The sequence below is a fragment of the Leptopilina boulardi genome, unplaced genomic scaffold (genome assembly GCF_019393585.1).
Source record: "Leptopilina boulardi isolate dan_hultmark-lab unplaced genomic scaffold, ZJU_Lbou_2.1 LbouV2_308, whole genome shotgun sequence".
In the NCBI taxonomy this organism is placed as follows: Eukaryota; Metazoa; Arthropoda; class Insecta; order Hymenoptera; family Figitidae; genus Leptopilina; species Leptopilina boulardi.
The window spans coordinates 41,516-113,604 of record NW_026137872.1 but is presented as its reverse complement, the minus strand read 5'-3'; the positions used below and the strand labels follow the sequence as shown (position 1 = coordinate 113,604).

General features: G+C 29.3%; 5 protein-coding genes and 1 long non-coding RNA gene across 8 annotated transcripts; 4 read left to right on the top strand and 2 right to left on the bottom strand.

Moving 5' to 3' along the window:
* The first annotated feature begins 7,813 nt into the window (after positions 1 to 7,813).
* On the top strand, positions 7,814 to 9,986 carry LOC127283118 (piggyBac transposable element-derived protein 3-like). Its single transcript, XM_051307801.1, has 3 exons — positions 7,814 to 7,973; positions 8,241 to 9,302; positions 9,928 to 9,986. Exons 1-3 carry the CDS (start codon positions 7,814 to 7,816, stop codon positions 9,984 to 9,986), a joined length of 1,281 nt encoding a protein of 426 aa, XP_051163758.1.
* A 1,531-nt stretch (positions 9,987 to 11,517) lies between these two features.
* LOC127283132 (uncharacterized) lies at positions 11,518 to 11,849 on the top strand. Its single transcript, XR_007843306.1, has 3 exons — positions 11,518 to 11,544; positions 11,631 to 11,681; positions 11,762 to 11,849. It is a non-coding gene; the product is annotated as an uncharacterized LOC127283132 (long non-coding RNA).
* Positions 11,850 to 25,003: 13,154 nt separating this feature from the next.
* On the bottom strand, positions 25,004 to 38,004 carry LOC127283129 (uncharacterized). 3 transcript variants are annotated; one of them, XM_051307812.1, is made up of 7 exons: positions 37,020 to 38,004; positions 36,698 to 36,918; positions 31,066 to 31,182; positions 30,636 to 30,962; positions 26,444 to 26,668; positions 26,197 to 26,373; positions 25,004 to 25,768 (listed from the first exon to the last, which is right to left on the bottom strand). In XM_051307812.1, coding segments are annotated over exons 1-7 (1,200 nt in total). In that variant the 5' UTR covers positions 37,021 to 38,004; the 3' UTR covers positions 25,004 to 25,636. The 3 variants fall into 3 exon arrangements, with proteins under 3 accessions (XP_051163769.1, XP_051163770.1, XP_051163772.1); XM_051307813.1 differs by having other exon boundaries at positions 26,459 to 26,668; XM_051307815.1 differs by lacking the exon at positions 26,444 to 26,668.
* A 617-nt stretch (positions 38,005 to 38,621) lies between these two features.
* LOC127283117 (uncharacterized) lies at positions 38,622 to 44,375 on the top strand. The gene is made up of 5 exons (XM_051307799.1): positions 38,622 to 38,876; positions 40,943 to 41,059; positions 41,145 to 41,255; positions 43,868 to 44,023; positions 44,226 to 44,375. Exons 1-5 carry the CDS (start codon positions 38,694 to 38,696, stop codon positions 44,373 to 44,375), a joined length of 717 nt encoding a protein of 238 aa, XP_051163756.1. The 5' UTR covers positions 38,622 to 38,693.
* Positions 44,376 to 51,306: 6,931 nt separating this feature from the next.
* On the top strand, positions 51,307 to 52,185 carry LOC127283116 (uncharacterized). The gene has a single exon (XM_051307798.1). It carries the CDS (start codon positions 51,307 to 51,309, stop codon positions 52,183 to 52,185), a length of 879 nt encoding a protein of 292 aa, XP_051163755.1.
* Positions 52,186 to 54,437: 2,252 nt separating this feature from the next.
* On the bottom strand, positions 54,438 to 58,265 carry LOC127283114 (uncharacterized). Its single transcript, XM_051307797.1, has one exon. The coding sequence runs from the start codon at positions 58,263 to 58,265 to the stop codon at positions 54,438 to 54,440; it is 3,828 nt and encodes a 1,275-aa protein (XP_051163754.1).
* Positions 58,266 to 72,089: the final 13,824 nt, after the last annotated feature.

The following is a 72,089-nucleotide window of genomic DNA, read 5'->3' as shown; positions in this document are numbered from 1 at the left end:
TTTAGGGCTTGCAAGATTGGTTTGGATTTTTGCTCGCGAAGTGGGTGCAATTCTACCCATTTCGTGAACTTATCTTGCATCACGAGGAGGTATTTGTTGCCGCGCGATGATCTCGTTAGCGGACCTACGATATCCATCGATACATATTCCCAGGGATGGGTCGCGTTACATGTTCCCATTTTACCCGGTATTGCGGTTTGCGGGAGCTTATACGCTTGACAAGACGGACATTGTCTTACGTATTTTGCGATATCGGAACTCATTTTTGGCCAATAATAATTTTCTGAAATACGCGCTATTGTTTTACTTATTCCGAGATGGCCGGCGGTCGGCTCATCATGGTTCTCTTTTAACACGCGTTCGCGTAGGGGACCGGGTACGCATAGTTTCCACGCTTTTTCTCGGTCTGTGAAATTGAGACTATGATGTACATGACGATACAACATACCATCCTGAATCGTGTACGCGGAGTGACTGTCGGGATTTTCTTTTACGGATGCTATCATTTTACGGTACCAGTTACATAATTCGTTCTCGGAGATTTCAAACGCGGTTTCGTCAGTGAAATCTTTCGCTTCGTTTTCGACGGGTAAGGGATCACGTGATAGGGCATCGGCCACGTGGTTTTGGCTACCCTTTCGATATTTAATATCGAAATCGAATTGTTGGAGGTATACACTCCATCTGGCTATACGACCGGCCGGACTTTTTAATGATTGGAGCCACTTCAAAGAAACGTGGTCTGTAAGCACGGTAAATCTATAACCTTCAATATAGTAACGCATTTTTGAAACGCCCCAAACTACCGCGAGGCATTCCTTTTCCGTCACGGAGTAGTTTATTTCGGCGTTGTTCAGGGTTCTACTGGCGTAAGCAATAACTACTTCGACGCCATTTTGTATTTGGGTCAACACTACCCCGAGTCCGTATTGACTAGCGTCGGTTTGGAGACAGAACGGTTCGTTGAAATCTGGCACGGCTAAAATTGGGGCCGTGGACAAACGGTTTTTCAAAGTCTCAAACGCGACGTCCTGCTCGGTTCCCCAAATCCACTTTTGTTTCTTACGTAAGAGACTTGTTAGTGGTTTGGTATATGTTGAGCAGTCGGGGATGAATCGCCTATACCACGATATAATTCCTATAAAACGGCGTAGTTCAGTTGTGTTTTTCGGGGTTTGAAAAGCTAGGATTGATTCTACCTTTTCCGGATCGGTGTGTATTCCGTTTTCGTCGATTACGTGACCTAGGTATCGGATCTGTGTCTTCATGAACTCGGATTTCTTTTCATTGACACGCAGGTTTGCGTCACGTAAACGCTTTAAAACACGTTTTATATTATCTAGGTGTTCCGCGACGGTTTTACCTAGGATGATTACGTCGTCTAGGTAAACGTAAGCACTGACACCTAGTTCGGGCCCGAGAACCTTTTCGATCATCCGTTGGAACGTTGCGGACGCGGAATGTAAGCCGAACGGCATTACTTTATACTGGAATAATCCCCTGCCGGGAACAAAGAAAGCGGTGATCGGGCGACTTTCTGCGGCTAACGGGATATTCCAGTATCCGTTTTCTAAGTCGATTACGGAGAAGTATTTTGAATCCCGTAATCTATCTAGCGTGGCGTTAATCTGGGGTATCGCGTATACGTCTCGTATCGTCACGGAATTTACTTTACGGTAATCGTTGCAAAATCGGTATTCTTTATTTTTACGTTTCGTTAACACGATGGGCGAGCACCACGACGCACGTGACGGCTCGATTTTGTCGGCCGCGAGCATCGCATCGGCTTCGTCCATCATGATTTTCTGCATGGCGGGGTTTCTAGGGGAATAATTGAAATTTATTGGCTCCGTGTTGGGCTTTAAACGTATTACGTGTTCTCCTGCGTTCGTAACACCTTTTACGTTTTCGAAAAGTTTCAATTCTTCCGCGATTTCTCTTAACGCTTCAGCTATTTCTTGTTTTTCGGATTTACGGGAATCGCTGCTTTCCGACGCGATATCGTCGTAGTCGAAACGATAATCCACGGCACTTAAAATGTCCAGGCCGAACAATAAATCCGAATCTAAGTTAGGGAGCACTCTAAACGTTACGTCAATCGTTTTACCGTAAAAATAAATTTTTAGATCTACCGTACCTAAAATTTTTGCGCGACTTCCGTCCGCGAATCTAGCCATCGTCTTTACGGGTTGCAATTCCGCGACTCCATGTTTTACAATCTCGTTGAACACTTTTTCGCCGATAAATGAACGGCTGGCACCAGTGTCCAAAAGTGCGCAATACGTCACGCCTTCTAACGAGATTGGTTCATAAAGTCGCGCATCGCTCGGGATTTTTACTACATCTAAATTGTCTGGCTTCCGGCTGTCAGGATTTGATTCTCGGGCCGTTCTTCCGCCGGTTTTATTTCGGCCCGGCGTGCGTTTCCCGGTTTCGGGCAATCACATTCGCGAGAATATATGTCCTTCTTTCCACACCATGAGCAAAACTTCTTGGCGGGGTTGGTACATTTCTCGCGTCTGTGACCCCGTCTTCCGCACCGCCAACAACAATCTTTTCGAGAGTACTCATATTTGACACTGGCCAAATTTTCTTTTGCGGGGCGATTGTCGTCATTTTTGCTTTGCCTTTGTTCATTAGACAAAACAGACTGTGGTGGGGGTTTATACGATTTTTCCGCGACAAGGATAAGTTCGTATTCGTTACATAAACGGATAAGGTCGGCCACCGTTCTGATCTCGTGCCGCCGGATGTAACGGCGGTATTCCGGACGTAGATTATTGTATATACGTTCTACTTCGCTATCATGACTCATGCCGCCATAACGTCGGATAAGAGTTTGTAACGCGGTTATAAAGTCGTGTGCGCTTTCTTTCGCACCTTGGGTTCTATTGCGGATGTCTTCTTCGAGTTGACGGTTTATATTAACCGGAAGGAAATATCTTTTGATGTCAAATTCGAAATCTTCCCAATAATGCCAATTACGGCGATTATTACGGTACCAGAGGATAGCTTTACCCTTTAGTAGCATGGGAAGACACGAGACCAAATTATCAAGAGGAATTTCGTATGTGAAACTAAGTTCGTCTATACGTTCGAGGAAATCCAATACGTTTCGCGTTCCGTCGAACGTAACTCCCCATTTACGGACCCGTTCAGCTAGGCACTCGGTCGTACGTTCGCGATGTATATCGTAATTTCTTTGGCCATGGATTGGTTGCGGTCTTTGGTACGGATTACGGTCGATGTGTTCGTTATTACGGCGGTGATTGTTTTGTTCTAATCTGTTCCTTTGATCGGGTGTTGGTTCGCGATTTCTTACGTAATTACGGGGAACATAGTCGCGTCGGCTTTCATCTCGATGAAAGGCGGGTGGGTCGACACGGGGGACGGAAGGGTTACGGACAGAGCGTTGTCCGCCGCGAACACTGCGATGTTCGGAATTTTGCTCACGGGTACGGTTGCTTATCGTTCTATCGATTTCACTATCGAAAATGCTAGCGGTACTGCTTGAAAGGAGACTAGTCCGCGAACTACCGGAATGATTAGAATGCCGTCCGCTTGCGATGTTATTTTGAACTATCACGTTGGGGTCTACATGATCATTATTTGTTAAGTTATCGTTCCGTGAATTTATTGTCCGCGTGGTTTCCATCTTAATAGTTTCACGCAACAAATTCCGTAGTTCCGAGAGAGCGAATCTGGGCGGCAATGGAACGAATCTTCGTCTTAATTCGTTTTCGAGATCTACTATACTCATTTTTGAAACGCGGGGTTTGGTTTGTTGATTCCTGTCGTCTGCCATTACTAATTTTTCTAAAGTCGATCTATGAAACCTGACATCGAGTCCCTGTTCGGGCGCCAAAATCTGTAACGTTTGTAATAATTGAATCTTCTTTAGCTCGCCGAGCCAGGGTTTTTTGATTCAAAAAAATATAATATACAATTACGGTTGATCACAAACAAACAATTTATTTATTTACAATACTATATACATCTATATAAGATTACTTGACATTTCACGTTAATCGGATTGTGGACCGATATCAAGTTTCATTTGTCTATTTTAATATATAAAATACCGTGCGATCGGTTTTGTTATATGAACAGAAAAAGATAGTAAAATGGTAGTGACGAAAACTATATTAACAATTATAACGGCGATCAGCTCGCAAACTTCGCGAAACATTTGCGGACTTAATACGGAACGGTAACATTAGTTATACGGAAATGCGAGTAATAAATAACGAAAGAAAATTAATTGCGGTCGATGCGAATCTCAGGCGAGTTTACTGATTATAACAATTAAGGAAAAGGAACGCGATGTCTGTTCGGGACTCGATTTCACCGGCGTCCATCGGGGTGTTGAGCCGCGGGGTAGAATCGGCTTCGATACGGGTCGAGCCGCGGAATTCAATCGGTCGGCGTTCAACTGGATATTTGGAGCCGATTGTAAAATCTTCTGCCCAGGTGATGATCCCTTTCCTCGGTGGTGGTGTTCAATTTTGAAGATCCTGAATTATCACGAGTAATACTCGTGATGACTTATACTAAGAGTAAAACTCTAAGTATATCTAATACCATGTTTAAAAGAACGAAAATATTCTACGTTAAAATCTACGTGTTCGAGTAATACTCGACATACATATATCGCTTAGAGTAAAACTCTATTAACGAAGAGTAACACTCTAAGTTATTAGTAAGGTAACACCTTACTGCTCCGAGTAATACTCAGTTCTGTGTAGAATTCACAATTTCTCCTCCTTTTATATCCGCTCGACCGGCTGGGCAGTGGTGGGGGCGAACGATTCGGATCGGGCGTCTGGAGGGAGAAATCTCTCGGTCTGCGCGGCGCTAGGTCGGTTCTGGTTTGCGGCGCGCAACTTTTCGCTCCGTGCAAAGGGGCCTTTCTCCACCGTCCGTGCCTTTGCCTGGGTCTTTTCGTTCGGTCTCGCGCTCTACAGTTTGCGTGCGCACGCCTGTCAGCTGATCTTCGGAAAATCAATAATCGGGACATTATTGATTTTACGCGTACATATTTATTTTTTTTCGGGAGTAATAATATTTATTAATATTCGTTTTCATATTACAGTGTATATTTTTCCTATTTACTTTAGTAATAGCTCTATGCTTTCTTTAAGGTTGAAACTGTCCACAAAATAATGACTGTATTATTGTTACTGAAAGAAATTTAAATTTTGAAAAATGGTTAATCAAAGATTAATAAAAAGTTAAGAGATTAGTACCACATCTTTTTAAAAAAAATCGACTTTCTGAAAACTACAGATTCTTGTAGGAGTATATGTAGAAATGATGTGGAAACGATTATTTTGATTGAAAACTTCGGTGACACATCGAAAAACGGGGTACAATGTAAAATTTACGCGCTCATGGAACATATAACTTGCACATAGTTTAGCCCTAGGGGTGAGTAATTTAACCACGAAGTATTGTTAGGTTTTTTCAAAAACTGTCGAAAAGGGAGGGGATTGAATTTTTTTGAAAAATTTAAACAGTGAATGTTTGAAGACTTGTAACTTTTAAACAGAAAGAAGAAGAAAAATTTGTCCTGTATGTTTTCGAAAGGTTTTTTCCTGCTCTTTCAAATGGTGGAAAAATTTTTTCGAAAAATTCATATTTTGACCCTTTTTTTGAAAATTAACATTTTTCGAATTTTTTTAAAGTTTGGTCCTTTTCATTTTATTTATTTATTTATTTTTAGTAGTATAGCTAGGGGGCTTCTACGCCAGGTTCTGATCTCGGCTAAGTACCTGCAGTCGGTAACTGCTTGGTCGGTAATGCAGATTTCTACTTTATCAGCAGTCGGTAAGGTAGGAATCTGACAAAAATTTCAACTCGACCGATAAGGTAGGAAACTGTTTTACCGACCGAACATTGAAGTTAGTTTACCGACCACCTAATAGATGGCGCTCACTTCAGAGTGTGTTGCCGACTTTAATTAACCTGTTTTATTAAACATTGAAGTTAGTTTACCAACCACCCAATAGATGGCGCTCACTTCAGAGTGTGTTGCCGACTTTAATTAACCTGTTTTATTGAACATTGAAGTTAGTTTACCGACCACCCAATAGATGGCGCTCACTTCAGTCTATTGTTTAAAACTTTTTTACTGAATTAGTTTACCGACCACCCAATAGATGGCGCTCACTTCAGTCTATTGTTTTAAACTTTTTTACTGAAGTAGTTTACCGACCACCCAATAGATGGCGCTCACTTCAGTCTGTATTTTTAATATTTTTTACTGAATTAGTTTACCCGCCATCCAATAGATGGCGCTCACTTTTATTATCAACTTTTTTTAGAAATTATTTTTTAATTAAAACTGTTTTACCGACCCAGTTAATTAATTTATTAAAGGTAAGTTGATAAAAACAAATTATTTAATTAGGTTCATCATATTTTGAAAATAAATATTATTTTTCTAAAAAAATATTGTTTAATTCAAACTGTTTTACCGACCGAGTTAATTATTTTATTAAAGGTAATTTGATATAAACAAATTATTTAACCCATTAAGCCCCAAATGCACTGGAATTTTGGTCTAACTTTAAGCTCTGATATTTGACCGAAAAGGTGAATATATTTTTTGGGCAAGCCATATCTGATGTATTTGGATGTGCTCTTTCCAAAAATGCTATCGAAAAAATTTTTTAAAATTGTTTATTATCATTTAATTGCAAAATTGCACGAATTTTTTACCATTTTTTATTCAAAATTTATAAATTTCGAAGGGAAAAAAATTTTTTTTGTTGCCATCAAGTCCATAAAACGTGCACTCGATTGTTCCACTTTAAGGAAATAATACACTTTTTTTCATTTTTGCTTTTATTTTTTCAAAATGGCGTCGAGAAGTACAAAAAATTGTTATATATACATTTCAATGAATAAAGTTTTTAAAAGTTTATCCAAATTACCTGAAAATGCTTACTCGGGGGTTTTTTGGGTCGCTGAATCCGAATTCGGTGTCAGAATTTCAAAATTCAAAATGGCGGATCCAATATGGCGACTAAAAAAATTAAAAAGTTGATAAATTTAGTTAAACATTGTTACTCGGGGGTTTTTGGGGTCGCTGAATCCGAATTCGATGTCAGAATTAAAAATTAAAAATGGCGGATCCAATATGGCGACTAAAAAATTTAAAAAGTTGATAAATTTAGTTGAAAATCCTTACTCGGGGATTTTTGGGGTCGCTGAATCCGAATTCGATATCAGAATTTCAAAATTCAAAATGGCGGATCCAATATGGCGACTAAAAAATTTGAAAAGTTAACAAATTTTGTTAAAAATTGTTACTCGGGGGTTTTTGGGATCCCTAAATCCAAATTCGATGTCAGAATTTCAAAATTCAAAATGGCGGATCCAATGTGACGAGCAAAAAATTTCAAAAGTAGGTCTTTTTGTTTTAGTTATAAGCCTTCTTGAATCATTTACCAATCTTCATTTACATTAATTCATCAATATGGTGTAATAATTTATATCTGACTATCGAAAGATAAACCACTTTTTGAATTGAAGCGTACACTCGAGTTGAAGTATCCAGAACTGCATGTGAAACATCGTGAAATAGCTTTGAGCATCCTGTATTTCTGTAAATTATCTTCAAATATCAGGAGTCGCTTCATATTTTACAAAGCATTGGGCTTATGCTCGATTTTGGACCATTAGTATGATAATATTTTTTCCATGCAAAATTGATTTTTCTTTGGTCTACCAGAGCATCTTGCAACATCTATAGTACCAAAAATAATTAAGTGTTTGGTTGAATCGTTGCACTTTATTTAGTGTTGTTAGGATGTCACGAAAAAAAGGCGCAGGTAGTTCTTTTGAAGCTTTAGAAAATCTCCCTTTATCTAAGCGGAAAAAAAAGAGTAAAGCTTTGGCCGAAGCTTTTGAATTTGAAGAAGATGAAACGTTTGTGGATGCTGTTTTTATTCCAAACCCTGATGAATCTGGTGAGTCTAGTTGTACTGATTCTGATTCTTCTGGTTCAAGCGATGTAGTGGATGGTTCATTTTTTCCAAAAGAGTCATATATCCAGAAATCTAAGCAGTATAATAATACTCAAAAAAAACTAGAAGAAAGCCACGAGTTTCTTTGGGAGAATGGGGAAAAAGTATATAAAGAATTACTGGAAAATAAAATATTATTGAAAGAAAATGATAAAAAAAAAATTTTAGAGAGTTCTCCTAAAGAAATTTTTGAGTATTTTTTTTCAGAAGATCTAAAAAAATATATTGTTGAAAGTACGAACGCTAATGGATTAGATCTTTCACTTGGTGAATTTGAGGTATTTTTGGGAATAATCATCTTCAGTACCTTCAATCAAAGACAATCTCAAAAAGATTACTGGTCATTAGATCCATTTTTGAGAGCTGAACCTGTTGCAGCAGCTATGAGTAGAAACAGATTTGAAGCGATAAAGTCAAAAATTAAATTTCATAAACCAAAAGAGAGCGATAATCAGAATTTTGATAAAGTTTGGCGAGTTCGACCAATACTGAATATATTCAGAAAAAACATTATGAAATTCGGATTTTATTCTACAGCTCTTTCCATCGACGAGATGATGGTAAAATATTTTGGGAGATGTAAACTGAAACAGTTTATAAGAACTAAACCGACCAGATTTGGAATAAAATTGTGGGCTTCATGTAGTTCTTCCGGATATTTGTATGATTGCGACATTTATTGTGGGAAAAATTTAGAAAAAGGGGATGTTTTAGCAAACTGTGCTTTAGGAAGCCGCGTTGTAGTTCAAATGCTCCAACAACTGCTGTCTAATATTCCTCCCACAAAACTCCTGCAGTATCATGTCTATTTTGACAATTTATTTTGTTGTCCTGACTTGTTGGTACACTTAAAAAAGATTGGTCTTCGTGCCACAGGTACTGTCAGGTCAAACAGAATAAAGGAAAAAAATAATATAAAAGACGATGCTCCTAGAGGGACTTACGCTGTTAAAAATGACAAACATAGTGGAATAAATTTTATTACACTTAAAGATTCAAAACTTGTCTCTGTCTTGTCAACAGCAGCTGGTGTAAGGCCTCTTACTTCTGTCAAAAGGTACAATAAGGAAGTAAAAAGAAAAACTGAAGTGCCATTTCCAAATGCTTTTAGTGCTTACAACAAGTTCATGGGTGGCGTCGATATTCATGACCAATACTGCAACAGAGTAATGCCCATCATGAGGTCAAAGAAGTGGACGTGGGTTATTTTTATTCGACTCATTCAGTCCGCAATTACAAAAGCTGTAATTTTGTCGAATGATGCTAACGAAGGCAAACAAAAAAGTAGCATTAAAGATTTTGCTATGAGCATTAGCAAGGAATATTTAAAAATAAAATGTAAAACACCTAAAATAGAAAAAATGAGTTCACAAAAGTATTGTTCCAACACAAAATGTAAAATAAGAACAAGAAAAGTTTGTAAAAGTTGTACAAAATACTTTTGTGATAAGTGCTTTAAAGTATTTCATGCATAATTAATAATAAATAAAAGGAATGGCATAATATGAGACGCTCCATGATAAATGGGACCTTAGCTGCAAACAAATTTTAGGTTATGTTTAGTGATAGTTTTAAATTAATTAAATGTTAATTTTTTATTACGTAAAACAAAAACAAGTTTTAATTAAATATTTTTTATCTAATGAGAACATAAACATTAGTAGTTTATATTAAGAGTTGATCCTCTTTGTGCATTTTCACTTTAAAAATCGGAAACATTAACTAAAATTTGTTTGCAGCTAAGGTCCCTTTCACCGTGGAGCGTCACATATTAAAATCAAGCTAAAAATCAATCCAATTTTTTAAAAAATTAAAAATACAAAAAAAATAAAAAAATATAAAAAAACAAAAAAAATTAAAAACTTTTAAAATTAACAAAAAAAAATATGATTCTCAGAAACCATCTACCTCCAAGTGGTGAGAATCGGGCAACACCCATTAAAAATAGGTGGCTAAAGGTGGTAAATAAGAAGCACTCAAATACATCAAAAACCTCTGTGTAAACATTTTCAACTAAATTTGTCAACATTAAAATTTTTTTGTCTACATTTTGGATCTGACATTTTGAATTTTGAAATTCTGATATCCAATTTAAATTTAGGGACCCTAAAAACTCCTGAGTAAGCACTTTCAACTAAATTTATCAACTTTTAACATTTTTTTGGTCGCCATTTTGGATCCGCCATTTTGAATTTTGAAATTCTGACATCGAATTTGGATTTAGGGATCCCAAAAACCCCCGAGTAACAATTTTTAACAAAATTTGTTAACTTTTCAAATTTTTTAGTCGCCATATTGGATCCGCCATTTTGAATTTTGAAATTCTGATATCGAATTCGGATTCAGCGACCCCAAAAATCCCCGAGTAAGGATTTTCAACTAAATTTATCAACTTTTCAAATTTTTTAGTCGCCATATTGGATCCGCCATTTTTAATTTTTAATTCTGACATCGAATTCGGATTCAGCGACCCCAAAAACCCCCGAGTAACAATTTTTAACTAAATTTATCAACTTTTTAATTTTTTTAGTCGCCATATTGGATCCGCCATTTTGAATTTTGAAATTCTGACACCGAATTCGGATTCAGCGACCCAAAAAACCCCCGAGTAAGCATTTTCAGGTAATTTGGATAAACTTTTAAAAACTTTATTCATTGAAATGTATATATAACAATTTTTTGTACTTCTCGACGCCATTTTGAAAAAATAAAAGCAAAAATGAAAAAAAGTGTATTATTTCCTTAAAGTGGAACAATCGAGTGCACGTTTTATGGACTTGATGGCAACAAAAAAAATTTTTTTCCCTTCGAAATTTATAAATTTTGAATAAAAAATGGTAAAAAATTCGTGCAATTTTGCAATTAAATGATAATAAACAATAATAAACAATTTTAAAAAATTTTTTCGATAGCATTTTTGGAAAGAGCACATCCAAATACATCAGATATGGCTTGCCCAAAAAATATATTCACCTTTTCGGTCAAATATCAGAGCTTAAAGTTAGACCAAAATTCCAGTGCATTTGGGGCTTAATGGGTTAATTAGGTTTATCATATTTTGAAAATAAATATTATTTTTCTAATAAATATTTTTTTAATTCAAACTGTTTTACCGACCGAGTTAATTAATTTATTAAAGGTAAGTTGATATAAACAAATTATTTATTTAGGTTCATCATATTTTCAAAATAAATATTATTTTTATTTAAAAAATAATTAATTTCATTTTTTATAAGTGAAATTGTTTATAAATTCTTTATAAACAATATAATTTTTATTGTTATTATTAGTCAACAAATTATTATTAATTTATTCCACTAATTAGTTCACTTAATTATTAAGTTCTTTACAAAATAATTAAATTTGGAATTTTAAATTTTAATTCTCTTCGCGCCTTCCTATGAACATGCGCAATGAGAATACATGTGAATCAGCCGTGGTGAAAAAAAATATGTGTGTTTCCCATCATAAAGACGCTGTCAAAATAAATGGACACTGTCAGAGGAGAAAGATGGTATGTATAATTATTCTTTATAATATCGTTTATTATTATTATTATTATATTAATTAAATGTTTAAATGAATCATTTTTCTTTTTAGGATGGTGAAAATAAAGAAAACCGGGACCCGGAGGGCTCCAGAAATCAGGTGGTAAGTGTTTATTTCAAAACAAATATTTTAACCTTTTTTTTTGTTTTGAATTTAATTAAATAATATAATATTTTTTTTAGGAAGCTGAAAATAAGGATGTGGGCCAACAGGCCCAGGAAGCGGAGGAGGCGCCCCAAATAGTAAGTACTTTTCATTATTAAAATTTAATTATATTTACATTTTTTTTTATTTATTTACTTTTGTATATATATACACACTAAACTCTATATTTCTAAAAATGCTGTCTGCCATTGAAAGTCGCGAGTAGAGAGAGAGGTCTGATTCTTGTATACCTCTCCTTCTCTTGCTAAACCACGCAGGCGTAGTACAATACGTTCCAAAAGTTTACTGTTAACTGTGTTATATCATGTTCACGTATACATACTGTTAAATATTTTCTAATGGACCTGTACCGACAAAGAGGGGAATACAGAAATCAGACCTCTCTCTCGGCTCGCGACTTTCAATGGTAGACAGCATTTCAGATATATAGAGTTTAGTGTGTATATATATACAAAAGCAAAGTTATGAATAAAAGGTTATGGTGAATAATCTTTTTAAAAATTTCGGGCTTAATGCTTGAAACTTGTTACGGGAGAGGGGGGGGGAAGTTTAAGTGACGTCATTTTAAATTTCAAAATGGCGCATATTTTTTTTAAATTTTAGGCGGAATGCCTGAAACTTGTTACCGTGGGGTTTTCGGGGTCGCTGATTACGAATATGACGTCAGAATTTTAAAATTCAAAATGGCGGATCCAATATGGCGAATATTTTTTTTTAAATTTCAGGCGGAATGCCTGAAACTTGTTACCGTGGGGTTTTCGGGGTCGCTGATTACGAATATGACGTCATAATTTTAAAATTAATTTTTTTTTTAGGTTGAACAGCCTCAACAAGCTGCTCAAGTTATAAGGGTCCGTCCTCTGGTAATAATAATAATAATAATAATAATAATAATCATGATAATAATTAAAATTTTTTTTTGTTTAGCATGAGCTTACTGGTCATAATCCATGGGATCGTAGGCCAACGAGGCCTACGATGCCCACCATGCTCCCTCCACTGCACAGATGGTTCATGTTTCCACTCGAACCATCTGTGCGGCAGAATCAGCCTAGAGCGGCTGTTGAGGAGGTCCCTGGGCGGCTGGAGGAGGTCGCCCAACACATGCGCCAGAATCCACCCCCTCCCTCACGCTCAAGTATTGTTATTGAGCCCCTACCCATGAGAGGGAGGAGAGGCAGAGGGCGAAGATTCGCGCCGTATAAAACGGCGGCGACGCGCAAACGATAATTTTTTTTTATTTTTTTCTTTTTTTAATAGTTTTTTTTCTTTTGTATACAAATACTAACGTTTTTTTAAATATTTTTTTTTCGTTAAAAAAATGATTTTTTTTTTATTTTTTATTTGTATACATTTTTAAAAAATTTTTTTTTTTGCATGCTTTTTTTTAACCTTTGCGTTACCGGGAGCCACCCGGGGTGACCCAAACGTTTTTTTTACTAGTAATATTAATAAATTTTTTTTTTTATAAAGTTGATATATATTAGAGTATATTTTAAATATTTTTTTTATCGCCGGGTCACCCCGGGTGGCTCCCGGTAACGCAAAGGTTAAATGTTTCTTATATGTATATATATATAGTGTTTTTTTAAAATATTTTTTTTGAAAAAAAAAACAATTTTATTTTATATATGTATATATGTATATATGTCTTTTTAATATATTTATATTTTAATTAAAAGTTATTTTTTTCCTATCCTTAAATTTAACATAATAATTAATTCTTAAACTAAACTTAACCTAAAATAATAATATAAATATTAGATTATTTTCTTTATTATAGAATTATTTTTTTACATAAATTTATACAAAATTAAACTTGTTTTAATTTAAATTCAATATGATTATATGGACCACCAATATACTTGAGGCGTAATTGTCCAGCATCAATAGCTTCTTGCATTTGACTGAAGCAAATGGAGTTGTCAGCGAACATAGGTACAAATCGTGAAGGTAAGAAAGGATTAAATTTTCCATCCACTTCAACGACTATCTTTTCTCCATATTTTGTGTTGACAAACTGGATTTTGGTAATAGGATACTTATGTCCAGGAGTCAACTCTGAAAGCGGTTTCGTAGGCAGGAAACCTTCCATACGACCAACAGCATTTATTTTACTTAGATCCATCTTTAAAGACTAGACGATATCTGAGAAAAAGAATGAGCAAAACTGCTCATCCACGCTAAATTTATACCTAAAATTTTACTCGCGCATGCGCAATAGCTTAAAGCCCCCCACCCTATTCTATCCAATTGCGCACGATCATTTGAATAACCACGCCCACTTTCATAGTACGCATGCGCGTTCAATTTTGATTCTATGACGTCACAAATACATGTCTAGACAAGTTTAAACATGTCCAGACGTGTGTAAATGAAAAATTTTATACAATTTTTTTATAAATAAATATAAACAATTTTAATTATTTTAAAAAAACATTTATTTACAATGACAATATACATTTATGGACTTAATAAAAAGTGGTCACAATTATTATAAAAATCTTGTAATGTTGAATTATTATCAACTTCATCGTGACCTAAAGGAATATTTGTCGGTACATTAGATGGTTGTAGTAACCATTTGCGAATATTATATACATTTTTTACAGAACAATGGAAATTATTGTGTGTGTGATTTGTACATGGAGTATATTGATCTAAGGCTAATTTTTTCAACGACGGACAATTCAAATCATCTAAATTTAATACATTTTGTGTATAGCTTTCTAACCATTTTTGTTTCTCTAAACCTTTTACATAAACTGTAGGTGTACCTATTAATATTTCTTTCAGAATTGGTTGTAAATCTTCATAAGGTATGTCACCAGCATTCCAATCAATACCATGATAATTAAATGCAGTCCATCGATTTTGACTCTTGTATCTTCTCGGTAGGCGGCTCCAGGCATATGGCGGCTCGAAGAGGAACACCAATGGATGAGCATCTTCTTGAAGTGGGATGATTGCTAGCTCTTTTATGATAAACTCGTTATAAGGTCTTTTGAAGCACTGGAAATCTACGACGTACGCCATGGTATCTATAACAGATAAATGACTTTAGCCTCTAAGAGTTGCTGTATTTATACTCTTATCTCCACTTTTTTACCATTACCCCCACTACTCACTTTTACCCCCACTCTTTACGATACTTTCTTCACAACATTACTGATTGGTGTGTATTGAATAATTCGATCATGAATAATTAAACAATAAGCTGCTGTATTGTCTGGAAAATTTTCACTAGATTCAAATTCTAGTTTCACATCCACAGAAGCTTGTTTAAGAAATTCATTTTGCTTGGAGCAATCTATGACAGCTAATGGTGCATAATCTTTAAATTCATTCCTGGACAGAATAGGCTCAGGATCTTTACCATAGTATGATGATTGAAAATTACAATACATCTCATAGAGAATTGAAAATTGATTTTGATTAAAATTCAAATTTAAATTACTATAAGGATAGTATTGTGAATTTAAGAAAAGTTTTACATTTATGAGATTACAGCTATCAAAAATATTTGCATATCTTCCAGGATGATCTTTTCGATTTATTTGTAATCCAAGGATTACATATCGAGGTTTCTCAACCTGCGTAGAAGTTTTTACAGTCCAAACATGTTTTTGAGTGGTAGGTAACAATGGATATTCATACATATCCCACGATCTGAAGCTCATAGATATAAGAGGGTCTTTTTCAATAAATTTTAATAATTCAATTTTTTGACGATCTCCAAGGAATATATATGGTATCAACCATTCCACTTTATTAATTATAATCTTAAATTGCTCATGCTCTTCAGTTGCCGTAATATCAACTATAGCATTAAGGTCTGTACGAGATCTTGTGAGGATAAGTTCATGTTTTGCATTAACAACAATCTTTCGATAGTCTTCAGCAAATCCAAAAATCATGTTTAATGGTATGTTTACATCAAAATAACCATTCTCATTGGTTATTCTAAGATCGTCATCGAATTCAAGATAGCCAGCATTTTCAGCATAAATTAATTGATTAGGTGTGTGAGAAACATAGGCTTTCATAGTGGTTGTTAGACCAACATTTTTACAGCGATCAATTTCCACTCCACTCAATTCATAACGAATCTCGTTGAATAAAAAACTAACGCTATTACTAATTAACTTTGTGTTAGTCACATTAGTATTATTAGCTTTTACTAATCTTCCTGTTACGTGTAATGTACTTTTTGAGGGTAAAATGTATTGATCTTGATTTTGAACTGGAATTCGAATTTCATCACTATTATTAAATGCTGATGAATTGTAGGGTTGGTGAGAATGAATCTCATAGTGTGCTAGAGAATCATCAAATTTAACTGGTCTAAGAATGTTTAAAATATCTTCCATTTCTTTTATAGAAACAACAGCAAATGAAAAATATTTTAATGATTAGTTTACTTTTCTTCCTTTGTTTTCTTGATAAACTCGTAGACCGAGCTGCTTTAGGAAACGTATGTTCTGAGGTGTTAGGCTTTTGCGAACTGATTGAAGACTGATTGCTTTTTGACATGGTTGCTCGTTTATATAGCTTCCACCAGTTTTTCTGTGAAATACTATACCCATTACGTTGACTTAACGTGTAATCTAATTGTTATAGTTTCACCACGAAAATTTATTAAATTTCCTTCTTGATCAACGATTCGCACTTGAATATTATGTATTGTCTTCACGGCGATTGGAAGATAAATGACTTGAGATGGTACTTCCACGATCTTATATCCAGCTGGAACAATTGGAAAAAATTCATGAATTGTATGTACTTTTTTATTGTTAATATATGCACCAGTTGTAATACTACATTCAATTCTAATAGCATTTACATTAAGAATAGCTACTGTGAAATCTGACGTATGTATTGCATTATCTTCAAGAATGCGTGCAGTGAATCCCAATAATTCACCAATTGAATCTTTATGTGTAAAATCAATTTCACGTCTAGTCATAATTTCACAACGCAAGGTATTATTATTTGGTTTAATGCTTATAACTTGCGATCCTTGTTGAATGGAATTTTGAATATATTTTTCAATATCTTCAATTTCATAGCTGCCAGTAGGTATAGTAATCACATCATTACCAAGATAAAATTTATTTTTTCCTACATCAACATTAGGAATTGAATTATAAGTTAGAAGTTGAACAAGACCAAGAGCATAATTTTTATTTGGTAATAATTCTATTGGTGGAAAATATTCTGCTTCAAGTATAGATGATTTACCTGAAATAGTTAGAGTAAATGATTCATCCATGATGATGACTTTTTATAGACTGATTGCTCACATATGATTACATGTATTTATATAGGTTATATTTGTTAGAGAATTTGAGTTGATCGCTTAGAAATTTAAGACATAAGTGTCCACAATGAAAAGTATCATAACTTTGACAACTGTCATGATTATATTGTATCAAGGTATTATAGCCTAAATAACTGATAAGCTCAAAAGGTGGTTGAAGGTTACCAAAGCTGTCAAAATACAATGCTTTATCTTGAAGCTTTTTATAAGCAACCCAATGTGTTCCAGGACCATCCTTATTATCGAGTTTAATAATGGCAGATTCATTTTTCCGAGGTCCTCCTATTGGCAACTCATTTCGCATGAATACTCCCCGAAAATGAGGAATTTTTAACTCTTTAGCGTATTTGAGCAAATCATAGTTAGTTAATGCTCGTTGAGGAAGTTTTATGAGAACTTTTTTTTTAAACATCTTTTTTTTTGCCTCATACCTAATCCTTTAGAGTAAGGTTTCAAATAAAGTCCCAATCCCTGTCGATAGGGTTTCAAGAAAAGACCTTTACCTAAAGAAACATCTTCCATTACTCTATTGTGACGATGAGCTTCTTTCAACTGCTCTTTTGCTGCATTCGCGTTGTTTACTGCTTTCACTATACTTGCTGTTCCACCAGCAAGAGCTCCAAGAGCACTGAGTCCAGCAAAAATTGGAATTAATGGTAAGAGACCACCAACTTTTAAAGGTACTGGTAGAATGCGAGGTGTTAAAATTTTACTTCTACCACCTGCTCTTCTAATAGCTTTTCGAGCATTTTCAACTGCAGCTTTGATTGTAGATTGAGTATCATTTCCCGGAATAATGGAATGTCTAGCAGCATCAACAATTTTTCTTAATACTGTTTGTTTCTGCTTCTTCTTCTTTTTATTTTTAGATGTCTTTTTTCTTCTCATTCCCATACCTAATTTTGATTTGACCTTCATTGTACCATATATAGCTAAAGCAGCAGCTTTTTCACCTACACTGGAATCGTTAGCTAAAACTCGTTGCCACGCCTTATCAGCTAAAATCCTATCAGCAGCGTTTCTTGCTTGAACGTTATTACGATTCTCTGAATATGCAATATCGTGCTCTTTGCAAGCTTCGTCTAATGGATTTATACCTGTATCACCTCGTGCTAAACGCTTTATCAATTTAGTACCTGGACCACAGTATTGATAACCAGGGCTGGGATTATGAGTAGCAGCGCACTAACTAGTGTTGCGCTAAGCAGCGCATTGAGCAATATTCACGTTATTCAAATTTGTCTCTACCAGGTGTCTAAAAGAACATGATTTAATTGATAGAAATTGGTTAGCAGAATAGTTTCTCAGCCATATTCAAAGCGTAAAATTGTATTAAATTCACATTCTCGTACGAAAATAATTGTGGTTGTTAATTGCATTTCTTTAAGGTTAAAATTACATAAAATAAAGAAAATATTTATTTACAACTCTAAATCCAAAATATATTTATAATTGAAACTCAAATTTTCAAATGACGTATTTATTAAAATTTAGTGAAACAAAAATAATTTACAATTCTTTCATCAAGCCAATGATTATTAAAAATTGACTTTTAACTTGTTAGTGTATAAATCTTTTGTCGGCGAATACAATAAAATGAGGTGAGTAAATATTAATATTCATAAGTGATTTATAAATTAGCATTAATGAATGCGGCAAGATTTAATATTAATTTTGAAAAATAAGTAGAAATCAGTGGATATATTATAAAATAAATTCATTCTCAGGTTAAACATATTTCAAATTAATTTTATTTCAAAATTTTGAAAGTAAGTGAAATTTTTGTATATAAGGTAAGTGAAAAAGTGATAATTATTCATTTATAGAATAAAATTTTTTATTTAACTCTATGTCATACAATATTATTACTTAATTTTTGCGATTTCTTTTAAAAAAATAAATAGTTCGTGAAACTCTCGAAAACTCGAATGATCTCATTGGCTAAAGCAAAGTAGCGCGCGTTAATTTTAAATAATATAAATTTCTAAATATGAATGAAAATATTACGTTTTTATTAGTCGTTTATTCATTTCTGAAAATATTCGTATTGAGTATTGTGAATATTACTATAAATCAAACTTTATTTCAGTCAAATAAATTAATTAATTTGAAATAGGTGACAAACCTCAATATTGACTAAGTCGTTTGGGTAGTGTACAAAGAAAAGTTAATATTTTATTAATATTTATTTTTTGAAAATATACTATTTTTGTAATATAAAAAAATTCAAATTTTATTAAAAAGTATGAACCAACTTAATCAAATTTTTTTAATATTAAAAAATTTAATACTTTACCCTTTCGTTAATTTTTTTTAGAAAATAATAAAATATTAATTATAAATTAAATAACAGAAAAAATGTAATTACTTCTCTAAATTATTAATTAAACTCTATTTAAGAAAAAATAAATTAATTAAAAATGAATAATAATTTAATAATACAATATTTAGTATTACATAATTATAATTGATAATATTAAAATATTAATTTTAGATAAAATTCAATCACAAACAATAATTATTGTGAAAAATATTGTAACTTATAAGAAAAACGCTAGCAGCTATTGGGATCTGACATGGGGGCGGGGCCTAAAGCAATATGGCGTAAATTGGGTAACACTTTTAGTGAATTTACATGGGAATAACATGGGATGCATGTTTAAAAATCGTTTTTAAAATCGTTTAAAAAATATTGCTTAATTTAATAAATGTATAAGTGAATTTTTTTAATACAAAATTACTATTTACATTCCTATTTACAAACATGAATAAAAATATAAAAGAAATCTTATTTTTATACAAATTATTTTCTCAAATCCAGCGATACATGTGCAAGAAAAATATTTTATTTTCCTTTATATTTCATGTAATTATATGAAAATTTATAAATGTATGTATTTCATTTTTCATTATGAAAGTCTGTTAACAAGAAGTGAAAAAAAAATTAATTTATCCGTTTTTACAGTGATAAATTAACTTTCAAAATGTTCACATGCACGGGTAATATGAAAGATTATATAACCTCCAAATTTAAAAATCTTAAACTTACATGGCAAAATGTAATCACTTCTTTTGAAATGCAGAGAACATACTCTCATAGAAGGCTTTATACTGTTTATTTTTAAAGCATTTTTCCAGGCCTTTAATTGATCGACTTTTTCAAAATTATCGAACGTATTTTTCACATCCACTACTCGTTGTTTTGGTTTCGGAAATTTATGGAAAATTACGCTTAAATTTTTCGCTACAGTACTGCCACAGCCTCTCACAGAACACTTAATTCTGCAGGAAGATTTCTCACGCGGTAAAAATGTAGCTTCATTCATAATAATAAAATAATTAACAATGACAGCGGAGCTACAATTGCAAGTGACACAAATAGTTATCCAAAACTAGTTACATTTTTCAACACCAGATGGCATGTGTACGAATGTCAGATCCCAATATTTAGTAGACACAAAATTTTCTTAAATTTATTCAAGTCAATTTCAAAATATCCGTTTTACAAAAAATTACAACACTTTCTATTTTTGGTCTTCCTTTATTCCTTAATAATATAATATCTTTAGTAAATTTGTAGAATTTTCAGAAAATTTCGTGAGTAGAAAAATGTCGATTTGCTTTGCAAGAAAGGTCGATTTTTTATTTTTATAAATATAATTAGTTAGTAAATTAATTAAAAATAGGAATAAATTTTATTAATTCCTCAATAAGAATATATTTAATTAATACAATTTTCGAACAATTTAATCAAAATATTATAAAAAAAAATAATGTTCCTAGTAAAAATTTTCGAAATAATTCGAAATTTGGAAATGTTGCAGTTAAAATTTTAAGAATTAAATTTTTTGAAATATTCAATTTTTGAAAAATTATATTAAAATAATTTAAATAATAATTAATTTAGCGACAAATTTCAGACACCAATTTTTTCTGAAAATAACAAAACTAATTATTTTGTGTAATGTAGCGCCATATCTTTAGAATTTAAAATTTTTTTGGAAATTAAGAAAATGGCGGTTATTTTTTTAAAACTCAAAAAAGTTGATTTTCTTAAAAAACATAATTTTTTCTTAACTTGAAAATTTTTTTGGGGTTACTAGATAATAAAAAAGAACTCTTACAAATAGGTTTTGGTATCCACTAAAACGTCGCTAAAATCGCAAAAATTATTTTTTATTCTGAAAATGTTAAAAGTCGTTACTTTGGTTGATACAATGCCATCTTTTAGTTGGGAAAATTAACTGAAATTATTTTTGTCTTTTTAATTAATATATTTTTTGTTAGAAAAAATAAATGGTTTTACTGAAGATATTATTGAAAACATATATATTTAAAAAATAATAAACATTCTTCAGAGAGCTTGGAAATTTGTCACACATAAACGCAGTCAGAATTTATATATTTATATTAGCGAACATAAAACTGCTTCTTTTAGTGAAAAAATTCTTTTTTTTCTAGTATCCACAAAAACATTTTCATGAAAATATAAAATGATCTTTTTAAGAAAATTTAGTTTTTTGATTTTTTAAAAACTGGCCCCCTGCTTTTGAAGTAAAACAAAATCAGTCAGAAGATAATTGAATGTTAAAGAATTTTAAATTAAAAAATGTTTAAAATAATTAGATTTTCGAAAATCTTGATTAAACTTATTAGAAATAATTAATTCTGCGATGAATTCAAGTTAATATTAATTTAAATAACTGAATTTTGGAAAAAGGTAAATTTTATTAACAGATACTTATGAATATAGTAAATTGTATTACTGTATTATTTTATTTCTATTAATTATAGAATTTAATGTAAAATTTTTATAGTAGATATTTATTTATTTTATTATTATTTATGTAATTTTTTTTAAGTCGTATTTTTTGTTTCAAAACTGTTTTTAAAAAGTCGAAAAAGTCACATATTATTTAGATAAATAAAAGTATTTGCATTAATTGAAGAAAGTCGAAAAAGTCGTGAATTAATTTAATTTAAGAACAATTATTTATAAATTGTTGAGACAAATAATAAAAAAAATTTATATGTGGAAAAAATTTTAAAGATTTTAAATAATAAATTAAAAAAAATCTAACGTAAAAATTAATTTTCAAAAAATATTCGAAACTATTTTTTTGGTTCATGTCTAGTTTTATTATTAAAAATTTAATAAATAAATCAGTTATCTTTTATGCTATAAAATCTGAAATAAATCTCATTTTTTACAAAACAAATCAAAAGAGTTGAATCCTATTGAAATAAGTCGAAAAAAGTTGCATTTATGGAAAGAAGTTAAAAAAAGTTGAAAATGTACAATCGGAGGCATATAGTATTGAAACTATATGTAATAGAAAAATAAAACTGAAAATAATTTTCAATTTATTGAATTATACAATTAGGTAAAGACAATTGTTAAGAGATTATATTTATATTGATTTAATCGTAAATTTTACTTATCAAAATTTCAAGGTATTACGATTTATGAATATTTATATTTCGACGTCACTTGTGATAATGAGCTTATTCATTTTAGAATTCTCACTTCTTCCACTTATACTATATTCAGAAGTATCTGTTAATAATATCTTGGCGTATTCTTAATCCTTCCGCATGAAGTCTGTTTCTTTGCCTTAAAGGGGGATGATTTCTGTGCCTGATATTCCCTACTGGAAAATCTGCCATTCCACCGAATTTACATATGTTATGTAAGGTACAGCAGGCATTGACAAGAAGACCAACGAAAGCAGGATCATATCTTAGAATTCTTTCTTCCATTATTGATCTAAATCTTAATTTAAGATTTCCAATGCCCCTTTCGACGCAGTTTCGTGCTCTTGCGTGTGCTTGTGTGTATCGCCAAGCTGAAGAGTTGAATGGCGCATGAAGATCAGGTGTTAGAGTCCATGGCTCTAAAGGGTAGCCGGAATCTGCCAGTACTTTCCATATTTGTCCGTCTTCGTAATTCCGTTGTAATTCTCTCCTGATAGCAGAATTTTTCCAAATAAAGGAATCATGCGTATTCCCGGCATGACGGGCATTAACGCTTAAAACTCGCAATTTGATGTCAAAAATCTATAAATAAAATTGTTTTATATGTAAAATTTAATAAACAAGTAACAATTATATTTCTCCGTAGCAAGACTCTTTGTTAGTGCCGTTTTATTAGTAAAAAGATTAAAAACTTAAAAGGCTGTAATAAAAATTTTCTCTAACCCACTCTTATTTGAGTGAACTATTTTAACATTATTTATATAAAATAATAGTAATTATACAAAAATTATAGAAAAGAAAAATTAAAGCAAAAAAAGAACTGAATTCAGCACTTTTTGAAATGAACTATTCAATATTATTAATGTAATAAGATCTTACTATTTGAACATTCTTTGAATGTTGTTGGTGTCTATTTACATAATTATGTTCTTCGTTAATAGGCCTTATTATAGCAACAAAGGTGCAGTCCACGGCACCTATAATACCAGGGAACCCAATAATTTCTTCGAATTCTTGAGATATTTCCTGCTTCTGGATTTCACTTCTTGGAAATTTTATCATTTCGTCAGCCAACAATAAATTAATTAATTCTGTCACCCCATGTATTGCATTGCTAATCGATGATTGAGACATGCAGGTGAGGTACGATTGGCCTGTTACTCTTTGATAAGTACCCGTACCATAAAAGATAAGTGCAGCGAAAATTCGTAACTCTGGTTCAATGCCATTAAATCTTGCACACATTCTCATGTGTGGTTTTAGGGTGATAATTATAAACTGCACCATATATTTATTAAGACGAAACAAATTAATAAATCTCTTTTCTGGTAGTGTAAATGGATCACTGTTTATACGTAAAGCAATATGCTTCAAATGAAGTTGACGAAATTCCCTTCTCCGAATCTCTTCCAATTTTTGAAGCTCATTTTCATAATTAATTAAAGCCCAATTAGCAGGTAGCATCTATGAAAATAATAACACAGAAAATCAGATAAAGTTTATCGCCTTGTCAAGGATTATTTACGTGTAAATTATTTTTTTTAAGAAAATATAAAACCGAAATATATTACTGATAATTAATTGAAAATATAACCGTTACAGTTGTGAATTAATGTTTTAAAAAATTAAGTGTTTTTATATTTCTGAAGCATGAATTATTGTAATTAAATCTTACAATCGTTAAATATAATATTGAGAAAAAATTTTATTAATAATTATAATTATACAAAATATAGAAAATACTTACCTTTTCTTAAAATGACACAAAGTATTCAAATTTTTATGACAATTTAAATAAATAATGATTTTGTCAAACTTTTGTCACAAACTCTTAATTGCATCGACTAATATTTAAAAATGAATTTTTTGTTTATTTTCGTTACCTTGGTGACATGTAATTTTTACAAATTTGAAGTTAATAAAGTATTAAAAAATTGATCGATTTTTTACACTTATATATTGAAACGTATATATTTATGTTTTTTTAATTAATTATATATATAATTGATTTAAATTATATTATATATATATATATATATATATATATATATATATATATACATATATATAAATATATATGAATATATGTTTATATTATATAAAATAATTAAATAAATATTATCTGTAATTGATAAAATTACATTCACTGATTGATTCGAAATAATCAACTGTCAATATTTAAATCTTATCCAAATAACAATACACTTAATATCAATAATTATCATTTATCGTACTAACAATAAATATAATATAACAATAATATAATAAAATTATTAAAATTATTTTGTTTCAAACCACTTAGAAATAAATTTATAATAATTATTTCTTAATTTCAGAAAAAGAAAAATAATTATATTAAAATAAATTTTTTAAAAGTTTCAAAGATAAATAATGCATTTTACAGTAATAATAATAATTATCATTTAAAATAATAATAAACGTTCTAGTATAATTATCTATCAATTATGCATCTCCTTATAGTATAATTAACGCTGACGACGATCGCAAGCGGCCGTCTCCTTTGCTTTCTTATGAGAATATCTGCTAGACTAGTTTAAACATAAGATGTCATTTTGTTATTTCTTACCGTAAAATAGTTTTTAATAATATTTAATTATTTAATATTCAATAATATTTAGTTTTTAATAACATAGTTTTTAAAGATAATGATTTTTCACTTGGTTTATGACAGTTAGTTTAAATTTTTTTTGTCAGATATACTTTTTAACTATAAAAATTTTTATTTACTTCAATTTTTTTAATTATTATTATTCAATTGAAAGTTACAAGAAAAATGTAATAAATCAGAATTAACAGTATAGTTTGGAATTTTCGATATTTAAAGGAAAAAGATACAACACTTTTATAGATCAATTAAGTACTGCATTTTGTTTGAAATATCTAAAATGGTTGTATAATTTTATGAATTTTCAAAAACTTTCAGCTTAACATATTTAATAAATATTTGGAAAATGATATGTTTTTTAAAAATTTAAGTTCTTAAACAACAAAAATATGTGAAGTCATGTTTCAAGCTATGTTAATACAATTAAATCGTCGAATAGGTAACAGTTAATTAATAAGGAGATTTTTTATTCTAGTTAGAAATGATTTTCTTCAGCAGTTTAAGTATTTCTGTCGCAACTAATAATAATTTTGTCACAGTATCTAAAATCTGTTTCAAGATAAAGTTTGATTTCTCGTTCATCTCTTTACTCACTTCTTGGATCTGGAAGTAAATATTGATATGAATGAATTGTACTCAGAATATTTTTAATGGCTTTTTTAAAATTTATAATGAAAACTTTCATCAAAATGTAATTAAACTCAAACTTCAATTTTACTGAGGCGTATTTAAAAGATTTTCGAAATCGAAATAATTGTGTAAAGATCAAGTGTAAGGGGGTGACTCGAGCATTTGAATGCAGGAGGATTGTCTATTTAAGGTAGTTTGCTTCGCTGATTTAAGAAACGACCAATCGAACAGTCGGTAAAATTCAAGTTTGAGTGAAATTAAAAAAAATTTCTATCTCAAAGGAAATTAAATAAAATTAAAAAGATTAAATAAAAAACACTCTCTTTGTTCACTATTTGTTTTTAAAAGATCCAGTACAAATTAATTTTTTGTAAAATTTGTATAATTTGATTGATACATACTGAAGACATTGAGGACATTCTTATGTTATCTAAGGAAGTTAAAATATCCTTCTCACGATATGGTAGTGTTTTGCAAATTAATAATTTCTGCTTTTTATCTCCAACAAGTTTTTGGTTAGTGGTGATTTCTGTGTTGTTTGGTGAGATTTCCATCAAATCATTATCTTCCAATTCAGACTAAAAATATAAATTTTTAGAAAAAAATGATTATTTTCGAGGTAAGTAATATTTAGATTCTAAAATTTACAATAGGTATATATACATCATCACTCGCGTCAGATTCGGACAGACCAATCTCTTTGGTTTTGCCATCTCCTTGTACACTCGTCATTCCTTTCACGGCTAATAGCCGATCTTCTAGCTCAGTGAGGCTTACGTTTCCTTGAGTGAAGTTTCCCCTTCCCGTAGTTCTTTTGCAGCGTTTTATATCAGTTAACTTAGTTTTAGTTTTTGATACCCAGGATGACAAAACCTTTTTAATATTAATGTTTATTATGACAATGTATGAAAGTATGAATTTACATTATAAAGTAAATACAATCAAAATTTTATTAAACGCCTATTACAATAAAAAAAATTCTTAATATTTAAAGTAAAAGAAATTAAAATAAAAAAATTCTATAATAATAAGGGTTTTTTAGTCCCTGATTACCCATTTGAACTAAGATTTTTGAAATCCAAAGTAACCACCCCAAAATATAAAGGAATTCAAAAAGTGCATAAATTTTTATAAAAAATGAAACTAGGGGCTTTTTTGATAATTGATTATGAACATTTTTATAGATTCATAATCAGTGATAAAAAACTTTAGAAGATACTAACTTTGTAAATCTTACTTTAGATTAGTAATAAAGTAATTAATAATAAATTAATAAATAAAATGCAAATTTGGTTAACTAAGAAATTTCTAAAATAAAATTTGTCATTGTGAAAAGGTTCAATAAAATCGCTAAGTTATGGAGTAATTGCCTCAGTCGTTGGCAATACCTTAGTGGTTGATATCTATCATTGTATTTCTTAATTACAAGGTATAATAAAAATATATCTTGTTATGTAAACGCTTGTTTAATTCTTAGTAAATAATATTCTACCGTACGATGTAAAAACTCGGTTAACTTACATTGTTGCTTAGGACGATATTCACAGAGTTTACTGCGCGAAAATAATCCTTAACTACAATGTGACTTAACCGAGTTTTTACATCGTACGGCAGTATTGTACTATAGTACAAATGACTAGAACAGAGAGTTGAATACAAAGTTTAGTTGTTGTTACTATGAACACTTTTCAAACTAGTTTTAAAATATCATCAAGATGAGAAAATGAGTGAGAAAATGTTAACAAATATGGCGAACATTTACATGTTAATTGTTACGTACATATTGGCGATTCCACGTGAAATTCATCTATGTCATTTTAAATTCCAAAAAATATTTTTTTTCTGCGCAGAATAAAAGGTATACATATTTCCTTATAAGAGCCCAAATTTTTGAGTTATAAATTTTTTAAAATCTTAGTGATCCTGATAATTCTCTTTGTTTAAATAATTTGCTTAAAAAGTTTTTTGTTTTTTATTTTTCTAAATAAAAGGTTTTTCGGTTAGTAAGATTTTTTACTTTACTTATAGAAAAGCAAACTAAAATACACTTTATTTTGATAAATAAAAAAAATTGAAAAAGAACAAAAATGTGTTTTACACAAATTATTTTAACAAAAAGAATCACCAGGACTACTCTAAAACTTTTTGCAAAGTGTTCTTAACTCTAAAAACACAGATTTTTTTAAATTCATAAAACTGTCATAGGTAAATTTTGTTTTTGAGATAGAAAATTATACAAATTTTTACCTACAAAATTTTTTTTCTAATTTTTTATCAATAAACATGACAAAAAATATTTTTGATATTTTTGAATTCATAGAATTTTTCATTTAAAAAAATTCTTGGAAACTCATTGACCATAAACCTTGTTAACTTCATCATTCTCTTAATTAAGTTTAAAAAGAATATAAAAATGACACTTTAAAAAAGAGGACAAAAAAATTTTGCATTTACAATAAAAATTAAAATAGGGTGTAAATAGGGGATATCACGCCAAGTGGTCACGGTTAAAACAATTTTTTCTCCAATCACGTTTAAAATCGAGACATTTTATAGTACTCATACAAGGAAAAAAATTTCGTGCTATTAACCCATGGACTTTTTCGACTAAATTTTTCCATGAACTTAGTATGCAAAAGTTACTACAGATGGTGCGAAAAATGCATAGCTTTTGTAATTTGTACATGAATCCATCCGATTTTGGCATGGATTTCAAGCAAATTACGCATAGGTGTATAAGTGCATTATTTGCATCAGATGTTCATGTGAAAATAGGCCGATATTTCATTCCGTGTATAAATATTTTTTAATTTAGTCCAATATTTTCCGAGGGGGAGAAGTTGAAAGTTTTGGGTTTTTACTAGAGCTGTGCAAATGTCAAAAATTTCGAGTCCATGTAAAATTCGAGTTATTGCACACCTCTAGTTTTTACGGTAGACCTCATAAGTTAATAATTTTTTGTAATATAAAAAAATGTATTAACAATAGTTTTAAAAATTTTGTTGATGTTTTTTCAATTGGTAATATGCACTTTAGAAAATAAAAATTTTGACAAAAAAATAAAATTCAAAAATAAAATAAAATTTTTTGGGGGAAAAGATAAGACTAAAATGAAGTTTTTTTAAAACAAAAGCTGAGGTTTTTTCCTACAATAATATATAGTTGAAAAAGTGGGACTAAATTGTTAAAATATGGATAATTAACATTTTTTTCTTTTTTTAGCTATTTTTGATCATTTTTTACTATTTTTCAATTTCTAAAAATTCTAGTCCCACATTTTTAACCTTCGCCGGACTGGATACTTTTTATATACACGGTTGACAAGATCCAACCCAGGGTGGGCCAAATGTTTTCTTCTTTGTATATTGCAATAAAAACATAGAATCATTCAGTTTTTTTCCAAAATTGTTATATGTTACCAAATAATATATTTTATTAATGTTTTGTTGATTTTTTATTTGTTTAAACAATTTATTATTAATAATTTATAACTTTTTCAAATATACATACGACAGTAGAAGAATTTTATAAATTTGTTACCTTTTCTTCGTAGTTATTAATTCAAAGGTTATAAATAAAATAAAATATATAATTCAATTTGCAACAACTATTATTATAAATTGTTTAAACAAATAATTGTTGCTATTTATTAACATTCTTCATAATATTCCTAGAAAATTGCAATTTTTTCTAATTTTGCAACTTAACAAGCACAACATAATAACACAAAGATTTTATATGAATTTACTATTTAACCAATTGTTTAAACCAATAATTGTTGCTATTTATTAACTTTCTTTATAATGTTCCAAGAAAGTTGCAATTTTTTTCTAATTTTGCAACTTAACATGCTCAACATAATAAATATGAAGATTTTATATGAATTTAGTATTCAAACGATTGTTTAAACAATTTATTGTTGTTATTTATTAACTTTATTTGTTTAAACAATTCTTGAATTAATAATTTTACTTCAAATCTATCTTTTATTATATTCGGCTTGATAAATTGCAAAATTAGAAAAAAACTGCATCTTTCTAGGTGCAGAACAAAAAAAGTTAGTAAATAATAACAATAATTGTTTAAACAATTGTTGAATTAATAATTTTACATCAAATCTATCTTTTATTATATTCCGCTTGATAAATTGCAAAATTAGAAAAAAACTGCATCTTTCTAGGTGCAGAACAAAGAAAGTTAATAAATAATAACAATAAATTGTTTAAACAAATGAAAAATGCAATATAATATTTTTTATATCTATTATTTGACATCATAAAACACTCACAGTGAAAAGTCTGCATGATTTCAAGTCTTTTTGTAAAATAGAATTAAAAAAATATCTGAATCATCCCGGTTATCTCCGTACATACATTGATAAAAGTTATAAATAATCAAGAAGAAATTTTTTTTAAAAATTTGTTTTTACATTTTTTGAAAGTTCTTAAGATTTTGTTCAGTGACTTAAAATCGCGATTCAATTAAGGCAAAACTTTAGAAGATATGGCAATTTCAATTTGTCTGGCCCACCCTGGGTGGGCATCTTGGCAAGCGAAGGTTAACTATTTTTAACTATAACTATTCTTATAGGAAAAAACCTCAGCTTCAGTTTAAAAAAAGTAGCATCAAATTTATTTTGGAATTTCATTTTTTTGGTTACATTTTTTTTAATGCATATTACCAATCAAAGGAGCATCAAAAAAGCTGTAGAAACTGATTTTAATAAAAAAATTCATTTTAATTTAAAAAAAAATAATCCAGAAAAAACCATTTTTTCTCTTTAACCATTTCTCGTGATTTTCTTCATATATTATAAAGAATTAAATTAAAAATATTTTACCCTCTGCCATTGTGCCACAGTCTTGGTACTTCTTCCATTGTTCAATTTATTTAATTCCATAGCAATCTCCTTCCATTCTCGATTATACAATTCTCTTGATAGATGCCTAGTAAACTTTTTAGTTAAAAGTGTTTTGTTTTCTTCAATATACTCTAATAATCGTTGTTGTTGCTCACAAGTAACCCGATTTGCACGTTTTTGTTTTTTAGGAAGTGGTTCTGTTTCGCTTATTGACGAAGTATCAGTGTCAAAATCTACATCTTCATTTGATGAAATGTTGAAAGATTCACTTGTTTTGTCTGACCTTTTATTTTCTCTTTTATCAAGCTATAATAGTTATAATTCAGTATAATACAAAAATCAAAAACTTAAACATTTTGTTAAAAAGAAAATTTTACCTTTTATTATTGTATTTTCAAAAATTACTTACGTTTTTATCAGATTTTAGACAATTATTTTTAATTGTCAGAAGCCTCTCATCTAATAAACTGATTTTGGCTGTTTCCAAATCATATTTTGTAATCTTTCTTAACCACGAAGATAGAACCTATTTAAAAATCATCGTATTAATTGTAGAGTCATCATATTTAAAAAAATGCAACATTTATATAAAAGCATCATTATTAAAAATAAACGGTCTCTTAGATTAAAGTACCGAATTTATATTTTACAAAATTTCTCTTTACGGAACTGTGCTTTCAAAAGAATTATAATTTAACCTATTTTTAATTTCTTATAATTCTCATTCAATAGAATTTAAAGAAATTCGAATTTTTAAATTCTAGAACCTAGAATCTGAAGCTTTTATAAAATATTTATCATTTTGAAACAATTTTAATTAAGAATCTCCAAAATTAAATTATTTCTAACAATCTGAACTCGAACTCTTCCAAAATAATATTATTTCTAAAAATTCTTTGCTAAATTAATTATTTCAATCCAATTATTTAAAAATGCAATTGAAAAAATCTTTTTGTAATTAAAAAATCTCCAAAATCCAATTGTAGTTTAAAGTTTTATTAATAACTTTCATAAATCAAAATTCGCGGTAGAGAATCGACGCCAAGTAAAAAAAAAAATCCGCGAATATATCAAGATTCGCGGTAGAGAATCGACGCCAAGTAAAAAAAAAAATCCGCGAATTTATTAAATTTATTTATTTTCTCAAAAAATCGGCATTTTTTGGCCAAAATTGCATATCTCCGAAAAATCGCTACGGATTTCTTTAATTTTTTTTTGCCGAGTAAAAAATGTCAAAAAAATAACTTAGGCAAAAAAAATTTTGAGGTACTTAGGGAATAATAAAAATAAGGCTCGAAAAACCGAAAAATTAACAATTTTTTAATATTTGTCAAGGTCTGTAGCCCATATATCTCTACCAATTTTTCTCAAACTAACACATAATCTTAATTAGGTTAAAATCTCGATACATAATGAAGGATATTTAAGTGCACTCAAAAAATTTTGAAATTTTTTATTTTTTATGGAAAAAAATATTTTTTGCTTATTTTTGCTCACATCTGGAGCCCATAATTCTTCATCTCGATACATAATGAAGGATTTTTAAGTGCACTCAAAAAATTAAAAAAATTTTAATTTTTTATGGTAAAAAATGAATTTTTTGATTTTTGCTCACATCTGGAGCCCATAATTCTCTACCGATTTGTCTCAAATTCACACATAATCTTAAGATTATTTATGGGTATTTATTTATTTATTATTATATTATTATATTATATTATATTATATTTTATAATTATATTATAATTATATTTATAATTTTTATTATATTTTATTTTTATTATATTATATTTATATTATATATTATATTTATTATATTTTATTATATTTATAATTATATTATATTATTATATTATATTATATTATATTATATTATATTATATTATTATATTATATATTATTTATTTATTATTTATTTACCCAATTAATGGGTCAAAATCTCGATACATAATGAAGGATATTTAATTGCACTTAAAAAATTTGTAAATTATAAATTTTTTATGGTAAAAAATAGGTTTTTTATTTTTGCTCACATGTGGAGCCCATAATTCTCTACCGATTTGTCTTAAATTGTAGATTTAAGGATGATTGGACAAAAGGAAGTCAAACGAATAAAATTTTTAAAAAAGTTGTTTAGAAAAGGGGTCGTGCACACAGTATGTCACACGATTTTTTTTACCTCCCCCCTTTCCCCACGTCATGAACTGCTCCATACTTTTGCGTCATTTTTTCTACAGGTCGTCACAAATGCCTTGACAACCACCCCCTTCCTTGTTCCCCCTTCCCAGAGTGTATATGCACTTATTTGAATAACAGGACGAGTTTCTACTTTTTCAGATTTACAGAGTATATAATACTTTGTCGATTCTCTAATCAACCATAAAGTTAAACAAAAAGTTTTGAAATCTCAACAAAAACATCTTCGATGCAAAAAGTTACTCCCAGTAAAAATTGTATCAACTTTCAGAACAATTTGTGAAATGAACGTTAACCAAGTAAAATGTACGACCAGCTTAGATTTTAATTAGTTTCTTCAATTGTATTTTTAAAATATGCGCGCATTTTAGAAAAAGTGAAATAGAGTAAAATAATTATCAAAATAATTAATTGAATTCTGTTTTCTAATTAATAAAAATCTGTATCACAAGCAATAGTGAAAAACTTGGCGTGAATAATTTGTAAATAATTGAGATGTAAATAAAAATGATTTTTTAAGCCTTTCTTCAATTCTGATTCAATCCGTTAACAATATATGTACATGAAAAAAAAAATTATTCACGCCAAGTTTTTCACTATTGCTTGTGATACAGATTTTTATTAATTAGAAAACAGAATTCAATTAATTATTTTGATAATTATTTTACTCTATTTCACTTTTTCTAAAATGCGCGCATATTTTAAAAATACAATTGAAGAAACTAATTAAAATCTAAGCTGGTCGTACATTTTACTTGGTTAACGTTCATTTCACAAATTGTTCTGAAAGTTGATACAATTTTTACTTGGCGTAACTTTTTGCATCGAAGATGTTTTTGTTGAGTTCTGATTTACTAAAATTTTATTTCAAAATCTTCTAAACTTGAATTGTTTTTATAAATTTTGACTTAATTTTTTGTTGAAAAAATAATGTCTAATAATACTCTAATAGTCTAACAATAACTCTGATCGAAAAATATTATTGAGAAAAATTAATTTTAAATGAAAATTTGAGAAACAATTCAGAAAATTTTTAATTAAACATTTTAAGAAAACGCTGCCAAGTGGAAGTATAAATTCTAGGGGTGTGCAAAAAGCTCGAATGACCGAGCTGAGCCGAGCCGAAATTTTTTCGAGCCGAGCCCGAGCTTGGCTCGAAGTATCGAGTACTCGAATTTTTCAAGCACTCGAGTGAATTCGAGTACTCGAAATGAGTCGAGTACTCGAGTGAGTTCAATCATATTAAACGTTTAATTTTCATTGTTTTTCAAAAATTCCTAAATAAGACAACAGATAAATAAATAACTGCTCATTTGGAATTATAAACTCATCAAAAAATAGAAAATTACTTGAAATATTTAAATATTTTAAGTTAATTGAAATGAATACTCGAACATTTTCGAGTACTCGAAAATGTTCGAGCTTTTTTCACAGCTCGGCTCGAACTCGGCTCGGGCTCGAATTATTAAGGCTCGGCTCGGAAGTCGAAAAGCTCGAAAAAGCTTGGTCGAGCTTCGAGCTTTTTGCGCACCTCTAATAAATTCCTTCCTCATGAAAAAAGTACTTTTTGTGTTCATTCCATGAACACTTTGCTACCTGAAGGAGATTTTTTGTAATCAATTTACTGTAACTTATTTGTGATAATAATAATTTTAATAAAAAAATTATGGAAATATAAGTATATTTAAAAATGATTGGTAATTAGCCAATTTCATATCGGTATAACGGATAAAATAATAATACAAATTTTATACCGAATTTCACGTTTTTTAAGAATTTTTTGTTGAATCATTAATAACTTCGAAAAAATTTTCGAGTAAAAGGTTCGTAAATAGGTCAATCGATGCATTTTAAAATATTTTTAGATAATTATAAAGTTATATAAAGATTTTTTAATAATGTAAAAAAAATGTTTTTTAAAAATTTTTCAATTTAAAAATGTCAATAACTCTGAACATAATTACTGTAGAATGTTCGTTAATTGGTCAAATATTCGCTTTGAAAAGCTCTTCATATACATCTTGAAAAATTCTATAAATTTAATAAAAAAATATCCATAGGTATCAATACATTTTTTTTAAAGTTAAGGGCAAAAAAAAATTTTTTTTTAATGTTAAAATGCAAAAAAAAATTAGTTTAACTCGATTAATTTGGGTCAAAGTACTCTTATTATTTGACAGCCGTTGAGATGTAAAATTTTAAATAAAATTAAGCCCGTTAACTCTTAAACTATTCGAGATATTTATGAAAATCTTATGCTTGTACACACATACATACACATATGGAACGACATTTTTTAAAAATGTCATTTTTGGATTCCTAGGGTCGAAAAACATAAAAATTAGTGATACATTCGAGTGAGAAATCGCTCGAAAAAACGAGAATCTTGTGAAAAACACAATGAAAACAAATGAATGTAATTTTTTCCTCTCATTTCTTTTATGAAAGAATAGATTCTCGTCGTGCATCACTAATAAAAATACATCAAAAAATTTTTCAATGATGAATCAATTTGGAGTTTTGAAACAAAATCAATTTGGAAGAGTTTGATTAAAATTTTTTAGAAATAATTGAATTTCAGAAGATTTACAATATAAACTTTTATAAATGTAAATCGTTTACAAAATATCAAAAAGTAACTGAATTTTAAAGAATTTTTAATTAAAAAACGTTTTAAATAATTGAACATTTCATAAATTGGATTAAAATTGTTGAAATAATTATTTAAACAAAGAATTTTATAGACAAGAATTTGGAGAAAAATTTTTTAATTAGATTAACATTCAATTAATTTTAATTAAATTTGTAAAAATGGAGTGAAATTTTTTTTTGAGAAATAATTGAATTTCAGAAGATTTTAAACTAAAACTTTCATAAAAAAATAATTGAAATAATTAAATAATTTAATAATAATAAATAAATAAAATAATAATAATAATAAATGAATAAAATAATAATAAATAATAATTTAAATAATTTTTTGCAACTCAAAATTCTCTACAATTTAATTATTGACTGAATTTTATAAAATGTCTACAGCAATTCAAATTAACAAAAAAAAATTTTTTGCGTGAATTTTAAAATTTAACAATCAGTTTTTTAAAATAATTTTTAATAACAAATTTTTAAATCTACGCCAAAAATTTTCTTTCGATTGCTAGTTTAGCCCTTTTAATTTTCAGACAATTGAAATCCATATTTTTAAAAATTCTTTCTAATAACAATTATTTTAGTTATGACATTAAAAAATTCGAAGTACTTGAAATTCTATATTGAATGAGAATTTTGTTAAATTAAAAATTCTATTCAATTAGAATTATTAGAAAAAAAATATTTGGGTAAAGAGAAATTTTTTAAATAACCATTCTGTCAAAAAATTCGCTGAATTAAAATTCTATTGAGTAATAGGTCACTTGCAAGAAAATTCTGTTAAATGCTATTTATCAAAATGATAATTCGGGTAAAAAATAAATATATAAAGCAGTAGTTTACGCGACCAATAATAAATCATTAACTTGACAAACTTTTTGGAATTAAAAAATCCAATAAAAACCATATTTGATTTTACATAATATGAAATAGAAACATTTAATTAAGATAAAATTGTATCAAACATAACCTCAAAATGATTTGCTTTTTAGTTTCTTTTATTTTGAGCGTGCAATAATTTATAATGAATACAAATTAAAAAATATTTTTAATTAGACTTTTTACGAAAATGAAGAGTTGAACTTCTGAAAATTATAAATTTTTATGCAAGTAAGAAAGATGACATATTCGAAAAATTTATTGTTATTATTATGAAAGAACAGGAAGAGTGAAGGTATAAGAATGATTATTTTTACCTTTTTCCACTTGTCGCACGTTTTAGCATTTAGTTGGTAGTTTGCTGCATTAAGAATTTTCGTTAAATTTGCCCATGTTTTATTATATTGTTCTTTGGTAAATTGCGGTGTACATTTTTTTGACAATAAAATTGGATTTTTCTCCAAAGCTTCGATAATGAGTTCCTGTTGTTTGTATGTGACGCGGCCTATGCGCCTCTGTCCCTTCCAATTTTTAAGCACTGAAAAATTACAATTTTTATTGTTTTCAAATGTAATCTTCATGATTTTTATAAATAATACTTTTACAATTTACATGTCAAATTTTTTTGCAGTTACTTACTTGCAAATTTTAATATTCGAAAAACGTTGTCATCAAATGATAGTCGATAGCAAACAAAAACAGTTGATAAGAAACAAGAACATCGATTTATATTAAAACTTTTCCGTACAAACTGTCTTTTATTTCAATGTATTCTTCAACTTTAGTGTGTTCAGCGATGCATTCTTTTGTTGTCACATTCATATAACATGAGTGTTTAAGATCAATGCGGTTTCGTTTTTATGAAATTAATTGTTATTTTCGCTGATTATAATATTTTGTTGATTTTGTCAACCGGAAACTAATGTGCTTTTATTGAATATATAAATATTTAGAGCAACAATGTTCTTTTAAGTATTATGTATATGTACATTACTTAAAAAAGATATTCATAATAAATTTTAGTGAAAGACTGTTAATAAAATAATTCTAGTTAATAATAAAGAGAAGTAATAATAATGATATATTATAATTTCGCTAAAACACATTATTATTAATTGTAGTATATTTCTTGGTTAGGATATAATTGAAAATGTATATTTTGCAAGATTGAAATTTATAGGAGTAAACACAAAGGTGCAGATAAATGAAAATGAAATAAGAGGAACTAAAATTAAATGCAATTTTAATAAAGGTCAATTTAAAGAATACGAAAAATTGATTTAACGAAGGACGATAATTTTTAACAAATTTGAGATTGGGAAAGAAGAAGAAATTAAAAACTATTTCTTTGATTAAATTTAAAAAAGGTTCGATTTAAACTGTAGAATTACATTAGTATATTGGAATATATAATAATAATAATATTCCTTTTTATTAAACATAGACAACATCGGACTTAGGCCCCTATTCTGCACTTTAACCGAGATTCGTGTCAATTGCTTTCACCTTTATATTTAACTTTTTTTATGATAACAGATAACAGTTCATTCCCGAAAGAACCCATTTTCACCAGTTTGCAATATTGAGTGTGCTCGCCAGAGTTAAGAGAGAATGGAGAGTTGGATTTGCACAAAGGGTTTAGTCACTCTTAAGGCGCATTCAGACCTCTGCAGCCTGCCTGCCTGCAGGCGGACGGGGCAAGGGGAACGTAAGAGTGTGCGCGAGAAAAAAATTTGAATTTGAATTCTCTTTCTCGCTTACACTCATGCGACCCCCTTGCCCCGTCTGCCTGCAGGCAGACAGACTGCAGAGGTCTGAATGCGCCTTTACTCTATTACTGTTACTATATTACTTTTCTTTCCGTGCCCTGGAGAAAATGAATGCCTTTGAAAATGAGCTTTGGCGGGAATGGACTGTTATTAAAATGAGGCAAAAAGGTTATGTTTACCAAAATATTTGTTTTCAAATCATATTTTTATTGCTCAATTTTTGCAGCAACACGTTGACCCGGACTTCAGCCTCATACACTGAAGTTAAAAGAAACATGTTAAAACAAAAGACAGTTTATACGGAAAATTTTCACTATATAAATCGATCTTCTTTTTCTTTATCATTAACGGTTTTAGTTTGCTTGAGTTTGCTGCGGAACGTATCGAATCGCTTCTGGAAAATTATAATTGAAATAAGTAAGTAACGCACTCAAATGTTGTTTTATATAAATTATGACTGTAATAGAAACGATTATACATATACATGCAAAATTATTAATAATCATGATGTATCATAGTGTCTGAAAAGCAGGAGGAAACAAATATGACATGTCAGCATCAAGAACGTATGGTCGAGTTCTTAAGAAAATATCCAATTTTGTTATCAAAAAATTTTACAAAACAGTTCACCAAAAAAGATTACGATGAAGAATGGGCGATTTTATCAAGAATTCTTAATGCAGTTAACAATCATGTAGATGCTATGCCTTCAGACAAATGGCAAGAGGTAATAATAATAATTTATTGCATGTATATGCAATAAATATATAAAATATATTCACATATATAAAATTACGCGTATAAATTTTGTAAAATTTTATATTTTTATAATGCCGAAATCGAAAAGTATTTTTGATAAAAAAAAAATTGAAATTTCGAAAAACTTGATTTTTTAAAATTTGTATTTACTGTCTCAAAAGTAAAAAAAAAATTTTTAATTTGCAAATTATCAAAATAAATTTTTTCATTTTTTAAAATCGCACATTTTTTATTTAAGTAATTTCTGAAAATTTACAATGGCTCAAAGTTTAAAAATTTTAGTTTTTTGCAAAAACCAATAATTATCGAAATATTAACTATCTGAAATTGTTCTAAAACTAATTCTTTATTTTTATTTACTGTTTATAAAAACAAAACAGTAAAAAAATTGACATATGAGTTAACTGAAATTTTTTGGGAAAATTATAAAATTTTATATTTTTTAAAATCGCACATTTTTTATTTTTGTCAAAATGTTGCTTCTAAATTGATAAAAATATTATTGAAAATTTTAGATGAAAATTTGAAATATAATTGAATTTCAAAAGAATTTTAATTAAAATTTTAAAAATAATTGAATTTAGAAGATTTTGATTAAAAATTTTTAGAAATAATTGAATTTTAGGAAATTTGCAATGTAAACTTTTATAAATTTGAATGGTTTACAAAATTTCAAAAAGTATCTGAATTTTAAAGAATTTTTAATTAAAAAACGTTATAAATAATTGAACTTTTCAAAAATTGGATTAAAATTGTTGAAATAATTATTTAAACAAAATAATTCTATAGACAATAATATGGCCAAAAATTTTTCAATGAAATTAACATTCAATTATTAATTGAATTTGAAAGAGTTGCAGTAACGAATTTTTTTAAAAATAATTTATTCAAATTTACAAACATTTTTATTACTTATTTCAAAAATCTTCGTAAATTCAAATTTTTTAAACAGTTTTTAATTGAAATTCTCTAAAATTCAATTATTGTTACAACTTTGTAAAATATTTTCATGCATTTAAATTTATTAAAATTTTTGTTGCATACCATCTAAATTTTTAATTTTTTCTAAAATATATGTTTAAAATTCTTCTCTAAATTATAATTATTTCAATAATTATAATTATTTCACACATTATTTTAAACCAATTTTTTAAAAATTGAATTACTTGTAATATTCAAACAAAAATTAAAATTTGAAGAATTTTGAATTGGGAAATGTTTTAAATAATTGAATTTTCAAAAAAATTTCGATTAACATTATTAGATTTAAATAATTCAGCTCATTATTTTAGATACAAAATTTGGAAATAATTTTATTTTAGAAATTTTAAACTTATCCGCATATGATAAATGTACACTCTCACCTCCGGCTGCCTGCACAGGCAGCCTCCCACCAAGCTGAAAACGTCCAAGAGTAAGAGAGACAGAAAATTCAAATTTGAATCTTCTGATTCTCTGATTGGTTCTTGCTGGCTGCCTGTGCAGGCAGCCGGAGGTGAGAGTGTACCTTTAGGTAACAATCCTTATAAAAAGAGGTTGATTGAAAAAAGTTAAAATGATTACAAATATGGTTCAATTCTATAGAATTAAAATGAATTATAAACCATTTAATTCCGAACTAAAGTCATTTTTTAGTTTTCATGTTTTAATTCCTTTCATGACAATTCGTCTGTACACATTTTTATATTTTTCAATTCTTGACGAAAATTGTACATAATTTAATTCCGGTAGGGTAGAAAGGATTGAAATCAATTTAATTCTGTTCAATGCCACGAAAGTTTGGAACCAATTTAATTCACTTTATAACGTAAATATTGATGACACTTTAATTATTTTCAATAAAACTAAATGAAAGCACATTAAAGTGATTGAAAATATGACCAAACTTCTTCACGCTTTTAATCCAAACCAATGCCATTTTTGTAATTTAATATACTCATTTTAATACATTTGAATGAACCTCTTTTTTCCTGATTTACATAATTTTCATAATATTAATTTACTTTTATATTTTATTAACAAATATTTAAATAGGCCTTGTCATCTTGGATAGGAAAAGTTTTAGAAAAAATTAATCAAGGTGATGACCTTAATATTATTGAACAGAAACTCTTATTAATAAATGGAAATTTGTTGGAATTTCATAATGAGGTAAGAAATTATTTATAAAAAATAAACATAGAAATTACTTTTAAAAAAAACATTCAATTTTTTTGTGTCCCTATTAATATTACAGTTTAACGAAAACAAACAGAAAATTCTGGAAAATAATATTCATTCTCATTATATTTCATCCGAGGAAGATGAAGATTTTGAAACTGATTTGCTGCCTTCTAAACAGAAAAAGGTATTTTTAATTTATTGCGAAATTTCATTACTTTTAGTTTAGGTTTATTATTTCGAATTTCCTATCAATTTTCATATTTTTTGAAAATAGTTTAATTGTATTAGTTGGTCCAAAAACAACAAAATCCTTTTTTTTCTAAAATCACTTTATTGTTAAAAATTGTTTTTAAAATTCAGCTCTACAATCTGGCAAAATATTTCAGAGATAAACTCCTAACCCTTCAAATAAAATAGTCAAATTTTAAGTCCGTGCAGAAATTAAGTCCGTGAAGAAATTAAATAATTGAATTTTGAAAAACTGATGTTTCTAATTTGAATGATTTATAAAAATATGAGAATAATATTTAATTTATAATTTTTTAATTCATATTAATATTAAAATTTGCAATATTCTAAATAATGTTTGTTGAAAATATTTGTGAGAATTATTCTTAATAAAGAATGAAATTTTTGTTGATTCAATTCCAAAATATTATAAATAAATAATAATGTCAATAATATATAGAAGATATTTTATATCATAGGCAACACAGAATTTATTAGCTAATAAAATATATTAAGAATTAAGAAATCCATTTTTTTTGATCTAGCACTCAGAATAAGTTTTTTGAAACAACTAAATTTTGGTTAAATTAAACAAATAAATACATCACATTGACAATAAAAAATTTTATCTCTTGATTTCCTGTGTTTTTTATAGATACCTATACTAAACTGAAAAATTTGCGCTGATATCAACTCGACTTTTGATTTAACCCAGTGGGCACAAGGACATAGGATGTTTTTAGGACGTCCGTTTTTTGAACGTCCGTTCAAAAGACGTCCTGAAGACATCTTATGTCCAAAAGACGTCTTTAGGACATAAAATGTCCTTGGGACGTCTTTTGAACGGACGTGGACATCCTAGGGATGTCCTAGGGACGTTCTAACGACATCCTATGTCCCCGTGCCCACTGGGAAACATTTACTTCAGACACTAAATAATTTTTTTAAACACGAAGCACTTGAATTTAACTACATTATTTGGTGCAGTGAAACAAAGTAGGGTCAACCGGGGTAAATCCGAACGCTTTTAGTAAGTTTCAACAATAACAGAAGTTTTTTCTTTAAAAAAAGAATACTTCCGGTATTCTGGTTCATGAAGTTGTTACTTTACTTCCATAGAACAATTTTATGGGGTAGAAAAAATTTTTGATAAATTACAATCGCAGGAAACTTAGCGTTCGTATTTACCTCGATACTTTGCAACTTTCCTAAAATATGGGGGTAAATACGAACGCCACTGTATTTCAGAAAAATCTTAGGGAAAATAAATTTAAAGTATTGCAATTGTTAAACTTATATAAAAACTCAAAAAAAATACGATAATAAACCTATTATGTAATAATGCATCATATATAAATACAAAAATCAAACAGGTTAAAAATTAAAATGCATTACACAATTAAAACCTTCAATAACTTTATCAAATCATAACGGATTTTTGCAAAACTTGGTACAGAAAGTATTTTGGAGTGATTGAATGTAAATACAAAAATAAAAGTCAAATTTTTTAAATTCAAAATGGCGGACTTTCCTAAAACTTATTTTTAAAAATGATCAAATTTGCTAACCCTGAAACCCCCCGAGTAACAATTTTCGAGCGAAGCCAATGAATTTTTTAATTCTCGTCCGCCATTTTGAATTTTGAAAAACTGACTTCAAATTGGTAATTAGCGACCCCAAAAACCGTAGAATACCAAATTTTATTAAGATCCTGAAAAACTTTTTTCAACAAACCATTTGGCAAAAAAATTGAAACACTCCTTCGAGAGAATAGAGATTAGGTTTCTGCTTATTAATTACTAACGAGGATACATATAGAAAGAAAAACTTTTTTCTATGTACTTTTATAATGTTAAAATAATAGTATAATAAAAAAAAAACAATTTTGTGTGGCTCTGATGTAAAAAAAAATTATTAAAAATACCGTTCGGATTTACCCCAGTTTTCCAATTTTCTTGGGTAAATACGAACGGTCTGATATTATTAATAAAATTTTACAGAAGGCAAAAATCAAATATAGTTTCTGTTCTAGTATTCATAACAAACAATTATAAATAATAAAATGAATTTTTAGCTTCTTTTTCTTCAAATACGAGACAAAATACTGAAAGAGTGTCATCTTTGATTTTCAATCTTTTTTGCAATACTTGTTATCTTTGTTTATGCTGTTGCTAATTAACAAACAAAAAATGGGATAATACTTAGAATCTCTTCAAGAGGATCTGAGGTAAAAATTCTCATATCGAACTTATTTTTAAAAATTTTAATTAAGCTGAAATAATTAGCGTTCGGATTTACCCCCCGTTCGGATTTACCCCGACTGACCCTACATTGTTCAAAATAAATTTTTTATTTCTGTAAACAAAATAAATTTCATGCATTTTTTAGAATTAACAAAATTTTTAATGTAATGAACAAAACTGTTTTATTGAATCAAATAAAATAGGTTAACTAAACTCTTTGATTAAAGTAAAATAAAAATTTTCCCTGAGTGATAGTACAGTCTAAAGCGATTTCTTTTGCACCCCTAAAGTCGATCCGAGGCCTTATATAATTCGATCTTTGTAGATTAAACAGGAGGAGGAAAAAAACGTCATTGAATATGAGAAAACTGTTGCACCGAAGCCAATCGATAAAAAGAAACGGAAATCATCTATAATTATGACTAAGCCATTTCTTAAAAAACCAGGCAGTCCTCAATTAAAGCAACCTTCAAAGTCCTTAGTATGTTTTAAGAAAAATTCCTAAGGCCGACTCCAAAATGGGCTTCACGCAACACAGACGTGACAAATCCCCATTGCGATAAACATTGCGATGCGTTGTGTCTACGTTGGAAGAAGCTCGTTCTAGAATCGCTCTAAATGAAATTATTTTATAAAAAAATTGAATGTTTATGAAATTATACTAACATTTTAATTTATTTTAGGTCCAAGAAGTTTATAGGGGAGTAAAAGAGTGTCTGGAAGAATCAGCAGATTCATTAAAAAAAATTTCTGATACTTTGACAGACTTGTTAGCAGTTACCGCTGAAACTCAAAATTTATTGAAAACTGTTGTTTCACATGACAAAAATTAATCGCCTTGAACATCATTTAAATGACTTATCTGTTCATTTGTTATAATAATTGTCTTCTACTTTGTAATAAAAATTTAATTACGTTTAGAAACTACTTACTACTATAATAATTTCATTGATTACGTTCAAACTACTTGTTATGTAAAATCTACTTGTTAAAATAATTTTTAAATTAAAAACTTATAACTGTGCAACTAATATTACTGTTTTTAATTAATTAAATTAAATCTAGGAATCATTAATCATTATTATTTAATCATTTTTTTTTCATTTTTTATTAAAACATTCGATGATTTAAATTTTAATCGACTCTAAATTTAATATATCCAGATTTGAAATCGACTAAATGTTATTTAAAACTATTTTTAATAAACCTTAAATATAATTCACACAAATTTCAATACATTTCAATTTTAATTACTTAAAATAATAATTAATTATATATTTAACCGACCTTAAATTTCATTCATAAAAAATTTTTTAATCGTAAAAATTTCAACTATTTTTATTTAATATTAAAAATTTAAGTTTTGAAAACTAAAAAAACCAGAAAAAATTTTACCTTAAACTATTTACTTTTAATACTTTTATTAGATCCACTCCAACTCATTTAAATGTCAACGTATAAAGTGTAAGAACCGTTCTTAAGACAGTATCAGTTGTTACAAAACTACGAAATCTGTAAATTAAAAACAAATATTTTTTATCACTTTTTATTTATTTAATTTAAACATAATTTTGTGTTATTCGACAGATCATTCTTTTGTAATAAAAATTACAAATAATTAATACAAATGTCTCTAGTATTACCAAAAAAGATATATTAAAAAATTAATTTCTTGATAAACAATAATGATTTTTAACCAAAAATTGTAACAATTTTTTTTACTATTTCGAAAGTCGACAAAAATTAAACTATTTTTTTAAATAGTTTTTATCCAAATTCATTCAATAAATTAAGTTCAGACTGAAATTTTTTTACGTCACTTACAATGAAAACAATTGAAACAAAAAATAATTTTACACGGAAAATTTTGTTTATGAAACAATATTCATTTTATTTCTTCTTAGCAACGCTTCAGTTTGCTGCATATCGTTGCATTATAACACTTCTTCAATCTAAAGATTCCAAGTAAGTGATGATACGAAAATTTACCTAATAAATTATGAAAAAAATAATTTATTCATAAAGCAATTATGCACTCACATAATAATTAATAAAAACTTTTAGTGCCTAAAAAAGGAATGGCTGCAAAAAAGCGAACAGGACGCATCACTTACAAACAACAAGAACTAATTCTCGAGTCAATAGAAAAAAATTCAATCCTATTAACAAAATCGTTCTCTTCAGAGTTTACGAAGGAAGATTATGAGGAAGAATGGAAGAAATTATCAAAAAATCTCAATGCATCAAACTACCAGTTAAACGCTCGAACTTACGACAAATGGCAAAAGGTAAAATTATTTAATTACTTCTTACAATTAATTAAAATTAATTAATTATATTTTTTATCAAAATTTTAATTCATCTCAATTTTAATAAATCTTACTATTAATTTGTCCTAACATTCCAATTCAATATAATTTGAATCGTCAGCTTAAAACTCAATTATGCGATCTAAATTTCAATTCTTTAAATTACAATTTATTTAAATTAATACAAATTTTAATCGTTCTAAATTTCGATTTGTAGAAATTTTAATCCACTTAATTTTCAGTTCATTTAGATTAAATATAACTCACATTCAATCGATCAAAATTGCAATTCTAACCAAATTTTAAAAGACTCAGTGTTCAATTATTAATAAAATTGCAATTCTAACCAAATTTTAAATGTCTCAGTGTTCAATTATTAATACACATTTCAATTAATGGAAACTTTAATAGATATAAATTATTTTTTTTATATAATGTGATTTATAAATTTTCTTCATAACTTTGTCTCGACTTTTTACTTATTTTATGAAAAAAATACCGCGAAACTTGTAATGCAAATCTAACAAAGAGAAGATTAATTAATCTTAATATTAAAAAATACAATTTTTAAATAGGTTTTGTCATCGTGGTTAACTAAAACCTTAAAAAAAGTTAAAGAAGAGAGCAGTCTCAATAACTTAGAGGAGAAACTTTTAAAGATAAGTGGAAATATAGCCGAAAAAAATGCAGATAAAGAAAAGAAGAAAATCGTACTAAATCCCGAGAATTCAATTTCTATTACATCTTCTTCCGAAGAAGATGAAGAATTTGATGATTATCCACCAATTCAACAAAAAAAGGTATTATTTATTTAATTTTGAAATTTGCACTTTCTATTTTGAATTTTTCCTTATCATTTTTTTTATTTGTTATATATATACTTATTATCAAATCACACCTCTTCTCTTTATGTTGATTGGACTGAATAAAAAGAGCGTTATTGAAGATGAAAACGATCCAAAGCCATCTACTTCACGACTAAATCATTCAAGTGAGCCAATTAAAGAAAAAAAAAGAAAAATTTCCTCCGATGAGACCGGGAAACCTGCAAAAATAGGCGGCATTGCACTCTTAGAAAAGTTGAGACAAGCGTCTAAGTCCTCGGTCAGTTAAAAAATAAAATTTCAACATAAAAACCTCATACACATTAAATAATACTCAAGCAAACAATCACGAAATGAATCTAATATTTCTGATAATGCCATGTTTCGGCACGACTTGAATATCGTTTAAAAAAGGTTTCATGTTAGGGCACAATACACAACAGAAAAACACATAGACCGAAACAAAAACAGGGTTGCTACTGTCCTGGAAAACCTGGAATTGTCAGGGAATTTTTTTTCGGTCAGGGAAAACCTGGAAAAGTCAGGGAATTTTATATAATTTTGTTTAAAAAATTAATCTGCCGTATTTAAATCGCGGAAATTTAAAGTTGACAATTCTATTTTCTATTTTTGTTATTTAAACCAATGATTCTAGATGAAATAAAAGTTTCGTATTCATTTTATTTTTCATTTTTCTCGCATCAAATTTTTAAAAAATCCTATAACTAAATTGACAACTTAGATACAGAACAAATTTTTTAACAAATTATTCCCTAAATTTTCCCTGATTTCCAGGTAAAATTTTCACTTTTTTCCTGATCTTTCTAAAAAAATTAAAACTGTTAAAAATAAAATTAGTTACTGTATCAAACTTCCCTCGATTATTTATAAAAATTAAAATAAAATTTTTTTAAAATTCAATAACTGTTAGTAGAATTTAGAAAATTTCAATTGCTTCACAAATTTTCAATTACTTCTTTATAAAGTTTCAATCATCTTCAATTCAATTATCAAAAAGAGAATTGAAATATTTCATAAACCAAAATTTTTAGAATTTTAAATACATTTTTTCGAAACTTCTATTAAAAGAAAGTAATTTAAATCTTTTTAAAATTTTCTTCTTAATAAAAATTGTAATATAAATCTTTGTAAAAATCAATTCAAATTATTTTTTTAACTCAATTGTTTAAGACACTTGAATTTTGTTACATAATTTTATTTTTGAAAATGATCAAAAACAATTATTTTAGAATTTTAATAAAATCTTTTAAAACTTAAATAATTTTTAAATTAAGTATTTAATTAACAAATTGTATTAATTTTAAGAAAATTTTACAAAATTTCAATTAATTTGATTTTTTTTCCATAAAATTTATTCAAGAAATTCAATTATCATTGAAAATTGGGATTTTTTCCAACTAAAATTTTTATAACTTTAATAGAATTAATTAACCTGAATAATGTTAAAGAGTTTTTTTATTTTAATTTTATTTATTTTATTTAAAATAAATTTAATCATTTACAGATATAAGCAAAATTTCAGGAATTATTTTTAAATTCCTTAAGATTCCAAAATCTTTAATGTGAAAATGAAATTTGAAAGGTGAAATTAAGGTTTTGTGTTTTTCAAAAATCAGAATTTTTGTATTAATTTTAAAAATTTGTTATTTTTCTATAGAACTTTTGATATAACTCCTTGACTTTTCTCTGAATTCCTTAATTTCTCTGATATATACATCAACCCAGAAAAACTATATAAATAATTTATTGTAAGTTTCATTAAACTGTTTTATAAACAAATAAACTAAACCTTTATTACAACAATTTTACATTTGGTCAGGGAATTTTCAAAAAAATGGTCAGGAAAACCTGGAAAAGTCAGGGAATTTTGGAAATTTGAAACTGTAGCAATCCTGAAAAAACTCGTGTCTATTAAAAATTGTCTGCTTTTAAAATATTTAAAAAATACTCTTTTCATTGCATATTGTTTACCTTCAACATTTTTTATTTCTAGAGCCCAGATGTCAACAATGATGTCAAGAAAATGCACGAGGAATCGACAGATCTATTAAAAGAGATTTCCGGTACATTGACGAAATTGCTAGCAGTTACCGCTGAAACTCACCATTTATTAAAAGCAGTTGTTTCCCCTGAAAGTCATGAACATTGAAAGCCTTGAACATCATTTAAATGACTTATCTGTTTATTTGTGATAATAATTGTCTTCTAATTAATGTAATAAAAATTTAATTATGTTCAGCAATTACTTCTTACTATATTAATTTCATTAATTACGTTCAGAATAATTATTGTTAGTAATTTCTTTTAGATAAAATTTAGATTGTTAACTAGAAAAAATATTTCTATAACTTCATTGCCGTTTTTGAAAATAAAAGCAAGTTTTAATTCTCAAAAAAAATTCTATAAAGAAAAATTATCAAAAATTTTAATTTTTTTAAAAATTAAAAAAAATTAATTTTTGAATTGAATCATTTCGAATTAATTATTAACTGAATATTTAAAATTTCTTCTCAAATTAAAATCCGATTAAAATGTGAAAACGGGTAATATATTTTTGAAATAATTTTTTTACAGTTAAACTATCTTACTTTTCTTCGAAAAAATGGATAAAATATTTTTAAAAAATTTTTATATAATTTGAAAGCATTTTTTTGTTTAGCGATAAAATCATTCATTGTGTTTCCTCTCAAATTAAAATTCTATTAAATTGGCAAAACTTTTTTTTAAATTTTGAAATAAATTTAAAAGAGCTATATGAATCTATTCTAATAATGAACACGTTTTCAGTTGCCTTCTATAAAGAAATTTCATATACATTAAAATTGTTTAAATAAATTTGATTTTTTAATAATTTAATCTTGAAAGATGATTTATTTTATGATACATCTGCTGATTTCTGTTGTTATTTTTAAAATTATCTTACTCTTACATTTCCAAACAGTAAAACATTAAGCATTTATTAATGATAGTTTATATATTACTAAGGAATATTTATATTTACTTACCTTGTTTTATTGTCACACACAAATCACACACTGAAAAATGAATTACAAACTAAATTAAAAATTTTGTTGATAATCATTGACTGTTTTAAAGAATTGTATGTTATTTCAGTTTTATAAATATTTATAACAAACGTCATTTGAAAATTTGAATTTTATAGTTTGCTTTATTCAGTAAAATTTTAACCTTGAATCGAATGCAATTAACAATTTTACTTATTTGTGTACAAGAATATGATGTTAATACTGTCACATATCATACTTGTCACATCGAGATAATTAGAATTCACTTCCAGTAAAAGAAAAAATTTGTATTAAGATATTTTGTTCAGTAAAAATAATTTACAATCAATTCTATTTTTTTTGACACTGTATGTATGATTTTCTCATAAGAAAATCAGTTGGCAAACATGTATTGATTGAACTATTACGATGTTCATGTCTTTTAAAAGTTATGTTTTTCATAGCAATTTTAACAATATGGCTTGTCAAATCGCTATTTAGTAGGGTTAAGTTAAGTTTCACCGCTAAAATAGAAGCTTGTACTTTAAATTTTTAAAAATCTGTCATAAAAATTCGACTTTACATTTAATTTGCAATAAGTCCCATTAAGGATAATTTAATTTTTTTCGCTAAATAGCGAAAAGCGCTACTTAAGGACTTGCGCTACTTGTAATCCCAGTCCAGGTATGTGTAATTCAAATGGTAACTTATTTATAAGACTGTTAACTAAACCTTTACCTCGGGAGCGGTGATGTATAATCATACCTCACTCTATGAAAGTTAAAAGTAGAATGACTCGTAAGCTATATAAGGGCTGTATTTATACCTTTTGCGGCAGTCTATTTCAGAATGCGATTCAAGCAACAACATCACAAGCTTCCAGTCGTGAATCTAGATGCGATTGTAGAACAGTACGATAAGAAGCAAGTGAAGCGTCATGGTAGTTTGTTGTCTGGTAGTATTCGTGCAATTTTTTGTGGACCATCAAATTGTGGTAAAACAAATGTACTACTTTCTCTAATTTTACATCCAAATGGTCTGAGATTTAATAATATTTATCTCTACTCAAAATCTCTTCACCAACCAAAGTACAAATTTTTGGAAAAAGTTATAGGTAGTGTTAAGGGAATTAAATATTTACCATTTAGTGAGCATGAAGATGTAATTTCCCCAAAAGGTGCAAGGCCAAATTCTATTTTTATATTTGATGACGTAGCTTGTGAAAAGCAAGATAATATAAGAGCTTTCTTCTGCATGGGTAGACATGTCAATGTTGATTGCTTTTATCTCTGTCAGACATATGCGAGGATTCCCAAACATTTAGTAAGAGATAATGTTAATTTATTAGTTCTTTTTCGTCAGGATGAAACAAATTTAAAACATGTGTATGATGATCATGTTAATACAGACATGACATTTACCAAGTTTCGTGAGCTTTGTTCAACATGTTGGAACTCTGATAAATATGGCTTCGTAGTCATTGATAAAGACTGCAATCTGAATGAGGGGAGATATAGGAAAGGTTTTGACTGCTTCATAACACTATAAATAGAAGGTGATTGGTTCCATGAGTATTAGTCTAGTGTACATCTTTGAACTAACAACATGTTTCGTAAGGAGAAAGAGTATCTCCGCCAAATTGCCAAAGCTAGTGAGGCCATTAGACGGAAACATCCCATGTTAAAAATTGGAAAAGAAGCTGTTGAAAATGTTTTGAGTGAAACTTTTAAACCTATAGTTCAACCCTTAGAGAAAATTGTTAACCTCTCTGATGTTAAACATGAAAATCATAAGATAGAAAAGAAGGAGGAGGTAATTAAAAGTAAAGATGAATTAGATGATAGTATGAATTTTTTGAGTGCTGGTGAAGATGAAACATCAGTAATTCCAGGCTTTGAATATGATAAAGTAGTTAATAAATATATATACTTGCTAGATCATAATAGAAAGCAATGTTTAGATACGTTGTACGGCGTATATAAGGTTAAAAATGGTTCTCTCAAGATTGGTGATGCACCAATAAGTTTTAAAGATCACTTAATAAATGTTGGTGATAAACGTTTTAATATTACTTCCGGTTTATTGGAACTGTTATTTAAAAATAAACCTGAAATGTCATACATTAGCGATGATGATATGAATAATTATAAACAAATTCTCATCATCTCCAATGCTCACAGAAAAAATTATAGTTCTTCTGAACCTATACGTACAAGTAAAACTTTTAAATATGTCAATATTATTTTAAAACTTTTTCCTCATAATGAAACACCAAAAAGACGATCGAAAACTGGCACTTCACTACCACATTTTATGATTGTAAAAAAAAGTTTCCAACCAGACTATATCTATTGGGATGATCCTAACGAATTGGTTGACCGTCTTCGATTGCTTATGGCATCTCAAGCAGCTGGGAATCCCAGTCACAATAATGAAATTATGTCAATCATAGAAGAATTACGTGAAGCGAAAATTATATATTGAAAATTATTGTTTCATTTAGTCAGGCTCAAGAAAAGTATATAAGGAGGTGTTCCATCAACTTTCTCTCAGTCTTAAGATGAGCATTGATGTGTTCGGACATCCTCTTAATGAAAGAGGAATTGTAAGGGTCGCAAGAGGACCTCCAGGTCCACCTGGAATTGGTTTTAAAATTAACTCAGAAGGTCACTTCGACTTACAGGGTAGAAAAATTTCCAATGTTGCTGATGCAAAAGAAAAAACTGACGTAGTTAATTTACAACTTGCACAACGTTTAGTCGAAAACGAGTTAAGACTAATATATCAAGTAACGTCTTCACTGAGAAAAGAAATTGATAATAACTATATATTATTAAAAATTCTCGAAGACTCTATAAACGAAAAATTAAAAGTCTTGGAAAGAGAAATAAATACTGATTTATCATATCGAAACGCTGAAATTATCAGTCAATTGGATGCTCGTTTGAGTACTCTAGAAAATGAACGACAAAAAGAAAACAGTAGTGACTGAACTTCATAGTCAGGCAAGGAGGAATTATCATCGCCGCCGAGTCGACATGCGTGATATTGATGAGACTTGGCAAGCAGATTTAGTAGAAATGTTACCTTATTCCAAAGTAAATAAAGGTTTTAAGTATTTACTATCAGTTATAGATATATTTTCCAAATACGCTTGGGCTGTTCCTGTAAAAAGTAAAAATGGAAAAGATGTCACTAACGCTATGAAATCCATATTCATAGAAGGACGTATTCCAAAAAATCTACATTCTGATAAAGGTAAAGAATTCTATAATTCTCAGTTTGAAGCTTTAATGAAAAAGTATAAAATTAATTTCTACTCAACATTAAGTAATTTGAAAGCATCTATTGTTGAACGATTTAATCGAACTCTAAAACGAAAAATGTGGATGCAATTCAGTCAACGTGGAAATTATAAATGGTATGATATATTACCTAATCTTATTTCCAATTATAATAACACTAAACATCGGACTATTGGAATGAAGCCGAAAGATGTTACTGCAGAAGATGTTGAGATTTTGAAAGAAAGATTTTTAAAGCTCAGAAAAATACCTTTATAGAAAGCAAAGTTTAAAATTGGTGACAAAGTTCGAGTCAGCAAGTATAAAAGCGTGTTTGAGAAAGGTTACACTCCCAATTGGACAACAGAAATATTCACAATAGATCAAGTCTTGTCAACTAAACCTAATAACCTTATAACTTATAAACTCAAAGACTATCAAGATCAACCCATTAGTGGAGGATTCTATGCAGAGGAACTTCTTAAAGTAAAATATCCAGATATTTATTTGGTTGAAAAAATTCTCAAGACACGTGGAAATAAAGTTCTCGTCAAATGGCTTGGCTTTGATAACTCTCACAATACTTGGGAAGAGAAAGCAAATTTATAACTTGAATCAAAATTTATTCTAATAATAAACATTGACAATGCCAAATTCAAATATTAATCTCAAAATTGAAGCAAGCAGAAATCAATTTGAAACAATTATCACAAAGTGAATTTAATACTCTCTATAATGTAACTGTTTAATAAAATATAATTTAAACATTATTGTAGAACTCTAGTCCTGGAATAAAATCTTCCACAGAGTGCAACATACTTTCATGATATGCACGTTGTAATTTTACATAATTTAAGGTTAAATCAACAATGAATCAATAATGAATCAATAATGAATCAATAATGAATCAATAATGAATCAATAATGAATCAATAATGAATCAATAATGAATCAATAATGAATCAATAATGAATCAACAATGAATCAATAATGAATCAACAATGAATCAACAATGAATCAACAATGAATCAATAGTGAATCAACAATGATTTAACCTTAAATTATGTAAAATTACTACTTGCATATCATGAAAGTATGTTGCACTTTGTCGAAGATTTTATTCCAGGACTAGAGTTCTACAATAATGTTTAAATTATATTTTATTAAACAGTTACATTATAGAGAGTATTAAATTCACTTTGTGATAATTGTTTCAAATTGATTTCTGCTTGTTTCAATTTTGAGATTAATATTTGAATTTGGCATTGTCAATGTTTATTATTAGAACAAAATTATAAAAATCAAATTTTTATTAATATTTAAATTAAATCAATTTTAATTATGAGTTATGTATATACAAGGTTTTTATAAATAAAAAAATAAATAAAATTTATAATATTTTTTTACATTTATTTAACATGAAAATCCTTACATTTTATTTTACTAAAATATTTACAATTCTTCGATTTCTGGGATCCTGTAGTGACCCCAGGGTAGAGTATCGGTACTCTCGGTAAGCAAGTATCTTTTATCGTCATATGGACTTAATGCTACTTTAACTTGTTTAACAGTTTCTATATTATGTAACCGTGACCTAATGTTGTATTGAGTTCTAGTCTGAATCTTAAAATCACGCAAGCATTCAACGTAATCGTTAAAATGAATAGACTTTTTGACGACTCCCGCTTTAATGCCTTTAGCTTTCTTAACGAAATCTTCACCTTCAACGCGTATGCTATACATTTTACTCCGCAAGCCAACAAATTCAGTAACAATTTTACCATTGCACTCGTCCTTCATTAGGCCGAGAAATTTTTTGTTGACTTGCGGAATACCATACGCATTGTTTACCGGATAGTCAGATGTGTCGAACTTGTGGATGTCTTCTTTCATATCTTTATATATGTCTTGACATTTCACTACGTACACTAGACTGTCAGTGTCTGTATACAACAGTTTACATGCTTCACCATATTTCGGAAGCATGTAACTGTAGTGAAAGTCATAGACAAGCGTTTTTGAGACATCCAACACACTTAAACCCACATAAATCGGTTTATTGAGTAGGACCTCAGTCTTTCGTAATTCGATGGCCACAAGATCTTCATCGAATATTGCACGACTGTGGAAATTGGGCCGAGAGATGAGGGCTTCGGCACCATATCTGCCGAACCAGTGTGTAACCAATTTAATGTCTACATGCTTGCGAACATTTTCCATGGTCTTACCATACACTGCGTTATTCATTAATTTGAATAAATTCTTTTCAAATTCGTTTTTTGCAGTTGTTCGCATGGCAGTATTATAGTCTATATAGGGTTTCAACCACTGTGATTGGTTGAATTGGAGCACCCGATGTATTTTGACTAGTTTGAGACCGTTCCCGAGAGCCTGTTTCAATGCACGATAATGCATCACGTACTTCTCTTTAGGCAGGAGAGTTGTGAGTAATTTCTCCTGCTTAGACATGGGAGGTTTTGCATTAACTGCGCAAAACGGTATGTCTTTATGAGAATCGTAAAGGCTCTCGGGATATTCGAGATCGACTTCCAACATGTACCCGACTGAAGAGTCGTCGGGTACGTTGAAGTCAAAGGTCTCGTCTGGGTTGGCAATCCACTTGAAACCACCAATTGGTAGCGCTTGTGCCATTGCCCAACCATATAAATTATTCGCGTCAAAATACATAATATATTGGGTGTCTTGCGTAGGATCGAACTGATCCATATAGGGATTGTTCGCTTTAGCGTAACGGTTACAACACTGGCTAATACCACCTCTGATACCCGACTCAATAAACATCATCATGTCTATATCGGTTATAAGTTGCAATGTTATGCCCGTATATTTGAGCATAGCATCCCAAGTTAAACCGGGGGTAGTATAATAGTGTGCTGGATCTAACCTGTACGCGTTTAAACATTGTTCGCGAAAGTTCTCAAAGACATCGGCGAGTAATAACACGTCTGTTTTCATATAAAGGTGAACGTAATCGTTAAAGGTTTGACAATTAAATTCAGACCAGACTTTTTGCGCATGCTCATATTCACCATCGGATATACCAGCATCATAGAGAGTACTATAGAATCTCTCTTTGGCTGGTAATTCGGTGTCATCCAACTTACTTCGCGAGTCTAAATACTCGTAAGGGAAGACACCTTTTCTCGTTAATAATTTAATTTTTTCACGATCTGTCACCGTACTGGCAAATACGGATTCAACAATTTTATATTCGTCAAGATATGACGCTAATTTTTCTAGAGATGCTGCCATGAATCTAAACGAGTCAATGAAGCGTAATTTAACCACACTCCCCTTGATGTTTTTCGTAAAGGAGATATATTTCTCCTTGTTCAAGGGGAGGAGGTCAACTCGACCTTCAAAGCTCGTCGATACAGCATGAATTATAAAGTGTGCATCGTACCCACTTAAATTATGAAATACAATGGGTACGATTTGGCACTCATGATAATTCAAGTTGCATGATTCATGCGCAGCACCTCTATATTTGCCAGTAAGATGACAATGATCGCGAACCTTTTTAACATTAGCTGGAATATTCTTACGGCAAATATGGCATACGCTTGCTTTCTTATAATCAGCGATTTGCTGAGGAGTTAAGGCATCCATAGAAATAGGATTCTTAAATACATTATCAATTTTCTCGGAAAATTGCCTTAACTCGTCAGCAAACCACTTGGCAGGATCATTTTCCTGCCTCGGACACGGTACATACACGGACAATGAGTCATCGTAACTACATTTTACATAATAACCTATACTAAGCAATTTATGGCGCTGGAAAATTTCAGTTTTACTTAAATTATCTGTATCTTCTTCAACGGGAAGAAGTAAACTTTCACAGTCGGCATAGATGATAAAAGGAACTTTCTCCTTATTATCATAATTTTTAAAGGTAATTTTACAATTTTCAGCATTCGGTAATTTTACGCTACATACATTCATACGTTTACAATTTTCATCGTGTACATTCAATCTTTCCGCTGATGAAAAATAATGTAAACAACGATCACAAATATATTTTTTACATTTATGGTTAGTCAATTGTTTGGATACTAACCGCGATAAATTTTTAATCCAAACATAGTGGAAATTCATAAAATCAATATCGTTAGAATCATTGTTTACATTATCTTCATTAACACTTTCATCTATATAATAATCTACTACATGTAACAGGTTTACATGCTGATCCATCTTCTCTGCGGTCCGATGAAGAGGGTGAACAGAGAAATTACCATATCTTTTAGTAAGACCGTATACATTTATTGAGATATTGTTGAGCATTTCAAATTTAGGTATACTTTTCAGCGCTACAGGAAATTCAATACCATCAAAATTTAATTCATTTTCAATATCAGTGTAACTAGACACACGTTTGGGATGTGACACGTCATGTAAAGCGGAAAGTATAGCCCATTTAAAACACTTATTATCTTTTTCATTTTCTACATTAATACACGCATGTTTGGCTCTTATTTTTGGGGGTAAACTGATATATGAACTCGCACGCATGGGGTTATATTTATTAACATTAATTTCTAACTTAACTATAGACTGTAGATTCCAGCTGGACCCCTTTTCATGGAACTCCTCAACATTCCTCAGGATTGGCTGCTTCAAATTGACCTCGAACCAATCCTCCAATAAAGTTGTGGGGAAGATGCTGTTAGATTTAGAAGAGAATGGAATTGGCTGCACTACCTCCACTTCATTCTGCACTCTTTTAAAATTAGCAGTTAAAACACCATATACGATAATGGGACCATTTTGATTTAAGGCATCTTGAATGTGCTCTTGAAACAAAATGGCCGCATCGTTCAAAAACGCACCTATATCTACATGTACAATATTTAATATGACATACGTGTACAATCGGCACTCAAACGCTGACTCACACATAGCCCAACGCACGCGATTATTAATATTAGGGTCTTGTATACCACCGCCCTCTACCGCTTGAGATTCGAACAAAACTCTAAATCTCATAATGAATTGTAGAATGTTCTGGCAACGACTTTTCTCATGCGTAAATTGCATAGATCTTAAAAGACTTGTTAAAACTTGTTCGTTGCAAGAACATTCTGCAACCCATCGCGCTATAAACTCGTTTTTAACAACGCCATTGCGCAAACTCGCGAGTAATTCAAGAGCATCCTTGATGAGTGCAATAGTGACCTCGCACTCATCAAGGATGGTCTGATAATTGGGTCGCTTCGCAGGTCTCCCAATGCCTGCAAACTTTCGTTTACCAGGCATTGTCGCTTAAAAATAAATAAAAAAAAAACAATAGAAATAAATAATATAAAAATAGAACAAAAAATTTATAAACAAAAAAATAATAATAAAGAACAATAAATATAGTAATAAAGAAAAAAAATGAATAATAAATAAATTAATAAAAAAAGAAAAAACGTACTTATATACTAATCCTTAATCTAATAACACGCAAAAAAAGAACCAAGCACACAAAAAAACTTATAAAATAAAATTAAATGTCAAAACGCAAGAAAAAATACAATAAATAAAAGATCGCTTTATTACAGTTTGCTTTGCTGCGACTAAGCTGCACTAGCTCACAGAATAGAATGAGTTTCACGGCTTGAAATCCTTGTATTTATAGCTAAATATAACCGCGCAATAGCATACGACGATGGCGGCGGCGATGGTGGCGGCGCCTCGGAATTACCACCACCGGCAACTCCATTTGAGTCAACCAGGAGTTGGGCGACTCTGGAATGGGAGTTCCCCCTGCCCCTGGTGGTGGAGTTTGGAACTAAAAAGAAAAAGAGTTAATTTCAAATTTAAATTTTGAAAATTAATTATACTTACTGCCGGTGGTGGCTCCTCATAATTTTCGTCCACCTCTAGACCCCCTTCTTCGGGGGAATTGGGGGGAGTTTCTAAAAGCTCATATTCTCTCTGAAAAAATATATTATATTTTATATTATATTTTATATTATATATTATATTATATTTTATATTATATTTTATATTATATTATATTATATATTATAATATATATTTAATGAGTAATTATTATGTACTTACATTTCTCAATTGTTCCTCAACACATTGCCAGCAGTGGCACCCTTCCATTTTAGGACTGCTCTCGTGGCTCATCTAGAACAGATTATGACGATCCACGAGAGCAGTCCGACTCTTATAGGCAGTACCCCACCACTACCGCAGGCACGGAGAGGGGCGCGCCGATGCCGGGTGGGGGATACTACTCGCGCGGCTCCACTAGCGTGGCACCGTACGCAACTAGCTCGCACGCTCGGTCGACCAGTTACCAACTATCGACCGAGCGAGAATTTTACCATGAGGTAAAGAGCGCAACACTGTTGCGTGGAAATAAATTTAAAATAATATCTAAAAATACAAAGTCGATAAGAAAGGTAAGCGCCAGCTATCGGGTAAACTAAGTCGGTCGGTAAAACAGTTTTAATTAAAAATAATTTCTAAAAAAAGTTGATAATAAAAGTGAGCGCCATCTATTGGGTGGTCGGTAAACTACTTCAGTAAAAAAGTTTAAACCACCGACTGAAATGAGCGCCATCTATTGGGTGGTTGGTAAACTAATTCAGTAAAAAATGTTAAAAACCACCGACTGAAGTGAGCGCCATCTATTGGGTGGCGGGTAAACTAATTCAGTAAAAAAGTTTAAAACCACCGACTGAAGTGAGCGCCATCTATTGGGTGGTCGGTAAACTAACTTCAATGTTCAATAAAACAGGTTAATTAAAGTCGGCAACACACTCTGAAGTGAGCGCCATCTATTGGGTGGTTGGTAAACTAACTTCAATGTTTAATAAAACAGGTTAATTAAAGTCGGCAACACACTCTGAAGTGAGCGCCATCTATTAGGTGGTCGGTAAACTAACTTCAATGTTCGGTCGGTAAAACAGTTTCCTACCTTATCGGTCGAGTTGAAATTTTTGTCAGATTCCTACCTTACCGACTGCTGATAAAGTAGAAATCTGCATTACCGACCGAGCAGTTACCGACTGCAGGTACTTAGCCGAGATCAGAACCTGGCGTAGAAGCCCCCTAGCTATACTACTATTTTTGAAAGCTAAAAATGTGTATTTTCCCCACAAAAAATCTTGAGATGTCCTTTTTGTTATTTTCGAGATATTAATTAATTAATTAATTAATGTTAATAAAAAATGAAATATTTCACAAATAAATAAAGTTATTGCAATCCTGAAGGTACCAAATGAAAGGTGACGTTATTCCGCATTCAACGAGCCTTATATGGACTATTTTGGATTAGAGGATTTTCTATAAACAATTGCCATGTTAGACAATTGTTTATTAACAATCCACTAACCCAAAGTACTTCATATAGGGCTCGTTGGATGCGCAATTATGTTAACTTTTATTAAGTAACGTCAGAACTACGATACCTTTATTCGTTTATAAAATATATCAATTTTTATTGACATTAATTAATTAATTAACTTGTAATATTTACGAAAAGTCACTGAGATGTGGTACTAACCCCCTAACATTTTTTCAATAGGTATAAAATTATTAATTTAAATTATGTAATGAATATAATTTGCTTGAAATATTAACTTTGGATTAATTTAGAAAAATTATTTTCAATTTAATATAAGGATGTTTAATTGCTTTTTTGATTTTTTATTTCATTTTTTGTTGCCTTTTTTTGTTGACAAAAGCGTGGAGGAAATTTTTTATTTATTTTAAGTTAAATAATCACATTAAATTTCTTATTTTTTTTGTGAATTAAACACTGTTAAGTCACCGTAACTTACATTCATATTATAAGAGTCTCTTTTCTTAATTAATACCGAGTTGTGTTTCCCAGCGTCAAACACCCGTGCTTTTGTTATGCATCTAAACGCCTTTCTCTAAAATGTAAAACTTCCGCCCCTTTATCTGCGACTAAACACCTTTTCTTTATATATAAAAACTCGTGCGTTTTGTAGGCTTCTACGTTCATATACTGTATTTCTAAAAATATACCAATAGAAGCAAGGGACTTTTTATTACCCTAAAAGGGAATAAACTAATGTTTCTTTTTTACAGCTACGATTGGGAAACAAAATGTTCTTTTTCTATTATTCCCTTTAATACTCCTGTACTAAATCGAACGAATCCCTCTAGTGTCTCTCTTCTACAGCTGCGATTGGGAAACAAAATGTTCACATTCTCTTCTTGTAATAAAATCGGACGAACCCCTTTTTAAACGTTCAACTGAGAGAGAGGTTTCAACTTTTGGCTTCTAACATTAGGTTGGAAAAAGCAACACAAGACAATAAAATTTTATCTATTTTCTTATGAAAATTCGGTATGAAAGGACAACATTTTTACGGAGAGACCAGTTAAGAACACTTCATCGTACACGTTACTTCTACTTTATATTTGGTACCAGTTCATCGTTTTCATATACGAAATCTTGGTACCTTGCACGAATTCTTATTTAAGTTCATTTTACGAGAGTTTCCAAGTGTTATAAGCCTCAACATTAACCCTTTCAGTCCCATAATTAGGACACTTGATAAATAGCTAGAAAAGGTACTGCACCTATGGTTTCAGGGTCGCTGATTACGAATCTGTAGTCAGTTATTCAAAATTCAAAATGGCGAATCGTCCGCCATATTGAATCCGCTATTTTGAATTTTAAAAAACTTATTCCAGATTCGTAATCAGCGACCACGAAAACCCTGATTAACGATTTTCAAGTAAATTGGATTGATTTTGCTTCCTCGTGGAGGAAGCATTGTAGTCCTTTCGTTTATAAAATTTTTAGAAATTGTGAAAACAAATTTTCCTCTATATAGAAACATGTTATATGAGATCCTGATCAATTGTCTGGATGTATGTATGTGTGTGTGTGTAGATCATTTTTGTGAATAAGATATCTTAAATAGGTTTTAATGCATTTGGCTAAAATTTGGTAGTCTTATTTATCACATTTATCTCTAAAAAATGACGAGAGGATTAAAAATACCGAAAAAACATTTTATCGTCTTTTTCCAAAATTTTTTTTTAATTGAAAAATTTTTAAATAGAAAAATGTAAGGTAATATATAATATAATCGTCTTCCTTATATGAAGACAAATCAATTAGTATATATAAAGTATAGATTTGATTGTTTAAAGAATCAATGAAAGTTAAAAAATCAAAAATTCACATTTTAGCTAAAAAATGTTGTGATTTCTTAAATTCATGTTTATATATGAAATAATTTTATTCCCTGCATTGAAACGAATTGGTGGATATATATAAAGTATAGATTTGATTTAAATTTTAAGAATTAATAAAAATTGAAAAATCGAAAATTTATATTTTAACCTAAAAATTTTTGTGTTTTTTTTAAATTCAAGTTAATACATAAAATATTTGTATTTCTTGCATTAAAACGAATCGATTCGTATATAGAAAGTATATTTTACACCCAAAATGAATTATAATTTTCTTAATTTTTCAAAAAATGTAATTAATTTAAAACAGTTTTCAGCTCGAAATTTTTTAAATCAATCAAGCGAATCGGAGAAATTCACAGCTTTCTTCACGAGGAAGCAAATTTTTTGCTTTACACAATGAGGAAGCAAAATGTTTATGAAATAAACATAAAGGACCCCCTTCTTGTTTAAAATTGACGTCCGCCATATTGGATCCGCTATTTTGAATTTTTAAAAACGGACCTTAGATTCGTAATCAGCGACCCCAAAAACCCACGACTGACAACTTTCAAGCAAAGTTGGTAGTTTTTTACTTTTTCTTGTCCGCCATATTTGATTCGACATTTTTAATTTGCATATATGATTTGAGATTCTTAATTAGCATACCCGAAAACATAAAAACACCCCTAATTTAATTATATATTAGTAACTTAATTTTATTGCAATAAAGGTTAACTTGAAATAATGTGTTGCCGTATATAACTATGTAAATAACAAAAAATCGGAAAAGTGCGAGTTACACTCGCACTGAAATCGAGGGTTCCGTACTCGAAGCGAACTTATTTGGTATAAAAACAAATGTTTAAAAAATATGTGTTGTGTATTAAATAATATATGTGATACAAAAATGAACAATTTTTAAAAAAAAATTTTAAATTTGTTTTGTATTTCAAATAATATATACGAGAAAAATACAGGGGAAAAAAAGCGGTCACGATTAGAGTTGATGATTAACTTTTTATCAAGTTTTTCAAGAAAAAATGACAATTTTAGGAAAAAAATGTATTTTTCCACCAAAAACGAACAAAATTTTATTTAAAGGAAATTAAATTTACATATTTTAACGTATTTTTACGTGTAGATTACAAAAAAAATATAGCGAGCATGATTGGAGTTGATTATCATAGCGTTGTCAAGGAAAAACCATGAATTTTTACAAAAAATACCTAAAAATGACTATGTACCCCCCCCCCCTAGCAGCCACATCTTTTGACATAAAGAGCTCAAATTTGGTACACTTACGTATTTTTACGTGAAAATTACAGGAAAAATATAGCGAACTTGATTCCGATCAATTTACATAGCGTTGTCAAGGAAAAGTCAAAAATTTCGAAAAAAATGATTTATTCTCCCTAGCGCACACAATATTCAACCCAAATTGTTCACATTTGCTGTAAAACTGTATTTTTGAGTGAAAAATACAGGGAAAAAATGTAAGCGCGATTGGAGTTGATGATCAATTTTTATCAAATTTTTGAAGAAAAATGATAAATTTAATAAAAAAATGTATTTTTCCGCAAAAAACGAAAAAAATCGGACAAGTGCGAGTTACACTCGCACTGAAATCGAGGGTTCCGTACTCGAAGCGAACTTATTTGGTATAAAAACAAATGTTTAAAAAATATGTGTTGTGTATTAAATAATATATGTGATACAAAAATGAACAATTTTTAAAAAAAAATTTAAGAAAATTGTTCCTCCTTTAGTATAAAAACAAAAAAAAATTTATATTTGTTTTGTATTTCAAATAATATAAGTGATACAAAAAGGAACAATTTTGTAAAATTTAAGAAAATTGTTCCTCTTCGTATCACTTGTATTATTTGAAATACAAAACAAATTTAAAATTTTTTTTTTGTTTTTATACCAAAGGAGGAACAATTTTCTTAAATTTTTTTTAAAAATTGTTCATTTTTGTATCACATATATTATTTAATACACAACACATATTTTTTAAACATTTGTTTTTATACCAAATAAGTTCGCTTCGAGTACGGAACCCTCGAATTCAGTGCGAGTGTAACTCGCACTTGTCCGATTTTTTTCGTTTTTTGCGGAAAAATACATTTTTTTATTAAATTTATCATTTTTTTCGAAATTTTTGACTTTTCCTTGACAACGCTATGTAAATTAATCGGAATCAAGTTCGCTATATTTTTCCTGTAATTTTCACGTAAAAATACGTAAGTGTACCAAATTTGAGCTCTTTATGTCAAAAGATGTGGCTGCTAGGGGGGGGGGTTACATAGTCATTTTTAGGTATTTTTTTGTAAAAATTCATGGTTTTTCCTTGACAACGCTATGATAATCAACTCCAATCATGCTCGCTATATTTTTTTTGTAATCTACACGTAAAAATACGTTAAAATATGTAAATTTAATTTCCTTTAAATAAAATTTTGTTCGTTTTTCATGGAAAAATACATTTTTTTCCTAAAATTGTAATTTTTTCTTGAAAAACTTGATAAAAAGTTAATCATCAACTCTAATCGTGACCGCTTTTTTTTCCCTGTATTTTTCCCGTAAAAATACATTTGTATACTAAATATGAACTGTCTGGGTAGAATATTGTGTGCGCTAGGGAGAATAAATCATTTTTTTTCGAAATTTTTGATTTTTCCTTGACAACGCTATGTAAATTGATCGGAATCAAGTTCGCTATATTTTTCCTGTAATTTTCACGTAAAAATACGTAAGTGTACCAAATTTGAGCTCTTTATGTCAAAAGATGTGGCCGCTAGGGGGGGTACATAGTCATTTTTAGGCATTTTTCGTAAAAATTCATGGTTTTTCCTTGACAACGCTATGTTAATCAATTCCAATCAAGTTCGCTATATTTTTCCTGTAATCTACACGCGAAAATACATATGTGTACTAATTTTCAGCCCTCCAGATAAATTTGTGTGGCCGCTGGGGGGGGGGTACACGATTTCAAAAAAACCGATATTAATAGGGTTCCGAACCGAGTACGGAACCCTAAAAAGTATAAATGATATAGAATAATTTGTTACAAAACTACTTAATATTGTAGAAACAGGAAAATAAAAAATATGCAATTGTTTTAAATTTTACTTTAAATTATTTTTAATAAATTGACGGCTCTAAAGATGGTCGTTATACCGACCATTGGGACTCAAAGGTTTAAGAAGTACTCATCTCATAATACAAGGACCTGTTATTTCCATTATATTTGGAAATCATCTATTCTTCCTTTTGTGAAAAAGTCTCATTGTTTGGGTCGTGGTACAGTGGAATGCTGAACTCTTATTTCAATGTTAGAGAAAATATTGATACTGTAGTCCCAAAATTCTCATCAAATTCTGGTCAACAAATTTTTAAGAAACTTAGTATTCTGAGAATTTTTGAGATCTCTGAATTAAAATAAATTTTCCTGAATTTTACTTGTTTTTCAATTGTTGCGTCGATACGCAACTATGAAAATTAAAAATTTTACATGACTTTAAAAAAAAATTTAATTTTCGACAAAAAAAACTTACTTTTTCTTAAACCAAAATGTTAAATTCGAATTAAAAAAAAATTATTCATACAGAAGGCAATAATGTACGATTGAAGAAAATTTTTTTTTTGTTTTTGATAAGAATTGTGGACCCTAGATTGGACGCAATGGGAAAATTTCAGCAGCGAGTATGTGACGTTTATTTAATTATTAAATTTTATTTTTCTTCGATAAAAAAATTATATTTCAAAGGTTTGAGTATATAAGAAAACATCCACAAAAACTCATATCAATTTATTTCAATGGGTTTGAGAAAAAAATTCCTGAAATTTACACATTTTTTGACTTTCTATAAAGTGGGCGCCCCTCTTAAGATGTAACATTTTCAGGCAGCATTGCTGAATTTACGCAATGCAATGTTCATTACAACTACTAGCGCTGATTTTAAGACTCATCTTAAAATAAGATTTTCTTTTTGCTAATAAAAAATTATTATTATCAGTTGATTATTAAAAAACTGTCCATTACGTATTAAGTATTTTGTATATATTCACAATTTCATTGATCTTTCAGTGAATAGTATCCGTGTATATAATATTTGTTAGATTGCAAAATAGGTACATATTTAGGCAGATTATTTATAAAATCAAATATAAAAATGTAAGAAATTTACTTTTTATTGTTTAAAATTCATTTTTAATACAAATTATTCTATTCAAACTTCATTTTTACGGTAATTTTTAAGTTAAAAAGTGACGATTCATAACACAGCCCCACAAAAAAAAAAGTGTCGTGCGCGGCAGACCAGACTAGTCATTTCCCATGTATTTTGACGCGCTGAACACGAATCCGAAGTCCGTTTTGCTCCATCACGTCAGGATTTTTTTCTAACCTCCAAAAACCTGTCGGATTTTGAGAGGTAGGCTATTTTTTTAAAAAATTGATGGATTTACTTCAAAATTGGTATCTAGGGGTTTTTTGGGTCGCTGATGACGAATTTGAAGTTAGATTTTCAAAATTCAAAATGGCGGCTCCAATATGGCGCACAAATTTTGTAAAAATTGATGGATTTACTTCAATTTTTACAAAATTTGTCCGCCATATTGGAGCCGCCATTTTGAATTTTGAAAATCTAACTTCAAATTCGTCATCAGCGACCCAAAAAACCCCTAGATACCAATTTTGAAGTAAATCCATCAATTTTTTAAAAAAATAGCCTACCTCTCAAAATCTGACAGGTTTTTGGAGGTTAGAAAAAAATCCTGACGTGATGGAGCAAAACGGACTTCGGATTCGTGTTCAGCGCGTCAAAATACATGGGAAATGACTAGTCTGGTCTGCCGCGCACGACACTTTTTTTTTTGTGGGGCTGTGTTATGAATATTATTATTTAACTATAGTAACCACATTACATATTTTACAAAAAAAATTATGTGCATTACTATGAAAATTTAAAAAAAATTGTTTAATGTAATTTCTTATAATTTTTTAATAGAAATATCTACATTTATCTGCATGAAATGTACAAAGGTACCCGGGTACCTGTCCGCCTTTTAAGGTAGAAGAAACTTTGTTTATTATTTCCGAATAAATAAATAGAAAAGGTACATTATAAATAATATTAAAACATTTTATATAGATAAATTTGAGAGGTCAAAAAACCTTAAGTCGGTACGATTTTAAAACAATTTCGCTAAAAATTATTTTTTACACTATTTTTAGGTTTCTGAATCGAATGCAAGAAAAAAATCTGAAGTAAAAAAAGTGGTCAATTAAAGTTCGTTTAGGCACCCTGTGTATCTTTATAACCTATTATTGCACAGTCAATATGACCTTCAAATTTTTTACTCAAATAAAGATTATATGCTACCAATTCCTTTTGCTTACTCCCAATTATCTTTTTTTTTACTGGGAACATAAAAAAACTAAATGAAAGGAAGTATTTTTTATATATGTGTAACCTGGGAGTATTACAAGTTTTCTTTAGTAGCCGTTCCAGTCATGTGAGGAAAAGTGTTATACCCCTACTCAACCGGCCTAGGCCTATCTTAGGATCTCGCGTAAGGCAGACATTGCTGTAGGCCTGAGTGGCGTTATCGGGCATAGCCATTGGTAAGTAGAGTATTCGTTCTCTACTTCCACTCACGGAAATTAAACGGTCATCACCTATATCACGTTTACAAAAATAGAAAACAAATTTTCTCCAACTTAATAGCTTAATGACAATATTATTTTATGACGCTTAAGGGGAGATTACGGAGAGTTTTTTTTCAAAAACTCAAAATTATTTTTTTTTTCATTTTTGGTTAGTATGACTATATAAGAACACGGAAAAAATAGTCTAAAGTATTTCCATGGTCTAGAACTGATATAAATTCAGTAGTAACATGCAACAACTCGCCGAGCGCTTGAACGCACGCGTTTATTCCTGTCGGGTAGCAGTAAACGGCTCAGTGGCACTCACTGCTACTTGACTGGCAATACATTACATGAAAATGATATTTTAGAAGCCAAAGAAGGATCTTTGTATGTACCCGGCATCGCCAATTGAGTAATAATAAATGTTAATATTTAAAAGTTTTATAATTTTGGTTTAATTCAATTAACCTACATGATGTGTTTTAAACCGATTTAACCTAAAGGTGCTGGCACCATAGATTTTCTTCTTGATTTTGATTCTCCAGTATAACCACATGGTGATTGTTCGGGCCGGGCTGATAAAGTGGGGGACGCCACTTTCCCTAACAGGACAGTAATGAAACGGTCATCGACCATCTTACAAACCCTCGACCGAAGGCTGTTTTGACGAATCAAATTTCAGGTATAAACCCTCAGCAAAGATATATATAATCCAATAATAATGAAAAAATTCAAGTGTTAGGAAAATGTAAATGAATAAATGACGGAATGAAGGAATAAATACAAAGATTATTATAAGATAAAATAATTTTCTAAAAAAAGTTTCTATTTTCCATATACTTTTTTAGAAAAAAAAATCTTTACTTAGCAAAGACTGTTGGGTTGAGTCTGGTTAAGGCGCACCGTGTACCTATTTCAACATTGGTACCAATTTTATGTACGGACGTGAAAAAGGCTTCGTTAAAATCTTCGACCTCCCCCACCCACCTAATATTTCTCGAGAAATTGTCTATTATTCTTAACTCATTAATCAAATTTATTTTTAATTTAATTCATTTGTAGTTTTACTTTACTTTTTCGGATAAAGTACCGAATAAGGCCCCCCTTGGATTTTAAAGAAACTTAGTATACTTACGTATTTTTGTGCGCTGATTACGAAAATCATACGAAAAATTGGCGCAAACTTGATTTTCATGGTGAAAACCATAAAAAAACATAAAAAATCACAGTTTTTCGCGATTATCTTGTAAAAATCAAAAAGTTTTAGACAAAAGTTGTAGATCTCTAAAAAACACACATTTTATGTTTTATGCATTTTTTACTAAAAGTCATTATTTTTTGAGAAAAATGCTCCCAAAGTAATTTGCGGAAATTGTAGGGTGGAGTCTACAGCAGCGGTAAACGCAAAATACTAAACACGGCCGGTACTGTTCGCTTTTCTTTTTAAAAAACCTTGGCGAGAGGGGGTGGATATGGCCGAAAGTATTTTGCGGAATTCGTTGGATCCTGAGTAATGGTGAATATGATACTATATACGAGTCAAATAATATGTCTAACCATGACTGTTGTATATGTTTTCATTATCATTGTGTTTTTGGTTTTTTTTTATTTTTCTCGAAAAATAATGACTTTTGGTAAAAAATGCATAAAACATAAAATGTGTGTTTTTTTGAGATCTACAACTTTTGTCTAAAACATTTTTCAAAATTTTCGTAAAATAACAAGATAATTGAGAAAAACTGTAATTTTTTGATGTTTTTTATGGCTTTTACCATGATAATCAAGTTGGCGACAATTTTCAATATGATTTTCGTAATCAGCGCACAAAAATACGTAAGTATACTGAGTTTCATTAAAATCCAAGGGGGGCCTTATTCGGAACTGCACCCAAAATGTCCAATTTCTATGAATAATAAATACGTTTTTCCAAAATTCAAAATTGAAAAAATTTACAATTAGAAGCATCTTTTTCATACTTGTTGTTACATCCCGACCACTTCAAAATAATTTTTCACATAATTATGGATATATATGAGGCATTCTTTGTCAACTGAAGCCCCCCATCTCTCCAAAATTGGTTTAGATATAAAAAATCGGACAAAGTCTTAAAAATTCTATAAAAATAAATACTTTTTAATGCCGAGTGGCGTTTTTTAAAATTCAAAATGGCGGATCCAATATGGCGCCTAATTTTTTAAAAATTCATTGGATTCACTTGAAAATGGTTACTCGGGGGTTTTTTGGGTCGCTGATTACGAATCCAGTGATACTTTTTAAAAATTCAAAATGGCGGATCCAATATGGCGGACTTTTTTTTAAAAACTCATCAAATTTGCCTGAAAATTGTTACTCGGGGGTTTTTGGGTTCGCTGATTACGAATCCGATGTTAGTTTTCAAAAATTCAAAATGGCGAATCCAATATGGCGGACTTTTTTTAAAAAAAATCATTGGATTCACTTAAAAATTGTTACTCGGGGGTTTTTGGGGTCGCTGATTACGAATCCGATGTTAGTTTTCAAAATTCAAAATGGCGGATCCAATATGGCGGACTTTTTTTAAAAAATATCATTAGATTCACTTGAAAATGGTTACTCGGGGGTTTTTGGGGTCGCTGATTACGAATCCGATGTTAGTTTTCAAAAATTCAAAATGGCGGATCCAATATGGCGGACTTTTTTTTAAAAAAATCATTAGATTCACTTGAAAATGGTTACTCGGGGGTTCTTGGTGTCGATGATTACGAATCTAATATTAGATTTTCAAAATTCAAAATAACGGATGATTTTAAAAAAAATTTATTTCATTCATTTTAAAATTGAACTAAAAGGTCTCTGTGTTTTACGGGGTTGACACTTTCAACATATTAAGTATATGAAGCCCACATTACTTTTGTTTTTTTTCACTTCTAAAGTAATTTTTCTTTTTTTCTTTTTTTTTTTTTTAATTTTTTTTTTTAATAATTTTTTTGAACAGTAAAACACAGAGACCTTTTACTTCAATTTTAAAATGGATGAAATACATTTTTTTAAAAATCATCCGTTATTTTGAATTTTGAAAATCTAATATTAGATTCGTAATCATCGAACCCAAAAACCCCCAAGTAACCATTTTCAAGTGAATCCAATGATTTTTAAAAAAAAGTCCGCCATATTGGATCCGCCATTTTGAATTTTTGAAAACTAACATCGGATTCGTAATCAGCGGACCCAAAAACCCCCGAGTAACAATTTTCAGGCAAATTCGATGATTTTTTAAAAAAGTCCGCCATATTGAATTTTTAAAAAGTATCACTGGATTCGTAATCAGCGACCCCAAAAACCCCCGAGTAACCATTTTCAAGTGAATCCAATGAATTTTTAAAAAGTTAGGCGCCATATTGGATCCGCCATTTTGAATTTTGAAAATCGCCACTCGGCATTAAAAAGTATTTATTTTTATAGAATTTTTAAGACCTTGTCCGATTTTTTATATCTAAACCAATTTTGGAGAGATGGGGGGCTTCAGTTGACAAAGAATGCCTCATATATATATATATATATATATGCACATATGTGCACATATATATATACATAATATACATAATAATTAGACTTATAGATAACTATTATTATAATGTAATTATTATATAGTATTTAAAATTAATTATCCCATAACAGAAAAGTATATAGATATGTATATGATGTGTGTATGTATGTGTGTATACATCTATTAGAGAAATGATCTACATGCGTTGTTCAATATTATCAACCATAATTAAACATTGCTCTTCTTCACTGCAGTCGATGCGTTATCAACCCGTATGATAATTGATCAACTTAGAATTAATTATGAGGCGTCGATATTGAAGAATATCACATTCTCAGTAAAGTAAATTATATACAATTAATTAAATAGTAGCTTAACGTTTGCGCAATAACTAATGGAAAGATTTAAATAATAATGGACAAACATATTTTTCTTACCTTTCTGAGAAGGCACATATTTATAATATAGTAAATATATAAGAAAGTATGTCATGAGATGATAAACTTTGATCGAAGATAAAAATTGCAATAATAATTAAAATAGGTAATTGCTTTAACTAAAAAACAAATTGAATAACCTTTTGATCTTACAATTTTTATCATAATTAAATTAGATCATTTCATTGTTTAAAAAAGTATATAAACCACTGTTAATAGGCTCATAGTTGTCATATTACTCCGGTGAGTTTCTGCCCGAACAGTATCGTTGAGTCGGCCCTTCAATCGTGAAATTGTACTTTTAA

Excerpts from the sequence above, each read along its gene's own strand:
- LOC127283118 (XM_051307801.1), top strand. The coding sequence starts at position 7,814 with ATGTCACGAAAAAAAGGCGCAGGTAGTTCTTTTGAAGCTTTAGAAAAT. Across the intron at positions 7,974-8,240 it reads TCCAAACCCTGATGAATCTG|ATCTAAAAAAATATATTGTT; the intron begins GTGAGTCTAGTT and ends TTTTTTCAGAAG. Across the intron at positions 9,303-9,927 it reads GTCGAATGATGCTAACGAAG|AAACCATCTACCTCCAAGTG; the intron begins GCAAACAAAAAA and ends TATGATTCTCAG.
- LOC127283129 (XM_051307812.1), bottom strand. Across the intron at positions 30,963-31,065 it reads GTCTAAAATCTGATAAAAAC|CTTGATAAAAGAGAAAATAA; the intron begins GTAAGTAATTTT and ends TAACTATTATAG. Across the intron at positions 25,769-26,196 it reads GAATGTCCTCAATGTCTTCA|ATCCAAGAAGTGAGTAAAGA; the intron begins GTATGTATCAAT and ends ATTTACTTCCAG.
- LOC127283117 (XM_051307799.1), top strand. The coding sequence starts at position 38,694 with ATGACATGTCAGCATCAAGAACGTATGGTCGAGTTCTTAAGAAAATAT. Across the intron at positions 38,877-40,942 it reads CTTCAGACAAATGGCAAGAG|GCCTTGTCATCTTGGATAGG; the intron begins GTAATAATAATA and ends ATATTTAAATAG. Across the intron at positions 44,024-44,225 it reads AGCAACCTTCAAAGTCCTTA|GTCCAAGAAGTTTATAGGGG; the intron begins GTATGTTTTAAG and ends AATTTATTTTAG.
- LOC127283116 (XM_051307798.1), top strand. The coding sequence starts at position 51,307 with ATGTTTCGTAAGGAGAAAGAGTATCTCCGCCAAATTGCCAAAGCTAGT.
- LOC127283114 (XM_051307797.1), bottom strand. The coding sequence starts at position 58,265 with ATGCCTGGTAAACGAAAGTTTGCAGGCATTGGGAGACCTGCGAAGCGA.